The 72,089-nt window shown below is 46.5% G+C and overlaps 1 protein-coding gene and 1 long non-coding RNA gene across 3 annotated transcripts in view; both read right to left on the bottom strand.

Annotated features, from left to right (window-relative positions):
- The window catches only part of LOC137426093 (uncharacterized), a 1,695-nt gene extending 1,285 nt beyond the window's left edge, over positions 1-410 (bottom strand). Inside the window, exon 1 of one of the 2 annotated variants that reach the window (XR_013621952.1) lies at positions 1-410. This exon is cut by the window's left edge and continues 350 nt beyond it. This is a non-coding gene — a long non-coding RNA (uncharacterized LOC137426093). The other variant, XR_013621951.1, reaches the window with a different exon arrangement.
- A 26,165-nt stretch (positions 411-26,575) lies between these two features.
- On the bottom strand, positions 26,576-48,990 carry LOC144894315 (THAP domain-containing protein 5-like). The gene is made up of 5 exons (XM_078786897.1): positions 48,759-48,990; positions 47,849-48,044; positions 47,422-47,512; positions 30,059-30,159; positions 26,576-26,683 (listed from the first exon to the last, which is right to left on the bottom strand). Exons 1-5 carry the CDS (start codon positions 48,824-48,826, stop codon positions 26,576-26,578), a joined length of 564 nt encoding a protein of 187 aa, XP_078643023.1. The 5' UTR covers positions 48,827-48,990.
- Positions 48,991-72,089: the final 23,099 nt, after the last annotated feature.

Genomic DNA, 72,089 nt, shown 5'->3' with positions numbered 1-72,089 from the left:
AGTAAAAGGTTAAAAGGTCCATAAGGTCAGAAGGATCACAGGTGTTTAAGTGGTCTAATGAATAAGGATAACATGTCAAAAGGTTAGAAGGTTCGTAAAGAACAGGGTGAGAGAAATAGAGGTGTTTAGGGGCAATGAGGGAGGGAAAGAATTAATATGGAAGTGAATGGGTCAAAGATTAATCTGCCAGATGATATGTAGAAGAAGGATGATAGGTCTATAAGAGAAAACAAATATTTGTAGTGTTTGAGTGGTCTAATGAACAACATTAAGGATAGGTACTACAGACAAAAGGTTCATAAAGATGAGGGTGGGAGAAATAGAGGTGTTTATGATTTTTGAAAAAGACAAGGGGGTAAATGACATTAGATAGGGATTTCCCATGTTAAACGGAGGTGTCCCAGAAGCAACATTATTACACTACTGACCACAACTATACGAGAAAACAACAGATGGCCAAAAATGCTGTTTGGGCGACACCCAAATGAGAAACAAGGAATGTGGATTAATCCATTAACCCATCAGCAAAAGTCTCAATATTCCAGTTCCAGAAAACTCATGGAAACTTTATCCAAATGCAATTACAGATGTCGTCACTTCCGGGTCACTCGCCTAGCAGGCTGAGCTGAGTCGGTCGTCCTGTGTATTTGATCGATTCCATTGGATTTAGCGTGTGCTGTCGTGTTGTGCTTTGTGTGAATGACTGTGATGGATCCCCGTTTCGTTTCCTGGCTTCTGGTGGCGTGTCTGCCCGTGAGATTTGCAGTACTTTGGATTTTACTCGCCACCAGGTCGACCATTTCGAACTGTGAGTACCCACCATGTTTTTTCGCTGCGCCTTATGCAGCCCTGGTGTGCGCCACTCAACAAGGCTTCTTTTCTCCGTCTCGCCCCATCGCTCATCCCACCGCTCTCCCCATCGTTCGTCCCACCGCTCGTCTCACCTCTGCATGCACCGCTGCATGTACCGAGCTCGACTATCTGCTCTAACTCCTCTGTCCCGAAGCCTATTCGCTACACTCGGCAAAAACTTTTGTCTTTAAACAACACCACTCAATTGACTCCTGGACTCGTCTCAGGCCTTAGAGAACTTGAAATCGGCATTGGTCTGCTGAGAAAACGAACAAAGCGAGGCGGGAGGAGAAAGCAGAGAAAAATACCAATTGTGGTTTCTCTTCGCGACCAGCGACGGCCCAGCCCACATTTTAATAATTCCTGTGAAAAAGTGTCCCCTATCAAATTCAATAACCTCATCTATCCCTGTAGAACATACACAGCACCAAAACAACACCGTTCTGACCTGTCTCTTGCCTTATTCAATGCTCAGTCTCTAAGTAGCCCTGAAAAGCTAACCAAAATTACCTATTTTATTCAAGATAAAGATATCGACGTGCTTTTTCTGACCGAAACTTGGCTCCAACCCAGTGGCAACGAAGCGAGATGTGCTGATCTCATCCCACTTGGATACACCCTGCAGTCATTTCCTCACTCCTCTCGGGGTGGGGGGCGTGGCTGTTATTTACCGAGACAACTTCTCTCCCTTTGTCTGCTTCACCACGACTTTTTCGTTTGACCATTCAAATGTTTGACCATTGCCTCAACTCTGTGTTTGCCTCTAAATATTGTGTCCCAAACCCATCCCTCTCTGAACCCACCGTACCCAGTCGTACCCAGCTGCTCCTGGACTCTGTGTCCTTTCCTCCTGACGAGGTGGAAAAGTTTCTGTCAACCCTCGACTCTGATTCTGCAACTGGACCTGACAGCATCAGCCCATGGGTCCTTAAAATCCTGTTCTTCCACTCTTTCACTCCCTCTCTCTGTTCTCTTCACCCGCTCTTTTGCTCAAGGTCATCTTCCATCTGCTTGGAAATCTGTCAACATCACCGCTTTGCACAAAAAGGTGCAAAAACAGATCCCAGCAACTACAGACCAATCAGCCTTCTCCCAATTATCAGCAAACTCATGGAATCCATCATTGCTTCAGATATGAAATCTTTCCTCTTCTCCAATGGCTTGATCTCTGATCATCAATTTGGTTTCAGACCTGATCACTCTACTCTGGACATGCTGCTTCTGCTTTCTCAACAATGGATGGAGGTCCTTAATGCCAAACAGGAAATTAGAGCAGTCTCCCTTGACATATCACGTGCCTTCGATAGGGTCTGGCACCCCGCTCTGCTCACCAAACTCTCCTCTCTTGGTATCCATGGAAATCTCCACGCATGGCTGGCGGACTTCCTCTCTAGTTGTAGTCAACGTGTGGCCCTGAATGGGTTTCTCTCATCTCCTCTTCCTGTTCAGGCTGGAGTTCCCCAAGGCAGTGTTCTGGGCCGTGTGCTTTTTCTGGTCTTCATCAATTCAGTCATTCCATGTCAAATCATCAAAGAATCTGCCGTCATCTCTTAGATTTTTGTAAAACTTTGGGAACCAATTGGGACCCATGAAAAACAGCTAGAACTCAAATATTTTTGCTAACAGCCTCTTAATTAGTGAGATACAGGTTAACGAACTTTGGACTAATTAGCGCGATGTCGCGAATTCAAATGGCCATATCTCTAAAAGTATAACACCTAGAGAGCTGGTTTTGGTGTCATTTTAAAGGTATTTTCATGCCCTATAAATTTGTCTGGGCAACATTTTCCTACCTCCAATCACAAAAAAGTTATCACAAAATATAAATTCAATCGTGAATCCAAAAAAAATGTATCCTTCAAATTTCCTCAAATTCATCCCAGAGGTATCTTATGATGTCAAGAAGCTTCCACATAAGTTTTGTGATGGGCACTCCAATAGTTTCTGAGATATGAGCAATAATGTACATGTACGTATGGCATATAGGTTCGAAAATCAGCATTTGTAATGTATTATACAATCATTCTAACCTAGCCATGACAGGGAACACAGGGAACAACCATCAATTGCTTTGAAGTATCATATACTTTCATTTTCAACTGGGCCTGAGGGGAATTCTCATCTGGGGAATTCCAACTGGGATTTCCCATGTGGGTAATTCGAGGTGATGCAACTTTCACAGTCTAAGATCCCCAGGGAAAGTCCAAGTTGGCTTAGTGTAATGCTTAGGCCTGCCACCAACAGAAATTGGCAGTTCACTTCTGAAGGAGCTGCAGAAAAATGACGACTGCCAAGGAAAAGTTCATCTTGAAGCAGTTGAAGAAAAGTTTTCGAACCTATTTGTGTTTCGAATTTGAAAGATACATTTTTGGGGGATTCACAATTGAAGTTTATATTTTGTGATAACTTTATTGTGGTTGGAGGTAGGAACATGTTGCCCAGACAAATTCATAGGGCATGAAAATACCTTTAAAATGACACCAAACCCAGCTCTCTAGGTGTTATACTTTTAGAGATATGGCCATTTGAATTCGCGACGTCGCGCTAATTAGTCCAAAGTTCGTTAGTCTGTATCTCACTAATTAAGAGGCTGTTAGCAAAAATATTTGAGTTATTGCCGTTTTTCATGGGTCCCAATTGGTTCCCAAAGTTTTACAAAAATCTGAGAGATGACGGCAGATTCTTTGATGATTTGACATGGAATGACCCAATTATCTCTCTGACTCTCTTGAAAATCCTCTCTATCTCTTTGCTGATGACTCTACTCTCTGTCGCTCCATTCTTCATCCCTCAGATCGGCAGTCTGAAGCCTCCTCACTCTCTGCAGACCTGGACAAAAAAGTGGAACGTCTTTCAATCCTGACAAATCTCACACTCTTACGATGTCTCTCCGAAAAGACTGACTGGACAACCCTCCCATCCAATTTCTGAATAATCCTCTCCAAGAAGTTCTGTCACTCAAGCTTTTGGGTCTCACTATCTGCCATGATCTTTCCTGGGAAAACCCCATTTCAAATCTGGCCTCCAAAGCCAGTGGCCGACTGGGCATCCTCCATCGTGGGAAGTCCTTCCTTGGCACACCTGAGCTCCTCACCACATACAAGGCTTTTATCCGCAGCTCAATGATATACTGCTCTCCGCTCTGGGCTGGTGCTCCTGCCTCACACCTAGGTCGTCTTCACGCTGTTGAAACGAAAGCATTCAGAATCATTGGAATCTCCGGCGATGAAGCTAACTCCAGAGGCCTCTCACTCACTCACCACAGGCAGGTTGGTGGTCTTTCCGTCTTCTACCGACTCCTATCTGGCCTCTGTCCCACAAATATTCCTACAGGTCGCACAAGATCTGCCTGCAACCCTCTTATGGTTTAACTGCCAAAATCAAGACTCTGCTCACCTTCACTCCTTCATTCCTCTTTTCTCCCACCTCTGGAACAAACTCCCTCACTCTCTTCAATCCCACTCCACCCTCCAGGTCTTTAAAACAGCTGTTCACCACCATCTCTTATCTTCCCCCATCCAAAACCTTGATCTTTTCTACCCCCGCTAATTTCACCCCAATTCCACGTTTTTGAAATACCAACTTCTGTCCTGGAAGTCCTTGGTGTCCTTGTGTTTTATACTTCTCCCTCCTCCCACCAAGCCCTCTCCCTTCCACATATCTCCCTGCTCTCAAATGTTGTGTTTGTGTGCTTACCCTTCTCTCCCCATCTTGTCTGCCGCTCCCTCTTTTTATATATTTTGTTTGTCTGGTTGATTTGTTTGTGAAGTAAATGTTAGCTCTTTCACGAGCCTCGATTCAGTATCCCCCCCAAAAAAAAAAAAAAAAAAATCCTACGAGCAAGCCCATGTCACCTTCACTCTGTCAGAAACACTCTTCATTTCTTCTGCCTCTACCGACCTCCACCTAACCAGAAAAACAAGCTTACTGACACCATGTTGATGACCCAGCTTCCTAATCTGCTCGACCACTCCAATACTCTTCCTGGTTTCACATCCTGATTCTTGGAGATTTCAACGTTCACTACGACCAACCACAACATCCTCTGACTTCAAAGATCATTGACCTCCTTTCTACTTTTAGTCCGTCTCAGTCTGTCTCCCAACCTACACATGTTAAAGGACACATCCTGGATTGGTTATTGCACAGATGCGATGATCAGTTGGTGCAGTCCACGTCAGTGACCTGTGCTATCGCCTCAGACCACTTCTGTGTCACAAGCCGCCTGAGTATTGCTGTTCCTCGTCTTCAGCCCACCTTCATCACCGCCAGCAACATCCGTGCCATCGACCGTTCCGCCTTTAAAGAAGACCTTCACACCCGTCTCTCTGGCCGTTCCTTCGTCACTGCAGAAGACCTCGACTCTTGCCTCCACACAGCGTTGGACTGTCATGCTCCAGCGACACGGCGCGCCGTTTCCAGACGCAGGAGGACTCCGTGGTTCAGCGCAGTCAGCGATGAAGTCAGGGCTGCCAAAAAGGAACGACGACGTGCTGAGAGAGTGGCTGAAGATGGGCCTCACAGTCCATAAACAGTTGTATAACATAGCGAAAAGACTCGTCATAAAAATCATTCTGAAAGCAAAAACGTCATATATTTCTGATCGGATTCCTAGGAGCTCCTCCTGCAAGCAACTGTTCAGCATTACCAACCGCCCTTTGCCACCAAAAAATAAATCCGTTCTTCCCACTGTATTTCCTCAAAACGAACTACCCCAACGCTTCCTGCATTTCTTTCACAATAAAATTCAGTCAATAAGAAACAATCTTGACTGGATGATGCAGTTACTCTGATGCAATAAGAAAGAAACTCCCTCACTCTCTTGATGCAATAAGAAAGCAGTTACTCCATTCCCTGGATGATGCTGAACACTGCTTTCACAGACGACCTCTCAGTTCGTTTACTCCTGTTACTGAGGAAGTTGTCAAATGTACAATCCTCAAGTCAAACACAAAAACATGTGATCTCGACCCCCTTCCCACCGATTTGTTTATTGAGTGTTTGGACAACCTCCTCCCATTTATTACTGCAGTTATCAATGATTCTCTGTCTACTGGTTCATTTCCGCCTCTCTTTAAGCAAGCTCTTCTTAAACCACTTTTTTTCTTCTTTTTTTTTGGATACTGAATCGAGGCTCGTGAAAGAGCTAACATTTACTTCACAAACAAATCAACCAGACAAACAAAATACACAAAAAAGAGGGAGCGGAAGACAAGATGGGGAGAGAAGGGGAAGCACACAAACACAACATCCGAGAGCAGGGAGATGTGTGGGAAGGAGAGGGCTTGGGGGCAGGAGGCGTGGGAAGGGGGGGGGTGGGGGGGGGGGGGGGTGAGAGGTATAAAACACAAGGGGACCGAAATTAGCGGGGGTAGAAAAAAGCCCACTCTTGACCTTAATGACATGAAAAATTACCGTCCTATCTCCAACCTGTCTTTCCTGTCAAAGATGACAGAAAGAATTGTGCTATCACAGATGAATGACCATCTAGTTTCAAATAATCTTTTCAATTCTCGCCAGTTGGCATATAGACCAGGCCATAGCATGGAGACCGCTCTCCTAAGAATAACAAATGATCTTTTGACCTCTCTTGACTGTGGTAAGGTTTCCGTTCTTGCTCTTCGAGACTTATCTGCCGCCTTTGACACAATTGACCAAAGTGCTGCCTTCTAGACCTCTTTATTTTGTACACTCAGCCTCTATTTGATCTTGTTGCCAGACATTCAGTTGATCACCACGCCTTTGCGGATGACAATCAGCTGTACAAAGGAAGCATGATTCAACAAATCATGCCCACTGTTGAAGTGTTTGAAGGCTGTATTGCCGACGTGAAGGCGTGGATGACCCAAAACAAACTTCAGGTGAACGATGCTAAAACAGAGTCTATGATTGTAAGATCGCACAGATGTCCTGTACAATGTACACTTCTTACCACTATTCATGTTGGTGAAACCGATGTAAACTTTGTTTTGTCGGCCAAGAACCTTGGTGTGGTTTTAAACTGCAACATGACATTTTCCAAACAAGTACTTCAAACTTTCAAATCAGCATACTTTCAGCTGCGAAAGATCGCATCCATTCACCACTTTCTTAATCCTCAGGCTGCTCTAACTCTGGTCTGTGTCCTTGTCCTCTCAAGGCTGGACTATGGTAATTCTTTGTATGCTGGCTGCCCTCAGTTTCTCTTGGATAAGTTACAAAAGGTTCAGAACCCTGCCGCTCATCTTGTCTGTAAGGCGAAGAAGTCTGACCATGTTTCTCCGCTCCTTCAATCTTTACACTGGCTGCCTGTCTCTGCTCGTGTGCAATACAAAATTTGCACACTATGTTATAAATCGTTGTGTGGAACGGGACCTCACTATCTCTCCGATTTGCTCACTCTGTATGTACCTCGGCGACGGCTTCGTTCAAGCGACGACTCTATGACCTTAAAGCTGCTGCGCACCAGCACCAAGTCATTTGGCGAGAAATCCTTTTCTTTTGCTGCACCTCTGCTCTGGAATAACTTGCCTTCCTCTGTTCGACATATTGATTCTCTTCCTGCCTTTAAAACCTCCCTCAAAACCTATCTGTTTCACAAGTCTTTCAAAGTCTAAGTCCTGTTTTCCCTTTGGTTTGAGGTGGGACGGAGCTCGAGAGTATGTCTGTGTATGTGTGCGGGGGAGGGAGGGGGAGGAGGGGGAGAGTACACATCTGTGGGTTTTGAATGGAGAGGGAGAGGAATAGGACAAGAGAGAAGGTGTGTCTGTGTGTGTGTGCAGTCACGTGAAAAAGTAAGTCCACCCCATGTAAAGTTTTGACTTTTTCAACATATTTCAACATACAGCGATTTGATCTTCATTTCAACAATATTGATAGATAAAGGTGATATAATATAACAAATATCATGAAACATTTACATTTTGTAGTCCATTGTCTAATTTAAATGAACATAAATGCAAATTTCGCATGTGGAAAAAGTATACCCATACATTTATCACGACTTCAAATACCTAAAATTAGAATCAGGTGCATCAGCTCAGGTGCAAATGATTAGAACATCGTTAGAGAGGATCTTGGAGGAACCTGTCTTATTTAAACCTCAGACATTTATTTTGGTTTGCTCATTGTTGTTGAAGTGTGCGGCGTCACCATGCCTAGATCAAAAGAGCTCTCTGAGGCCTTCAGAAAGAAGGGTATAGATGCCAACGAGTCTGGGAACGGATTTAAAAGGTCGACAAAAAATTTGAAATCAATCATTCGACTGTCCAGAAGATCATCGACAAGTGGAGAAGATTCCAAACAACTGCCAACTTGTTCAGGCCAGGCCGCCCCAGCAAGTTCATCCTGAGAGCAGACCGCAAGATGCTGAAAGAAGTCTCTAAGAACCCCAGAATGTCATCATGGGACCTACAGGTAGCTCTTTCCACTGTTGATGTCAAAGTGCATGAGTCTACCATAAGAAAGAGTCTGAACAAATTTGATCTACATGGGAGGTGTGCCAGGGGGAAGCCTTTGCTGTCCAGAAAGAACATCAGGGCAAGACTAAAGTTTGCTGATGAACACCTAGGCAAAAACCAGCACTTGTGGAACAATGTGCTCTGGACAGATGAGTCAAAGGTAGAGCTATTTGGCCACAGTACCAGAAAACATGTTTGGCGAAAACCAAAGACAGCATTTGACCACAAGAACCTGATACCAACTGTAAAGCATGGTGGTGTAAATATTATGGTTTGGGGCAGCTCTGCTGCATCAGGGCCTGGGCAGCTCACCATCATAGAATCCACTATGAATTCTTCATTGTACCAGAGGGTGCTTTAGGATAATGTGAAGCCATCTGTCGGGGAGTTGAAGCTCAACCGAAGGTGGACCTTGCAACATGACAATGACCCTAAACATACCAGTAAATCCAACAAGGAATGGCTGAAAATAAAGAAATGGAGGGTTCTGGAATGGTCAAGTCAAAGCCTGGATCTAAATCCCATGGAGATGTTGTGGGGGGATTTGAAACGAGCTGTGCATACAAGAAACCCCTCAAACATCGCACAGCTGAAATAATTCTGCATGGAGGAGTGGGCAAAAATTTCTCCCAATCGATGTCAGAGACTGGTAGTCAGTTATAAGAAACGCCTACTTGAGGTTGTTTCTGCCAAAGGGGGCAATACCACCTATTGGAGCCAAGGGTGTACTTACTTTTTCCACATGTGAAATTTGCATTTATATTAATTTAAATTATACAATGGACGACAAAATGTAATTGTTTCATGATATTTGTTATATTATATCACCTTTATCTATCAATATTGTTGAAATGAAGATCAAATAGCTGTATGTTGAAATATGTTGAAAAAGTCAAAACTTTACATGGGGTGTACTTACTTTTTCACGTGACTGTATGTTTGTGTGTGTGTGTGTGTGTGTGTGTGTGTGTGTGTGTGTGTGTGTGTGTGTGTGTGTGTGTGTGTGTGTGTGTGTGTGTGTGCGGTGTGTGTGCGTTCGCATGATAATGTAAAGCGCCACGAGGGTCGTTAACTCTGCTTGATGGGGCTATATAAGACTCCTTTATTATTATTATTTTTTATAATCACTGAAAACAATGAAGGAATTCCTGGCTCAGTTACAACCGAAGTATCCCATCAAGCAGATAAAACACAGAGAAAACTAAGCATTGTAACCGGATATCATACCGAGACCCTCCTTCGGCGTTTGGAGGATATCATACTTATCAGGGTACAAAAAAAGAAAAGAAGGCACTGCAAATTGAGGCGTCAAGACCCAGACAAATTTACCTCACCAGCACAGGGCTCAAGAAAATGATGAAATACCAAGATCGCAAAATAGTCCAGTTGCCAGGTTGAGTACCTGGTTGTTGCTAGAGGTGTATTGTTTTTTTGATTGTTTCGTACTCACATGGGTCTATAGAAAAGATTTAGCATGGTTGCCGGAGTGGCAACCTTGGGGAACTCCGATATAATTGGCATAAATCCAAGATGGCCGCTGCGGACGGTGGTGGAAAAATAACCTTTCAACCATTCAACCGTCAATCACGTGTGATATATTTTTTCCATATAATTTCGATGTGAGGAACCGATTTCTGAGGTCAGTTGCGTGGTTTGGGGTCAAATTCAGAGTCAAAGGTCAAGTTAAAGGCCATTTTGTACATTTGGGGGGTTCAAACTTTTTGACCCCTGCATCAACTGCACACCACACATGAACTCGATAAGTTGATTCTAATCTCACCTCTTCTTCTTTTCAGAGAGACGTATGCATATGGCTGACTCAAGGTGTCTTCTCCCGGTGTGTCACGGAGGTGGACAAGAAACGAATTTCACTGCGAACGGGATCAGTAAGCTCATCTTGTGCGCCAAATCTCGTGGAGATGGAGAACTGCAGGCTACGCTGCAGAACATTATTGATGTTGGTGGAGATGTGGCAAGCATAACCTGTCATAAAGGTTGCTACTGTACTTACACATCAAAAGAGAAAATTGAGAGAGTGAGAAAGTTACAGAAAAGAAAGGCTGAAGATGAGGGTGTAAGGACAACTACAAGGTCTCATACTAAGGTAGCTGACAAAGGTGTGTTTGAGTACAAACGTGATTGGATGTTCTGTAGCGAGGAATGTTTACCCATTAATGATAGACACCCAGAACGATGGGACTACGTTCGTAAGTGTATGACCAAAGAACGTTTTGACACAGAACGTAACCCACTCCCAACTATGAAAGATATGCTCCTTGATGTTGCTGAGCAGCGTAATGATGATGTGGCTAGAAGGGTCAAGTTGCACCTTGCTTTTGTTTCTGATCTACCTTCTGCTGAGTGCAAGTACCACGTCCGCTGCTATAACAGTTTTACGAAAGTTCCCACATATGCTGATTTGCCAACTGGTAGTGCAGATGAAAATGCTCTGAAGGAAGTCATTGAGTACATGAGCCGAGACAGGTCCAGATTATGGAATAGTGTTGAACTGCATTCCCTGTACTCGGATCTAGGTGGCAAGCTCGCTCGACGTGACATGTTTAGCAAGGTAACTGACTGCATGAGTAAGGATGTTATAGTTGTTCGGGTGGATGGCTGTGCTACCATTGTTGGTTTCCATAACTCCGTTGCTAAAACTCAAGATAGTTAAGGATGACGATATGGATGAGAGGAGCATTGCTTCCGTGGTGAGGCAGATCAAGCATGAGGCACGGTCGGTCAGGTACAACAGTGCCAATTACGACTTATCAGAGTTTACACAGGCCAACACAATCAAGGCGACCAGCCCAAGTTTGTTGAAGTTGGTTTCGGACCTGGTCTCCGGTGGTAAGGTGACCAAGAAATCTCTGAGCCTGAGCCAGTCAATTTAGAGTCACGTTACAAGTACCAGAAACCAGACAACATTAGGGCTGGCCGTCAACTGTTGCACCGGCATGGTAGTTCCGACCTTCTCAAACTCCTTCATGAGCATGGCTTCACGACCTCGTACGATGAGGCCCTGAGATTCCAAAAATCGGCCGCTCATTTACTAGGTGACAATGCACATGTCCTCCACCAGTTTATGGGGTTGTGTAGAACCTTCGGCGTCATCTTCACATGGTTTGACTACTTGGATCTCCAGGTACTCACACCCAATGTTCGACGCACTACCCATGTCCTCTCACATGAATTCCAGCGACCTCATCCCACAGGTATTCTAGAGTATGGCCGCGCTAAGCCAGGCATGAGCAGCCTCATCATCCCCAGACTCTCTAAGAAAGCCGCCCAGTCAACGACCAGCAGTAGCTCATCAGGCAGCCTTCCTCTGCAACACTACACCGGGCCGACCAAGGTGAACCCACCAGCTGGAGAGGCCACCTGTGACATCTCCTATCAAGAAGCATGTGCCCGGCAGGTGAGTCTAGCTACTGTGCAGGAGAAGGACATGAAGTGGCTAAACACGCTCAACACACAGGAGAACGCAATGGAGTGGGGTGGGTTCAACAATCAGGAGGCGCACAATGATCAAGCTCAAAATAAGCCAGCGAGTACCTACATATTCGGACCTCTCATCGACGCCAGAGCCACTCATCAGGACACGGTGCTAACTTCACTGGAGTACCTCAAGAAGTCGTTGGCTGACATGGGGATGTCCTATGTCCACGTCTCCTTCGATCTGCAGCTGTTCATGGTGGCCAGCCAAATCAAGTGGAGTGACGTCAATCACTTCAATAACGTCATTCTCAGGCCTGCATCATGCACACCGTGCAGTCCTTCTGTGGCTGCATCGGCAAACTCATGCATGGGTCGGGTATTGAGCCTCTCATCAGTTCTGCGTTTGGAGGGCCAACAGGAATCATGAGCGGCAAGTCTTGGGTTCGGGCCATGCGAGGGTTCCGGATGGTTTCGACTACTCTTCTGAGCAAGTTCCTCACCACTGGTCCCAAAACATTCCAGGACTTAGGCGACTACCTCAAAACGTGTCGGCAACATCTAACCGGCAGGCACTGGGTCGATAATATGATAAAGCCTACTCTGCTCGTCCATCAACTGCTTCGTAGCAAGAGGGAGGGAGATTTCCTGCTGCAGCAGCTCACGCTCGAGCTTATGCCTCGCTACTTCTTCATTGCTGGCCACCACCACTACGCCTGCTACATCACCCATCATGTTTTCGAGATGCGCCACCTGCTGCCCACCCGTGGCCAAAACGGAGCTCATGTCAGGTGCCTTTGTGTGCCGTCACAAGGAGGGTAGCTGGAATGGCGTGAGCTCTGACCAGTTTGGTGAACAAAATGCCATTCGAATCGGCAAAGGTGGCCTCAAGGGTATAACCCTTTCTCAAGAGATGGTCGCGGAATGGATCGATTCTTTTCCAGTCATCGCCTACCTCTCAGACACCATGGCGCACATCTACCCCGATCACCCAGTCAAGGAGAGCAATGCCCAAGCTGGAGCAAGTACTACAAGCAGCGGACCATGTCACAAGGAGGAGGGCAAGACGAGGAGGGAGATGGATGCAGATGACAGACGTCGAATCTCGTTTGAGCTGTCCAAAATGTCTCACCCATTGGAAAATCAGTCGCCACACCTCTACAACATCGCCAATGGTAGATTCGGTCCCCCTGAAGCCGAGGTGAATGTTGCCGAATCAGTGGACATAGGCGAGAGAATGGCTGCACAGTTCCGGGCATCCCTCCCCACCGGATTCCATGCAACCGTCTCGAGTTCCATCAAGACCATGGAACACATAAAGAAAGGTGTGAAAATGGGGGACAATACGATCTTAGACCTGGAAACTATCTTCTTCAGGCTGCTGACAGTCAGACAGCAGCGACAGATGAAGCTAGCACCCATCTACCAACATGAGCTGTGCCCAATACCCCCATCGCTCATCGACGAGTATGGCTGCTTGAGGAAAGGTAGCAAAGCACCGCTGGCTCACAAACTCTGTGTACAGACACGACGACCACCGCCACCTGATGTCACCATTGTTGATGCGAGCCAACTCCTCTGCCACATCGTGTGGCCGTCGAAAGGAGATGCATCGGTCATAGTTAAGTCCATCAAGACGAGATTGTCCTCTATCGCTGGCAAAAAGGTCTTAGTCTTCGTCAAGTATCACAACGTTTCTGCGAAGGACCATGAGCATATGCGACGTGCTGGCCTTGGTTCCATCAACTACGGCCTACACAAATCAACGCACCACTTGCCCAGGCGAGACGCCATCATGAGGAATAAGCACAACAAGTTGCAGCTGTCGAAAGTTCTTAGTACCTCCAGCTTCGGCGAAGGAGTCACCGTGGAGAGCCCCAGCGATGGTGTGTTCAACCATGATGAAGCGGGCATAACAATGATCTCGTACCTCCTCATGGCTGCCGAGTCCGACACGCGAGTGATCCGCATTCTCTCAGATGACACCGATGTGTTCGTGCTGCTTGTGTACTGGGTGTACCGAAACAAGATCCAGGCCACAGTGCAAATGGAGCGGTGGAATGGACCCGTTTGGGACATCAACGCCACCTGTGCCCAACTCGGCCCCAAGTGCCTGCAGATCCTGGGAATGCACTACATTACTGGTTCAGATACCACCTCATACCTGTACGGCAAGGGGAAAGTGTCGGCCCTGAAGACCCTGAGAGCTGGCGACTTCCCAGGCCTGTACTCAGCCTTGGGCGAGCTTGATGCCACCCATGCACAGCTCATGGAAGCAGGACAGGCGTTCTTCTGTGCTCTATATGGTCAGCAACAGGGGACCACTATGAGTGAGGCGAGGTACCATATGTACACAACAAGGTTGGAAAGCTGCTCAAGATCATGTCGCTACCACCAACAGACCAAAATCTCTTCCTGCACATCTTGCGCACTCATCTGCAGGCTATACTCGCCAAATCTGCTGACCAGCAGGCTCCACCTGAACTTGACATCACGAAGTATGGGTGGGAAATTAAAGATGGCACCCCAGGACCAGCAACTTCTGATCAGCCCCCAGGACCCCAAGATCTCATGGATGTAGTGCGGTGCAGCTGTAAAGCGGCAGGGAAGGCGTGCGGCAGTGAACGTTGCAGCTGTCACCATGGAAAGATATCATGCACTGTGTACTGCGCTTGCGTTTCTAGTGACGCTTCCTTGAACCCCTTCACGACAGGAGACAAAGACCAAGATGAAGTGGAAGAGGAAGGAGAAGCAGATGTGGTAAATGACGAGGAAACTGATCATCTTGATCTTGCATTCGGCTCTGATGATGAATGGGAGTGATCGCCATTAATGAATAAACACTTGACCACCCTCGTTCTGAAAATGCAATTATTATTATATTAATAATTTTTTGGCCGAAAATGACCTTTAACTTGACCTTTGATTTTTGGCCGAAAATGACCTTTAACTTGACCTTTGACCCTGAATCTGACCCCAAATCACACAATTGACCTCAGAAATCGAATCCTCACATCGAAATTATACGGAAAAAATGTATCACACGTGATGGAAGGTTGATTGGTTGAAAAGTTATTTTCCACCTCCGTCCATGGCGGCCATCTTGGATTTATGCCAATTATCGGAGTTCCCCAAAGTTGACACTCCGGCAAACAAGCTAAATCTTTTCTATAGACCCATTCGAGTATGAAACCATCAAAAAACAAAACACTTCTCATGAGAACAAGGTTTAGTATAGAACATATCTGGGTGGCAAACGGACTTAAAATAAAGTGCAAAGACAAAGAGTGATGAAATTGTACCAGTGATTATTGGAGCAATGGAAATGATAAAAAAGAACCATACAGCAATATTTAAAACAAGCCCTGGGAATATTACAACAAACAAACTGCAGTTGGAAGCATTTCGGGGCTCAGTGACGATCTTCAAAAGAGCCATCGAAAAAATAAATTTGAGTACAAGAAAACTTCAAGAACTTCAAAAGGGCTAATTATAAGATCCGCATCCAGATCTTCACCCAGATCTTCTTCTTCTTCTTTAAAAGGCTGCTTTCGACTTGCTCACCAAATCAATTCATCCCAAAAAAAATATCCATCTCCTATAGTGCTTTTTTTCTACATTCCCTAAACTCTCCTGCACTCCATCCTCCATCCAGCGTCCTTAAACGTATTTTTAACTCGAAGGTCACAAGAAACTCATTTTGCAATAAATGTTCGTTTCCCATAAATCGTACACTTTCAAAAATCCAATCTCACCCCTCCCCTCCAAATCTTCCCCATAACCCCTCCCCTCCAAATCTTCCCCATCACCCCTCCCCTCCAAATCTTCCCCATCACCCCTCCCCTCCAAATCTTCCCCATCACCCATCCCTTTCAAATCTCCCGCCTTGCCCCCTCCCTCCTAAACTACCCCCTCACCCCTCCCCGCCAAGACGCCCCCTCGCCCCTCCCCTCCTAGACTCCTGCCTCACCCCTCCCCTCCAAATCTCCCCCATATCCCATCCCTTTCAAATCCCTCCCCTTGTCCCTTCCCTCCCAAACTCCCCCCTCACCCCTCCCCTTCAAATCTCCCCACCCTCATTGCTTCTCAATTTCCCCCCTCTCACTCCCCCTCCTCAAAGCGTCCTCCCCGCTTCTTCCCCCTTCAAACTCTCACCTCCATCTCCCCCAACCTTCTGCCTCACTCTTCCCCCTCCTCAAATAACACCTCATTGTGGCTCACCCAATCACCATCAAACCTTTTGTCCGCCCCATCCTTCCCTTTCTCCGAGCTATTCTGAAATCTCTGACACACCTTCAACAGCTCTCCCTACCTCTTCCACCTCTTCCACATCTTACCCTACCCCTCCTCCCCCCTGTTCTGTATCTGATGCTCCCCCTTCCTCTTCATTAACGGTATGGACCTCAAACATCCGGGGCCTTCGTTCAAACTTAACTGATCTCTCCATACAGGTTGCTTCTGTCAAACCAGACGTGATCTGCTTAACAGAAACTTTCCTCCTTTATGATGTCTCTGATTCCATAGTATCTCTCCCGGGCTACTCCCTCCTCCGGTATGATAGACCTGAGCCTCGTCCTGGAGGCGGGGTTGCTATCTTTATCAAAAACTCTCTTCCTCACTCGCCCTGCACTGCACTCTCTCCACCTCACCCCCAGGAATACCTCTGGCTACGGCTTCCCCTTCGCTCCCACCTCTTGTTCATATGTGTGTTGTACCGTCCACCAAACAGTGATGACTCCATCTACATCTCGCTGTCTGATGATATGGACCAACTTCTATCTACTCATCCCAACTCTCTCTTCCTCATATGTGGTGATTTCAACTGTCATCATGCCAGTTGGCTGGGTGTGGGTACCTCTCTCACCAGCCATGGCTCCTCAGCAAAGGACTTCTGCGACTCACTGGGACTGACACAATCTGTCAATTTCCCGAACCGGATCTCAGTCAACGGAACATCTTCTCTTCTGGACTTGGTTATGACTGACTTCCCTGAAAATGTCTGCTGCTCTTCTTCTGCTCCGATCGGATCATCTGATCATGTCCTTGTTAAAGTGGACATCTCTCTGACCATCCTCAGGGAGCCTGCTCAGCATCGACGAGTCTGGCATTTCACTCAGGCCAACTGGCACGGTCTTCAAGCAGCCATCAATCATCTGGACTGGTCTCCCATCTCTACCACCTCTGACATCAACTCATCCTGGGAATTCTTCCAAAGTAAATTGCTCTCTCTCATGCACAGATTTATCCCATCTCGTCTTCAGTTGTCATACCCTCCCTCCCATCCATGGTACACGGAATGTTGTGGTGAGGCTGTTGCCCAGAAACAACTTGCCTTCGTCTCCTGGAAAGCAAATCCAACGGAAGGAAATCTCATTTCCTTTCACAAAGCCCGAAACAAGTGTGTGTCCACCCTCAGGAGAGCCAGGAAACAATAACTCTCCGTTCTCAAGACCGAACTCTCTTATCTGTCTCCCTCTTCCAAATCCTGGTGGCATCTGGTCAAATCCGTTTCTGGTGTTTGTTCCCCCTCCATCCCCTCCCTTACCTCAAACGGCTACACAGCTGACTCCGCACGTGAAAAAGCTGAATGCCTCAACTCTGTGTTTGCCTCTAAATCTTGTGTCCCAAACCCATCCCTCTCTGTACCCACCATACCCAGTCGTACCCTGCTGCTCCTGGACTCCATGTCCTTTCCTCCTGACAAGGTGGAAAAGTTTCTGTCAACCCTCGACTCTGATTCTGCAACTGGACCCGACGGCATCAGCCCACGGGTCCTAAAATCCTGCTCTGCTGCTCTATCTCACCCTCTCTCTGTTCTCTTCACCCTCTCTTTTGCTCAAGGTCAACTGCCATCTGCTTGGAAATCAGCCAAAATCACCGCTTTGCACAAAAAAGGTGCAAAAACAGATCCTAGCAACTACAGACCAATCAGCCTTCTCCCAATTATCAGCAAAGTCATGGAATCCATCATTGCTTCGGATATGAAATCTTTCCTCTTCTCCAATGGCTTGATCTCTGATCATCAATTTGGTTTCAGACCAGGTCACTCTACTCTGGACATGCTGCTTCTGCTGTCTCAACAATGGATGGAGGTCCTCAATGCCAAACAGGAAATTAGAGCTGTCTCCCTCGACATATCACGTGCCTTCGACATGGTCTGGCACCCCGCTTTGCTCACCAAACTCTCCTCCTTTGGTATACATGGAAATCTCCACGCATGGCTGGCGGACTTCCTCTCTAGTCGTCGTCAACGTGTGGCCCTGAATAGGTTTCTCTCATCTCCTCTTCCTGTTCAGGCTGGAGTTCCCCAAGGCAGTGTTCTGGGCCCCGTGCTTTTTCTGGTCTTCATCAATGATCTCTCTGACTCTCTCGAAAATCCTCTCTATCTCTTTGCTGATGACTCCACTCTCTGCCGCTCCATTCCTCTTCCCTCAGATCGGCAGTCTGCTGCCTCCTCACTCTCTGAAGACCTGGACAAAATCACAGACTGGTCAAACAAGTGGAACATGTCTTTCAATCCTGACAAATCTCACACTCTTACTATGTCTCTCCGAAAAGATTGACTGGACAACCCTCCCATCTACTTTCTCAACAATCCTCTCCAAGAAGTTCTGTCGCTCAAGATTTTGGGTCTCACTATCTGCCATGATCTTTCTTGGGAAAACCACATTTCCAAGCTGGCCTCCAAAGCCAGTCGCTGACTGGGCATCCTCCGTCGTGCGAAGTCCTTCCTCGGCACACCTGAGCTCCTCACCACATACAAGGCTTTCATCCGCAGCTCAATGGAATACTGTTCTCCCCTATGGGCCGGTGCTCCTGCCTCACACCTAGCTCGGCTTCACGCTGTTGAAACCAAAGCTTTCAGAATTATTGGAATATCCCGTGATGAAGCTATCTCTGAGGGCCTTTCACTCACTCACCGCAGGCAGGTAGGTGGTCTTTCTGTCTTCTACCGACTCCTCTCCGGCCTTGCACCCCCAGCTCTCTCTGTGCTCTGTCCCCCAAATATTCCTACAGGTCGCACAAGATCTGCCAGCAACCCTCTGATGGTTAAACTGCCGAAATCTCGGCTCTCTGCTCACCTTCACTCTTTCATTCCTCTTTTCTCCCGCCTCTGGAACAAACTCCCTCACTCCCTTCAATCCCACTCCTCCCTCCAGGTCTTTAAAACAGGTGTTCACCACCATCTCTTATCTTCCCCCATCCAAAACCTTGATCTTTTCTACCCCCGCTAATTCACCCCAGATCCACCTTGTTTGAAATTCCAACTTCTTTCCTGGAAGTCCTGGCAGTGTCCATATGTTTTATACCTCTCCCACCGCCCCCTTCCCATGCCCCCCCCCCCCAAAGCCCTCGCCCTCTCTCAGATCTCTCGATGTCTCCATGTCTCTCGGTCCCTGCTCTCAAATGTTGTGTTTGTGTCCTTCCCCCTCTCTCCCCATCTTGTCTACCGCTCCCCATGTTATATGTTTTATGTGTCGGTTTGTCTTTCTGTGTGATTAATGTTCGCTCTTTCACGAGCCTCGATCTTGATACAAAAAAAAAATAAAAAAAAATCTAACCAATCGTCTTTGTACTTCATCATTGCATGAGGGTCGGGAAGTGGTGTCGGCAGGGTCGGGGCGCGGCGTCGGCAGGGTCGGGGCTCGGCGTTAGCAGGGTCGGGGCGCGGTGTCGGCGGGGGCGGTTTCGGCGACGTCGGGACGCGGTGTCGGCGAGGTCGGGACGCGGTGCCGGGACGCGGTGTCGGCAGGGTTGGGACGCGGTGTCGGCGGGGTCGGGATGCGGTGTCGGCGGGGTCGGGACGTGGTGTCGGCGGGGTCGGGACGCGGTGTTGGCGGGGTCGGGACGCGGTGTCGGGACGTGGTGTCGGCGGGGTCAGGACGCGGTGTCGGTGGGGTCGGGACGCGGTGTCGGCGGGGTCGGGACGTGGTGTCGGCGGGGTCGGGACGCGGTGTCGGCGGGGTCGGGACGCGGTGTCGGCGGGGTCGGCATGCGGTGTCGGCGGGGTCGGGACTCGGTGTCGGCGGGGTCGGGACGCGGTGTCGGCAGGGTAGGGAAGCGGTTTCGGCGGGGTCGGGACGCGGTGTCGGCGGGGTCGGGACGCGGTGTCGGCGGGGTCGGGACGCGCTGTCGGCGGGGTCGGGACGCGGGGTCGGGACGCGGTGTCGGCGGGATCGGGACGCGGTGTCGGGACGTGGTGTCGGCAGGGTCGGGACGCGGTGTCGGAAGGGTCGGGACGAGGTGTCGAGAGGGTTGCGCTTTGGCAAGGATCGGGTTTCGTATCAAATTCCTCAGTCGATGAGGCAGCCGCGGAATAATCCATGGAGTGGATCCGTCGGTGGGGTCGGGACGCGGTGTCGGGACACGGTGTCGGCGGGGTCGGGATGCGGTGTCGGGACGCGGTGTCGGCAGGGTCGGGACGCGGTGTCGGGACGCGGTGTCGGGACGCGGTGTCGGGACGCGGTGTCGGGACGCGGTGTCGGGACGCGGTTTCGGCGGGGTCGGGACACGGTGTCGGGACGTGGTGTCGGCAGAGCCGGGACGCGGTGTCGGCAGGGTCGGGAAGCGGTGTCGGCAGGGTCGGGACGCAGTGTCGAGAGGGTTGCACTTTGGCGAGGATCAGGTTTCGTATCAAATTCCTCAGTCGATGTGACAGCCACGGAATAATCCATGGAGTGTATCCGTCCTTGGAAACTGATGAAATGAATTAACATCTAGCAGACAGTGGAGTTGTCGAACCTCAATTATCATGTAGATGTCTCAGCACAATCACAAGCAAAGATCTCTACATGGGTGTCATGTCTTGAACTTTATTCTCCTCACAATTTAACGCTCGCACACCGTAAGGAAGTTGCGAACTCCAACTTACAATGTAGAATCTATGACGATGCAAACAAAATACCAGTAGTTAGAACAAAGCCACATTATCTGATATACACTTCAATAGATCAACTTTCCAATCGACAGAGCCATAGAGCATGATACATGAACTCAAAACCACGTGGTTTGGCCCCAGAAACACGAGGCTGAGGAAAGAACCGAAACTAAACAAGTGAATCCTCTTGGATTGCGCTGAGGTTCGGGCATGGAATTTCTAGGAGGAAGTATAATTTGTATGCAATGAAAGTACATGTAATATGGGATCGAGTAAGATCGAGTAAGCTTCACCAGTGCGCGTGCGCGAATTTACGTCACGTCGGCAGCTAGAAGGCGTTCCCCAACACGAACCAATCAGGAACTGCCACGCCCACTTATATGATCTCAGAATTCCTGTGACAAGAATTAGCGTTACACTGGCTGGAAGTCAATCGCTAAAGGCGCTTCCTCAGCGCCAATCACCAGTGCGCGTGCGCGAATTTACGTCACGTCAGCAGCGAGAAGGCGTTCCCCAACACGAACCAATCAGGAACTGCCACGCCCACTTATATGTCTCAGAATTCCTGTGACAGGAATTAGCATTACACTGGCTGGAAGTCAATCGCTAAAGGCACTTCCTCAGCGCCAATAATACTAAAGTTTGATATTAAAAACCCTTTTTTTCTTTTTTCTTTTTTTTTTGTATACTGAATCAAGGATCGTGAAAGAGCGAACATTTATTTCACAAACAAAATATATAAAAAGAGGGAGCGGAAGACAAGATGGGGAGAGAAGGGGAAGCACAGAAACACAACATTTGAGAGCAGGGAGAAGTGTGGGAGGGAGAGGGCTTGGGGGAGGAGGCGTGGGAAGGGGGCGTGGGGGGAGAGGTATAAAACACAAGGGGACCAAGGACTTCCAGGACAGAAGTTGGTATTTCAAAAACGTGTAGGATTTGGGGTGAAATTAGCGGGGGTGGAAAAGATCAATGTTTTGGATGGGGGAAGATAAGAGATGGTGGTGAACAGCTGTTTTAAAGACCTGGAGGGAGGAGTGGGATTGAAGAGAGTGAGGGAGTTGGTTCCAGGGGCGGGAGAAAAAAGGAATGAAGGAGTGAAGGTGAGCAGAGAGTCTTGATTTTGGCAGTTTAACCATAAGAGGGTTGCAGGCAGATCTTGTGCGACCTGTAGGAATATTTGGGGGACAGAGCCCAGAGAGAGCTGGGGAGGCAAGGCCAGAGAGGAGTCGGTAGAAGACGGAAAGACCACCAACCTGCCTGCAGTGAGTGAGTGAAAGGCCCTTGGAGTTAGCTTCATCGCGCAAGATTCCAATGATTCTGAACGCTTTGGTTTCAACAGCGTGAAGAGGAGCGAGGTGTGAGGCAGGAGCACCAGACCAGAGGGGAGAGCAGTATTCCATTGAGCTGCGGATGAAAGCCTTGTAAGTGGTGAGGAGCTCAGGTGTGCCAAGGAAGGACTTCGCACGACGGAGGATGCCCGGTTGGCGACTGGCTTTGGAGGCCAGATTTGAAATGTGGTTTCCCCAGGAAAGATCATGGCAGACAGTGAGACCCAAAAGCTTGAGTGACAGAACTTCTTGGAGAGTATTATTCAGAAAGTGGATGGGAGGGTTGTCCAGTCGGTCTTTTCGGAGAGACATCGTAAGAGTGTGAGATTTGTCAGGATTGAAAGACATGTTCCACTTGTTTGCCCAGTCTGTGATTTTGTTCAGGTCTGCAGAGAGTGAGGAGGCTGCAGACTGCCAATCTGAGGGATGAGGAATGGAGCGACAGAGAGTAGAGTCGTCAGCAAAGAGATAGAGAGGATTTTCAAGAGAGTCAGAGAGATCATTGATGAAGACCAGAAAAAGCACAGGGCCCAGAACACTGCCTTGGGGAACTCCAGCCTGAACAGGAAGAGGAGATGAGAGAACCCCATTCAGGGCCACACGTTGACTACGACTAGAGAGGACGTCCGCCAGCCATGCCTGGAGATTTCCATGGATACCAAAGGAGGAGAGTTTGGTGAGCAGAGCGGGGTGCCAGACTGTATCGAAGGCACATGAAATGTCAAGGGAGACAGCTCTGATTTCCTGTTTGGTGTTGAGGACCTCCATCCATTGTTGAGAAAGCAGAAGCAGCATGTGCAGAGTAGAGTGACCTGGTCTGAAACCAAATTGGTGGTCAGAGATCAAGCCATTGGAGAAGAGGAAAGATTTAATATCTGAAGCAATGATGGATTCCATGACTTTGCTGATAATTGGGAGAAGGCTGATTGGTCTGTAGTTACTAGGATCTGTTTTTGCAACTTTTTGTGCAAAGCGGTGATGTTGGCTGATTTCCAAGCAGATGGCAGATGACCTTGAGCAAAAGAGAGGGTGAAGAGAACAGAGAGAGGGAGTGAAAGAGCGGAACAACATGATTTTAGGACCCGTGGGCTGATGCCGTCAGGACCAGTTGCAGAATCAGAGTCGAGGGTTGACAGAAACTTTTCCACCTTGTCAGGAGGAAAGGACACATAGTCCAGGAGCAGCTGGGTATGACTGGGTACGGTGGGTGCAGAGAGGGATGGGTTTGGGACACAAGATTTAGAGGCAAACACAGAGTTGAGGCATTCAGCTTTTTCATGTGCGGAGTCAGCCGTGTAGCCATTTGAGGTGAGGGAGGGGATGGAGGGGGAACAAACACCAGAAACAGATTTGACCAGATGCCACCAGGATTTGTAAGAGGGAGACAGATAAGAGAGTTCTGTCTTGAGAACAGAGAGATATTGTTTCCTGGCTCTCCTGAGGGTGGACACACACTTGTTTCGGGCTTTGTGAAAGGAAATGAGATTTCCTTCCGTTGGATTTGCTTTCCAGGAGACAAAAGCAAGTTGTTTCTGGGCAACAGCCTCACCACAAGATTCCATGTACCATGGACGGGAGGAAGGGTATGACAACTGAAGACGAGATGGGATAAATCTGTGCATGAGAGAGAGCAATTTACTTTGGAAGAATTCCCAGGATGAGTTGATGTCAGAGGCGGTAGAGATGGGAGACCAATCCAGATGATTGATGCCTGCTTGAAGACCGTGCCATTTGGCCTGAGTGAAATGCCAGACTCGTCGACGCTGAGGAGGCTCTCTGAGAATTGTCAGAGAGATGTCCACTTTAACAGGCACATGATCAGATGAGCCGATTGGAGCAGAAGAAGAGCAGCAGACATTTTCAGGGAAGTTCGTCATAACCAAGTCCAGAAGAGAAGATGCTCCGTTGACTGAGATCCGGGTCAGGAAATTGACAGATTGTGTCAGTCCCAGTGAGTCGCAGAAGTCCTTTGCTGAAGAGCCATGGCTGGTGAGAGAGGTACCCACACCCAGCCAACTGGCATGGTGACAATTGAAATCACCACATATGAGGAAGAGAGAGTTGGGATGCGTAGATAGAAGTTGGTCCATATTATCAGACAGCGAGATGTAGATGGAGTCATCACTGTTTGGTGGATGGTACAACACACATATGAACAAAAGGTGGTAGCGAAGGGGAAGCCGTAGCCAAAGGTATTCCTGGGGGTGAGGTGGAGAGAGGGCAGTGAAGGGCGAGTGAGGAAGAGAGTTTTTTATAAAGATAGCAACCCCACCTCCAGGACGAGGCTCAGGTCTATCATACCGGAGGAGGGAGTAACCTGGGAGAGATTTTTTTTTTTTTTTTTTTGTATACTGAATCGAGGCTCGTGAAAGAGCTAACATTTATTTCACAAACAAATCAACCAGACAAACAAAATATACAAAAAGTGGGAGTGGAAGACAAGATGGGGAGAGAAGGGGAAGCACACAACCACAACATTTGAGAGCATGGAGAAGTGTGGGAGGGAGAGGGCTTGGGGGCAGGAAGGGGGGGGGGGTGGGGAAGAGGTATAAAACACCAAGATACCAAGGAATCAGAGACATCATGAAGGAGGAAAGTTTCTGTTAAGCAGATCACATCTGGTTTGTCAGTAGCAACCTGTATGGAGAGATCAGTCAAGTTTGAGCGAAGGCCCCGGATGTTTGAAGTCCATACCATTAATGAAGAGGAAGGGGGAGAAACCACATCATACTTTGTTCCATTGATGTCCGCCATATTCATACACTGAATTATAATGAAGGAATACATTGTTACCTCTTCATTCTGGGCTCAAAAGACGAGTTGCCATGCTTAGATTAAGCAGCTTCTCTTCCATTCAAAGATGTTTGGCGACTGAATAAAAGCCGTTAGACCTTCTTTCGAACATGGTCGAAATAATCACACACGTACATTACAAAGCATTCCAATACATGACTCTGCGCTTGATGAACACATATTGTGGCAACAGAGTGTTCAAACTAAAGTATATCGATACAAATCAGGGGTAATACACAGCACTATTTCCGCATTACGTATGTACACAAACTTGTGAGTTGTGATGCGGTCCTTGCCAATTACACTGTGCTGTACGACCGGAAGTGCCTCAGAAATAAATCAAGATACCGGTTGATTAAATTTAACATTACAAGTTGCAGTTCAAATAAAATTAAAATATATCATATCATGAAGTTATATTTAACAACCAGAAACAGCAAACATAATTATTTGATGTTATTTACACCGACCCCTCTGAACCCTCGTGTGGTGAGGCGCCCGAGCCACATCAGTATCATTAAAACTTTGATTGAGGGATCTTCAAACATTGAAGCATTTCTTTTGACTGTCTACACCCACCCTAAGCCTGGTGTTGGTTTAGGGTGCCTTCACATACACGGATTATTCTTACGAGTCCTTACGGATCGCCAACTCGTAGTCAATCGCAAGCATCCGTAAATAACGGAAGATGATTTTTGACATGTCAAAAGTTGTTGCGAGTTGTGAACAGTTATCGACGGATACCAGCGAGTTATTTACGGATGCTTGTGATTGACTACGAGTTGGCGATCCGTAAGGACTAGTAAGAATAATCCGTGTATGTGAAGGTTGCATTAACGGTTACATTAACCAATCAAGATGAAATTTATTGAGCGCCATGTCGGCATAAACTGGTGGAGAAAAAAATAATAATGATGTCATCAGTCACGTAGTTCGGCCGCCATCTTGGAAAAACCGAAAAACATTGCACCCTCCATATCTCAAAAAACGCTGCACAGAAATATTTGAGACTGGTCTCATTGTAAAGAACTCTCCATGGGGAAAAAAATATGTTAATGATGATGTCATAGGTGCCTCCATTATGACGTCATTATTTTGCTCAGGCTGAACATATCGTCGAACCTGTCATATATCACAATTGCCATGCTCTGCCTTTACGTTTTTCGTTCAGTGTGAAAAACAAACAAACCGATTGTTAAAATGACCATGAAATATCGAAAGCATCGGCGTTACGTCTCTTCCAACGACACAGTACTTATAGGCCCGGCAGGAAGGGTCATGTTATTGACCCAACCCTTGTGGGGTATATAGATTACAGTCGATCTTCGCTCAGTTCTGTAAGTAAAGCGTACCTCAGGGATGTCGGGATTCCTACAAATTTCTTTGATTAATGCTATGAACAGCATTAGCAGCTGTTTAAAAAGCTAATCACATGTGTTTGTGGTTTATTTTACAAGCCCGGCTACGCTGCTGTAAGATTCCGATCTTGTTACCCTCAGATGAGGAGAGGGTATTGCATTTGAGTCTGTTTGTTACTTGCCAGAAAAGATTCCGGCAAGTATGTTGGTTGGTTGGTTTGTCTGTTTGTCTATCTGTTTGTGCGCAGTACTACGTCTACACCATTGCACATAGAATCGCCAAACTTTACACACATATTTTTCTTGGTCTGGAATAGACTGTACCCAATTTTTAACTCTGTCGGCCCAAGGCCTCCATTATGATGTCATAATTCGATAATTTGACAAGTACAAAACTTCATCTAAGGGCAAGAGAAGATTAAGAGGCTACAACAAAAAGGCTAACACAGCAACAACAACATCAAGCTGCAATAAGGGCAAGAGAAGATGAAGAGGCTACAACAAGAAGGCAAACACAGCAACAACAGCGACAAGCTGCAATAAGGGCAACAGAAGATCAAGAGGATACAACAAAAAGGCGATCACAGCAACAACAGCAACAAGCTGCAATAAGGGCAAGAGAAGATGAAGAGGCTACAACAAAAAGGCTAACACAGCAACAACAGCGACAAGCTGCAATAATGGCAAGAGAAGATAAAGAGGGTAGAAAAAGAAGGCAACAACTTGAACAAGAACAACGGAGGCAAGTAGGTGACCAACATTATTCCTAAATGCTTTCAACGATGATCCAAACACTGCCTACGAATCAAACCCCAATTACGATATTGGTAGAAGATGAGAAATATGTGAGCATTGCCATGCAAAAAAATGGAAAAGAGAGCCACCTTCCATGTGTTGTTCAAATGGTAAAGTTCAATTACTACTTTTGAGGGAGCCGCCGGAACCATTAAATGCTCTTCTAATGGGAAGAACTCCAGATTCTAAAATGTTCTTGAAAAACATTAGAAAGTACAACAGCTGTTTTTACATGACGTCTTTTGGAACAAATCAAATTAGAGAGGATGGTTATATGCCCACTTTTAGAATTCAAGGCCAGATTCATCATAAAATTGGTTCTCTTTTACCTTTACGAGATGAACCTGCTAAATTTCTGCAAATTGATTTCATGAGTCATGAAGAAGAAGAGGTCAAACATGGAACAAATGTACAAATTCCCAATCTTGATTCAAACATTGTTCATGCTCTTCAGGATATTGTTATGGATTCGGCCTTTCCATTGTTGTGGTTTTCATCCACTTGTAACATTACTGGTTATGTATTATTATTCTTATCGGGGTTGGAAGGAAACAGCGGTTATTGTTGTTTAAGGGAAATGGTTATTGTGGTTAAAAGGTTAAAAAGCGCTCATAGTAAAAATGAGAGAGTAAATCGGATCATGAACCGGAAGATGTCGAGCGAGGAAGAAGAGGTCGTGAGGCAAAGGTCGGGGAAGACGCAGGTCGAAGCTCCGTGACGGGCATGGTCGAGCGAACGTCGCGAGGGAACTTTGAGACCTTGAAAGGAAGTTCGTGTGATAGGTGTTATCGCCAGAGTATTGAGGAACCTGCGTAGTCAGGTATCGGCATTGAGGTTCCAGAGAATCCTTGCCTAGAGGCTCCAGCTCGAGTGAGAGCCATCCACCATTTCGCCCCGCGCGCTGCGTTCATCGGAAAAGGTTTTTGTCACGTCGGCTGGTCTTATCCTCTGGTGGTCTGCCGGGGATGGCTGTGTACTAAAGCGGCGTTTGAAGATTACACGGCAATTCGCTGATTGAATGGCAAATGTGTATGTCGGCGCGCGTCTTTGGGGATTTTCCATTCTAACCCGAGTTTGCTGGGTGTTGGACCACGTGACTTGTGTGTCGATTTGACCACTTACGCCTCGATTGATCTTGATCGTACATTGTTCCAACGATCGCTGGAGCAAATCAACTTCGCCTTGGAGAGTTATAGAGACATTGAGGAGTGCTTGGTTCCATTCCCTGGGAGTGCCGTGAGTTCGAGCTAAGTTACTAGATAAGGTGGTACCATCTTAAGATATTGATTGTATGGTTGATTACTATTATTGTTGTATCGGGATTCCTGGGTGCTCTTTAATATATTCTTTGGTTGTGGATAACTCATGGTGTGGTTTCCCTATTGATTTCGACACGGAATAACATATTTCTTTTCTGCCGTGGCTCCTCCCGGGGTTCGGGGGTAGAAGAAGACCAGGTCGGGGAGGAGCACGGAACAATATGCTCTTCCAATATAATCCTTATGTATCCAGTATAAAGTCTGCAATGGAGAAGATGACTTCAGATCACTAAAATAATCATCCATGCTGATAAACCCCAGCTGGAGAATATGAAAGGAGATATAATGCTCCTATTACAGATGAAGTTGCGATATTATTGGTTGGTAAGGAGCATTGCACAAGAGATATTGTAATCAAGCAAAGAGACAGCCGACTGAAAAGAATCAACGAAACAGAAAGAGCCTTTGACTCACTTCAATATCATTTGCTGTTTTGGAATGGGGAAGATGGATGGCTACCACTTTCAGTATTTCCAGGAAAATCCACAAACTGGAACTCAAACTTCATAGAAGGTTTTGGCTATGAATTTTCATTCATATCGATTAATGGAAAGATAACATGAATTCAACACAATACAAAGATCCACATCTCTTTTCTACCAATTTGCAGTTGATATGTGGGTTAAAATTGCATCAGAAAGATTATTATTTGTTCACACCCATCAAGCTCAGTTATGAGCAACTGATTACCAAAATCTAAGTGACGCATTTTTAAATGACAGAGATCCAACAACAATAGGAAAATTAGTAATTCTTCCCAAAAACTTTATTGGTGTACCAAGGTACATGAATGAGAAAATACAAGACGCAATATGTTACGTGAGGAATCATGGAAAACCTGATTTATTCATTACATACACTTGCAATTCTCAGTGGCCAAAGATTAAAAGAGAACTCATGGCAAATCAAAAGCCAGATGAGCATCATGATTTAATAGCAAGAGTTTTCTGACAAAAAATCATTGCTTTTATGGATTTGCTCAAGAAAAAACATGTATTTGGAAAAGTAAGATGCCATATGACAACATTTGAATGGCAAAAGAGGATGCATACCCATATATTGATTTGGCTACAGGAGAAGTTAATGCCCAATGAAATAGATGCTGTAATTTGTGCAGAGTTCCCCAGTAAAGATGAAGATCCATTACTCCACAAAATTATATTGACCAAAATGGTTCATAGACCATGTGCACATTTTAAAAGAAAGTCACCTTGCATGAGAGCTGGAAAATGCACCAAGAACTACCCTAAATATTTTCTCTTGGAAACCCAATCGGATAGAGATGGATATCCTTTGTACCAGAGGAGAAAAGTTGCTGATGGTGGCATTTAGGTGCTAATGGCTAAAAATGTTGGACAATCGGTGGATTAGGCCAGGTAAAAAAAAAAAAAAAGTTTCTCGTCTGGACTTTTTTGAAAAAAAGAGGGAGGCCCTTACTATTTACTATTTTCATTTTTTTTGCTATTTTTTTCCAAGATGGCTGCCATGAATTGAATGACCACTGTGGCCATTCAACCTCAACTCCACATTGAATGACCACGAAATAAATGAAAAATCAATACTGCAGAAATCTAGGCCTACTTTATTAACTACAACAGGGCCTAGATACCGAGCTTCTCACTCAGAGACCCGCGTTGTACTCCCACCTCCCACCATTAAACCTACATCATAGGGTAGGACTATGGCCTGACTGTATTCACACTTCAGAATACACAAAACTACAGCTAGTACTAGGCCATCCAAGTATAGCGTTACAGCTACATATGGATTTTTTAATGCACCAAGTATTTAAAAACAAGTACACGAGAAAATGTATGTCTTGATATGGCTTAAATATTTACGCTATATCACGACGCCAACTTACTTTCGTTGTTTGGTATCCATCACCAATGTCATCTCCATCGTCAAATTCTCCACTGGCAAATTTAGCAAAGAGATCGTTCAACGTTTGCTTCTCATCTCCAACTGATCTCGCGAACCAAGACTTCAAAACTTTTGTCGACTAACGTATGCTTACACACACGAATATCGTCATATTCCCTACTCAAATTTGTACCATTAAAAGTATGAAATGCAAGATTTTTACACGTAAATTGCACTTGCCCAGTGCACAACCGCTGCGAGAATTGACCGTCTTTAGCACAAAGTGTCTGCGTTAAGCCGAGCATGTATTAACCAGGAAGTTCCGTTAGAGGGCGGGATCCATAATAGTTCAGATCATCAATGCACAAGATACGATCAGCAAACGCCGGGAAGCGGCAAGTTTTAGACCGAGTTTCTTCGCAAAACGATTTTTTTTTAAACAAGTATATATTAAAAAAAAAAAGTATTAAATAGTAAATAAAAGTAGGCGGCAACCAAAAAGTAAGCGGGCGGGGACGCGAAACCTTTTTTTTTTTTTTTTTACTTAGCCTTATACCACACAATCCATGTCTCTCCAGAATGTGCAATGCCCAGATCAATGTAGAATTTTACAATTATGTTAAATCGATTAAGTATTGTCTGTAAATATGTAAATAAAGGTCAAGGTATGGCTGTATTTTCATTAGGCAGAGATGGACAAGACCACTATGATGAGACCTATGCATATCAGAATGCTCGATATTTAACTACCAATGAAGCACTCTGGAGAATATTTGGCTTTGCCATCCATGAGCATCATCCAACCATTCAGAAACTTCAAGTTCATCCAGAAAATGGTCAGAGGATCTATCTATAATTCCAGTAATCTCTGTGTGTTTGTTTGTCTGTGACCGCTGTTTCTCGACAACCACGGGTCCGATATACTTTAAACTTGCCAGGTATATTGCTGGGGACCCGAGGATGTGCCTTTTCAAGGTTTCATATTAATCGGAGAAGTAGTTACCGAGCTATGTCCAAAAAACGATTCAACCAATCAGAGAGCAGCGAGCTATCGCGTGTGCCGAACGTGGCGAACACACTCTGCCTCGGATGGCACATTTGAGAGCGTATTCATTTATTTCACGTTTGCAAACTATGTTGGCGCTATGTTGGCGTTAAACTATGTTTTAAAACTAATAATAAAACTAATAAAAACTAATTTGCGATTCATCGTAACTGCGATATACGACCTTCCGGAGCTCCTGTGAGAGCGTGCGCCATTACGGATAGTACGGGTACGTGCATGCCATATGTTGGCGTTAAACTATGTTTTAAAACTAATTAAACGGACAAATTTCATGTCATGTTTCATGTAAATAGAGGGGGGGGGGGGGTTGTCACTGTACTCGCAAGCCGTTCGCCGTTCGCTTTGGCGTTGCGAATGGACCAAAACATTTCATGGACCAAACCATTTCATGTAAAGCGTTCGCCGTTCGCTTTGGCGTTGCGAATGAACCAAAACATTTCATGGACCAAACCATTTCATGTAAATAGAGGGGGGGATATAATTTTAGATATAGATATAGTACGGGCATGCCCTAGTTTATTATAACTCCAGCACTGCAGCACAAAAACCCCAAGAGGCCTCGATTACAACTCTTCCAGCTTTTTTTCCAGCTTTGGAGAGAAGGTAATTTTGCTCAGACACTCCTTTACAATGAGGTTCCAAAATATATCACCTGGGCTGCTGGTGGCAGAAAGTGGAAAAGGAGTGTTCAAGGCAATCCTGCAGAACTTTATCCAAGGGTAAAGTCTAAGGATGCCCTTGCAAGGGTGTACGCAATACATCCAAATATGGGTGAAGTCTTCCATGTGAGGCTGTTACTTCATACTGTTCATGGTCCAAAGTATTTTGAGGACTTGAAGACAAACGAGGATAGGATTTGTGATACCTTCAAGGAGGCCTGTTTATTACATGGCTTACTGGATATGACTGACACTAGAAACAAACTCCAGAAGAAGCTGTTATTAGTCGCTCTCCGAGACGACTGCGACACTTATTTGCCATTCTCATAACAGTGTGCCCTAACTGAACCCCAACAACTATGGAATTGTCATAAAGAGAGCATGTCTGAGGATATCTTACGCAGAATTCATAGAGAATCTCATGATTTAGAAATGACATTGTAATGAAATTTTCAATGAAGCTCTCATGATGATTGGATTTCAGAGGACAAATTTATGGATTTCAGAGAACATGATCTGAATCATGATTGACTTCAAAGACCTAATGGAACAACCTGTGAATTAACGAGCGAAATGTTAAAGGAGATACATCTCTTATTATAATAGAGCAAACGTATTTGATTATGTATGTCGTTACGTTTATATGCGACGAAACGTCTTCTTCTTCAAATGAAATAACCACCCTCTTAATTGTGTAAAGACTGCTGAGACCCAACAGACCTTTGACGACCCTTTAATTTCCCCAAGACCCAAAAGACCCCGAAGAACAAAAAAGACCCCGAAGACCAAAAAAGACCCCGAAGACCAAAAAAGACCCCGAAGACCAAAAAAGACCCCGGAGACCAAAAAAGACCCAAGGACTCTTAAATACCCCAAGGACTCTTAAATACCCCAAGGACTCTTAAATACCCCAAGGACTCTTAAATACCCCAAGGACTCTTAAATACCCCAAGGACTCTTAAATACCCCAAGGACTCTTAAATACCCCAAGGACTCTTAAATACCCCAAGGACTCTTAAATACCCCATGGACTCTTAAATACCCCATGGACTCTTAAATACCCCAAGGACTCTTAAATACCCCAAGGACTCTTAAATACCCCAAGGACTCTTAAATACCCCAAGGACTCTTAAATACCCCCAAGGACTCTCAAATACCCCAAGGACTCTTAAATACCCCAAGGACTCTTAAATACCCCAAGGACTCTTAAATACCCCAAGGACTCTTAAATACCCCAATGACTCGTAAATACCCCAAGGACTCTTAAATACCCCAATGACCCAAAACACCCCAAAGACCCAAAACACCCCAAAGACCCAAAACACCCCAAAGACCCAAAACACCCCAAAGACCCAAAACACCCCAAAGACCCAAAACACCCCAAATACCCAAAACACCCCAAAGACCCAAAACACCCCAAAGACCCCAAAGACCCAAAACACCCCTGTTACTAATTCCGGGTTTATGGGGATTACGATTCAGGTCATTTCTTATTAATGTATATTCTATTAAAGGTTGTTGTGATTAAAGGGTCAGGAGCCCTTCTCGGCAAAAATAAGACCGGAAACGGGATCGTGAACCGAGAAAAAAAGGAAGCCGAGGTCTGGGAGAAGGGGTCATCTTTATCCTCGCCCAGCTCCAACGCGAGCCGAGTCAATCTTGACCTGCTTTGGAACGCGGAGTTTGAAAAGCCTGTCTGGCGAGAGGAGTTACCTGCGCGGGGTAATTACCTGTTACATGTCAAGTTGCCGTGGGTTCCTGAAAGGAACCAAGCGTCCGGCACCGTTTGCCTCAACGTCTACAAGGACGCGTACGGGAGGCGCCTTGGGCCTCGCGTGCTTTGCGAGCCCAGAAGCCGCGATCACGGGCTCCGACCTCGGTGGGTTGCCGAGGAGGTGTCCGCTGCAGCAGCTGTTCCTGGTACGGGACGTGCACGTTTGAAGCACGTCAGGCAGGGTCCGTTCAACCGCCCGCATGCGGAGATCGAACTACGGGGGCGCAGGGTCGGCGCGAATACCTCCAGCCTAGTCGACCTTGTTCGGCCATTGACTGGAGATCGCGATTCGCCGGTGCGAATCGACCTTCACCTGGGTCGGGAGGGGCCCAGAGACATTGTGAGAGACATTGACCATTGAGGGTGCCGTGAGTGGGGTTCAAGGGGGGAATATATAAGATGGCCATCTTAGAAATATTGTTGGACTATTCATACTGAGGGGGGAAGTATTGTGTTGTTGATGAGTCTACTCAAGGGGGAATATATTGTTGATTGATCCGGATCCTTGGTGTGGGGTTTCTTATTGACTTGAATCGTTTCCTTCGTGAGTCCACTGGAGGGTTTATTTCATATTGATTGCGTTACGAAAGCGTTTCAATCATATATCTTTCTGGCGGGGTTCCTCTCAAGGTCCGGGGGGTCACCGAGACCAGGTAGTCACAGGGAGGACCACGTAACAGAATTGGGGGCTCGTCCAATTGAATGTCCGGGATCTAAAATTGTATAAAATAATAAAATAATATTTTTATTAATTAAAATTTATTAATTAATTATTAATTAGGAAAATTATAAGATTCCATGAATTAGCCTGGTAAAAAAAAAAAAAAAAAATTGGGAAATTGTGTTAAAGTCTTGTGTGAAGGTTAACAGGTGTTACCAGTAGTCACCATGGCGTTTGTGGCACAGAACTTTGTGGTAACCCCTAGTGAGGCACAGTCCCGAGCATTACTAAAATCGGACCTCTTGAAATTGGCCAAACATTTTAACTTGGAAGTCCGAACTAATTTGAGGAAGGCAGAGTTGCAGACCACGGTGATACAATCTATGGTGGGATTAGGAACATGGGACGAGTTAGCCTGGGAGTGGCTACCCGAAGAACCAGAAGACGTTGAGCTCCGGAAACTGGAGTTGCAATTACTGAGCCAGGAACGGATCAAAGAAGAAGAAAGGAAAGCAGAAAAAGAAAGAGCAGAAGAAGAAAGGAAAGCAGAAAAGGAAAGAGCAGAAGAGGAAAGAAATGAAAGGAGAGAGGAACGAGAACTCCAGGAAAGGTTAGAAAGGATGAAAACCGAGGAAAGGAGAGCTGCAAGGGAACTCGAAGCAAAGGAGAGAAAAGCCGAAAGGGAGTTGAAGGAACGTGACCTGGCGTTTCAGCAAGAAATTAAATTCAAGGAGCTGGATTTAATGAGAGAACGGGGAGAGGTACCACCCTTGCTGACGGGGTTGACACCTAGCCAGAACACCTGGGATGTGGGCAGACATGTGAGGCTGGTTCCACCCTTCAGTGAAAAGGAAGTCGCTAAATTTTTTTCACACTTTGAGAAAGTGGCTCGACAGTTAAATTGGCCGGAGGAGGCCTGGACCATACTAGTGCAAAGTGTGCTGGTGGGTAAAGCTCAAGATATTTATTCGGCACTACCAATGGACCAATGTGCAGATTATGAGGTATTGAAGAAGCACATTCTCCAAGCCTATGAGTTGATTCCTGAAGCTTACCGGCAAAAATTCAGGAATGCCAGGAAGAGGGAGAGTGAGACCCATGTGGAGTTGGCCAGAGTGAAAGAAAACATGTTTGATCGGTGGTGTGAGTCAAAAGGAGTCGGGAGAGACTTCGAAGCATTGCGTGACTTGATCCTGGTGGAGGAATTTCAACAGTGTGCCCACGAGGACATCAAAGTGTACCTGCAGGAAAAGAAAGTACCAAAGTTGTGGGACGCAGCCACCATGGCAGATGATTATGCCTTAACACACCGGATAGGGGTCCATGAACCGAACTCCTCACCTAGATTTCCGCAGGGGAGTTATGGAACATCAGGTGTGGAGAACGACAATACATGGCGGCAGCCTTGAGATGATTATGGGGGCAACTCGGATCCTCCAACTGTTCGAAACCAGGGGGCTACGGGCCCAAGACAAACTTACTTTTCGGGGGGCCCGAGGCAGACCACAAGTTTTTCCTCCGGGCCTACTTGCGCTTTTTGCAAGAAACCTGGACATGTGATGTCCCAATGTTATGCCCTGAAAAAGGAAAATCAGGAGAGGAGTTCGACGAGTGCGACTCCAAACGCAATGGCCATTGTAAGAAATCACCATCAAAAGGGTTACCAACCATTTATTTCAGAGGGGTATGTGTCACTGGATGGAGCCTCGACTAACCACCGGAGACCGGTTAAGATATTGAGGGACACAGGAGCACATCAATCTTTAATGCTTCAAGGCATCTTGCCATTGTCAGAGGAGACGGCAACTGGTGATAGTGTTCGTTTACAGGGGATTGGTGGCTGTGTTAGTGCTCCACTCCATGCCATCCAGTTGGAGTCCGATGTGGTGTCAGGACCAGTCACCATAGGTTTACAAGCCACTCTTCCTGTAGAGGGAGTATCTGTGGTTATAGGGAATGATTTGGCCGGTGGTCAAGTTTATGGTAACCCGATGGTTGTTAAAAAGCCCAGTAGGGAAAATAACACCACACCAGTTTGGGATGGTGACAAGTTTAGCAAGTTATTTGTAGGGGGACTGAACTTCAAAACGGAGGAAGAAGTTCTGACCTCTGTCTTCAACAGATATGGGCCGCTTGTGGAAGTGCGTTTGGTAAAAAACAGGGAAACGCAACAGTCAAGAGGGTTCGGCTTTGTCACGTTTGCACGGACAAAAGACGCCAGAGAGGCAGAGAAGATTTGGAATGGCAAGGAATTGGAGGGTCGGACCATCACAGTAGGGAAGGCATTTCGTAGGCGTAGAGAGGTCTACAGGAGAGGACAACTTGGCGGTAGTTTTGGGGGTGGCCGCAGCCGATGTTACTATGGAGGCTCCCAGAGTTACGGCATCTCCCGGAAAAATTAGTATCAGAGAACTGGCCGAGAAGGAGACCGGCCGGCAGGTGACTACGGTGACCAGGGGTCCCACCGTAATTATTAGGAGTCCAGAGAAGTGGAAGCATGGAATACGGTGGAGCCGCTGAGCCCAGATTCCCACACGAACTAACCGTGAACGCGATGTTCCTAAAGGCGTCCAGGGAGTGAACTTTCCTGCACGGACTAACCGTGAACTCCACGTTCCTGAAGGCGTCCATGTAGTGCACTGTCCTCCCCGGACTAACCGTGAACTTCACCTTCCTAAAAGCCGTCCTGGTAGGAATACTCAGCTCGGCCTCCCGGGGAAAGAGTTAGCGATTTTCTGGCCTCTGGGTTTTTGACCATAACCCCTTAACCTTCATTCAAGAGAAACTAAAAGTAAAATTGTGGTTGCTTTATTTGTTGGGAAGGTGGAATATTGTTGCCCCGGGGATTGCTGATTTGGGTTGGGAATATATTTTGCTTGTTTAAAGAGGGCATGCAAAGAAAGTTTTCACGGTGTTCAAACTTTCTTTCTTGAAGGGGGGGAGTGTTACGTATTCTGGGTTTATGGGGATTACGATTCAGGTCATTTCTTATTAATGTATATTCTAATAAAGGTTGTTGTGATTAAAGGGTCAGGAGCCCTTCTCAGCAAAAACAAGACCGGAAACGGGATAGTGAACCGGGAAAAAAAGGAAGCCGAGGTCTGGGCGAAGGGGCCATCTTTTTACTCGCCCAGCTCTGACGCGAGCCCAGTCAATCTTGACCTGCTTTGGAACGCGGAGTTTGAAAAGCCCATCTAGCGAGAGGAGTTACCTGCGCAGGGTAATTACCTGTTACGTGTCAAGTTGTCGTGGGTTCCTGAAAGGAACCAAGTGTCCGGCACCGTTCGCCTCAATGTCTACAAGGACACGTATGTGAGGCGCCTTGCGAGCCCAGAATCCGCGATCACGGGCTCCGACCTCGGTGGGTTGCCGAGGAGGTGTCCGCTTGCAGCAGCTGTTCCTGGTACGAGACGTGCACGTTTGAAGCACGTCAGGCAGGGTCCGTTCAACCGCCCGCGTGCGGAGATCGAACTACGGGGGCGCAGGGTCGGCGCGAATACCGCCATCCTAGTCGACCTTGTTCGGCCATTGACTGGAGATCGCGATTCGCCGGCGCGAATCAACCTTCACCTGGGTCGGGGGGGCCCAGAGACATTGTGAGAGACATTGACCATTGAGGGTGCCGTGAGTGGTGTTCAAGGGGGGAATATTTAAGATGCCCATCTTAGAAATATTGTTGGAATATTCATACTGAGGGGGGAAGTATTGTGTTGTTGATGAGTCTACTCAAGGGGGAATATATTGTTGATTGATCCGGATCCTTGGTGTGGGGTTTCTTATTGACTTGAATCGTTTCCTTTGTGAGTGCACTGGAGGGTTTATTTCATATTGATTGCGTTACGAAAGTGTATAAATCATATATCTTTCTGGCGGGGTTCCTCTCGAGGTCCGGGGGGTCACCGAGACCAGGTAGTCACAGGGAGGACCACGTAACAACCCCAAAGACACAAAACACCCCAAAGACCCAAAACACCCCAAAGACCCAAAACACCCCAAAGACCCAAAACACCCCAAAGACCCAAAACACCCCAAAGACCCAAAACACCCCAAAGACCCAAAACACCCCAAAGACCCAAAACACCCCAAAGACCCAAAACACCCCAAAGACCCAAAACACCCCAAAGACCCAAAACACCCCAAAAACCCAAAACACCCCAAAGACCCAAACACCCCAAAGACCCAAAACACCCCAAATACCCAAAACACCCCAAAGACCCAAAACACCCCAAAGACCCAAAACACCCCAAAGACCCAAAACACCCCAAAGACCCAAAACACCCCAAATACCCAAAACACCCCAAATACCCAAAACACCCCAAAGACCCAAAACACCCCAAAGACCCAAAACACCCCAAAGACCCAAAACACCCCAAAGACCCAAAACACCCCAAAGACCCAAAATACCCCAAAGACCCAAAACAAACACCACAAACAAACACCCCAAATACCCCAAATACCCAAAACACCCCAAAGACCCAAAACACCCCAAGTACCCAAAACACCCCAAAGACCCAAAACACCCCAAAGACCCAAAACACCCCAAAGACCCAAAACACCCCAAAGACCCAAAGCACCCCAAAGACCCAAAACACCCCAAAGACCCAAAACACCCCAAAGACCCAAAACACCCCAAAGACCCAAAACACCCCGAAGACCCAAAACACCCCGAAGACCCAAAACACCCCGAAGACCCAAAACACCCCGAAGACCCAAAAACACCCCAAATACCCAAAACACCCCGAAGACCCAAAACACCCCGAAGACCCAAAACACCCCGAAGACCCAAAACACCCCGAAGACCCAAAACACCCCGAAGACCCAAAACACCCCGAAGACCCAAAACACCCCGAAGACCCAAAACACCCTGAAGACCCCAAATAACTGTAAAGACCCTTAAAGACCCTTTAGACCCAAAAGACCCTTAAATACCCCAAATAAAAAACATGCCAAAGACTCTTAAAGACCCAGAGGAAACAAAAGAACCTTAAGACCCCAAAGCCTCTGAAGACACCAAAATACCCAAAACACCTCAAAGACCTAAAATACCCTCAAAGTCCCAGAGGATCCAAATGACCCTGAAGACCCAAAACACCATGAATATCCAAAAGACCAAAATGGTCAAAGATGCCTACCCCTCTGAAACGACGTTTGGTGAGGCGCGGGGAGCGCACCGAATCACACTTGTAATAACAACCAAGGCGGAAGTGAAGGATCCATAACATTATCTATTTGTACACACTAAATCAAGCCATTGAAGGAAAATGAAACAAAAACGGACAGGATGGAAAAGCGTACAGCAAAGAAAAGGCAGGTATTTACAAGCACACAAGATTCAATAATAATAATGGGGCACGTGTTTTCAAGCACATCAAGCAATAACCAAACATTAAGAAAGGCACAAAAGAGTAGATCTTACCCACAGCACTTATTTCACCCGAAGCATTCTTAGTTATTTATTTATACACAAGACATGGCTCCAACAGAATCATTACGGAAAAAATATAGAGAGGAAGTAAAGAGGACAAAGAGGGAGGGCAAACTATATTGAAGACCACTGACTCAACCTCGGCAGGCATCGACATACGTGTGCCAATCCCACAACGGGAAGACAAATAGGAAAAAGGGAGGGGTAATGAGAGCAGAATGTTGTGAGTGTGAATGAGAACAGTGTGTGAAGTGCAAGCTTTAGACTTTAGAGGAAGACGGATCAAGAGGCCAATCATTGAGAGCTCTTTCAATCGTGATACAAACACCATGTGCGTCTCAAGGAGACGAATTAGCGGTTCTTTTGAGGAAAGCAAAAGAAGGATTATGCACATCTGTCGTGGGGATATCTTCACACACTAAGGACATTGTGGCTCTCTTGTTCTCGTCCTTTGGCCCTGTGCTCGACTCCTCACAGCGCAGTCTGCCCTGCGCTGTCTGGATCAGCTATGGAGCAGCTTGTCCCAGCTTAAGCGCAATTGATCTTGGCAAGTGATCACTCCATGGCACAAAGAGGTAGGCAGCTTCTCCACGGGTCCCCAGCACGTCCTAACAGCAGAAACTCGGGCATTCCAACTTTTTAAGCCAATTGGGTTGGAGTAATGTGCCTGGGAGGTGGAGTTCCAGGAAGGAGAAGTCGTGGCGTTCCCCTTGACTCGGCGCAGCACATAACAGCACACTCTCCCGCAAAAACAATCATTCAGAATGTATGGCTCATCCCCAAGGTCGGCCACGCCTCTTGTCATGGTTTTCCCGTACATCCACGGATGTTTCCCTCCTCGCGCTTTTGAGTGAGTGAAGAGGTTTTGTCTGCAATGTTGTTTTGTTTAAAAGATGATCGAGCATCGTGTAAGACAATTGGAGAGAAGGGAAAAACATAACAAAACCCACCCAACGCATTTGTCCCATTTCCATCTGAAAAGGTGGAGGTCTATCTGCACACGTAAACTAACAGCATGACCGATTCTAACAGCATGACCATGACTGACCAGGGAGGGAGGTGCACTTATTTACCAGGGGGGGGGGGGGAGGTTTCATAACAATCACAATATTATCGCACTCTCTGCGCATGTGCGGTCGGTAAACATTCACAGCCAAAGTAGTTAAACGACAGGTTTGTTTACTGATTCATGTTCAAAATAAAACATTAAATTCAAATAAGTTGCCCACATTTGTGGACAGACGGACGTGAACCAATTGCTTCACCCCACCTATCACTTTGAGTTTGCAGGGTAATTAAACAGCTACCTCCAAGCACAACATGGGAATCTAAAAGTTTTTCATGTCAAAGACACAAGAAATGCCAATATTCTGGACTGCATGTTCCAATTTGCAGAAACCCTTGTTGACACCACAGTTAAACTGAGATTTTTCTGTGACTTTCACCCCATCTGAAAGTACCACAAATACAGTGAGGCAGGTTAGATCAGGTATGGCAACCCATCGCCATGCCCACTTTCTGCAGGTACTTTTTCAGGAGTATTTAAGCAGTGGAGATGAAGCACGATACGAGGTGAATGTAGATTGCAGACCCAATTAGAGATGGTTCATGTCTCTGGAGAACTGTGCGGTTTCCTGGGTGTCGATGTGACAGAGTCGAGGACGACGTGGCTGGTAATTTGAGCGGGACAGAGAGGATAATCAAGGAGCGGAGATGAAGCCAGACAGGAAGCAAATGTGGATTGAAGGCCTGTTTCCACCAGAGCCGACGCTCAGAGACTGTTCCCGTATCGAGAGGACATGAGGACGACCTTGCTGGGAAGGAAATGCTCAGAATGGCAAGGAAAAGCACTTCACTGACAGATGCAATGGGCATGGAGGTCTGCGAACCCGAACAAGGCCTTGCAGTTGATTGTGTGCTCCAAACATTATTCAGAGAAGCAATCGACAAACGTAATGTCGAGTCACCAGCTCAGAGATCCCAGAGGTGAGAAACTACTTCCGATGGGCTGAAGGAGGGTGGGCGAAGTGCTGGGGGAAGGTAATAGCCTTCGACAAACAAAATGCGTGTTGGGCATAAAGTAAACGAAAACAAATTATGGGACACAAACCACCGTGTGGTATTAGTCTATGTGGCGGCACCGAGCTCACTCCAAAGAATGAAGCCTGCACCTCCTCCAGTGGGAAGAAACAGCATCTCACAATTGGATAGAGATTGGCACCACACAAAGAGGCTGTTTAGGTGCTACCCATCTAAAAAACTAAACTCTAGAAAAGGAACCTTAGAGCAAGGAGGAGAAGGAGTCCATTTACGTTACTACTGCAATAGACGTTACTACTGTAACGTCTATTCAAAACATCGACAGTGGGGGGTGGCCAGCAGAGGAACATTAATGGCCCAGCTGAGGAATACCAAATTGACCACCAGAGCAGGAATGGTGCCATCCAAAAAAATTGAAAAATTTGAGTCAACGGCACATAAATCCGAAAATAAAAATAATATAGATTTGGTGAAGGGCAGAGGACAAGCACAATAAATGAAGAGGATGGGAGCCACATGGTCAGAGATGGACAGAGGAGAGGTGCAAAAGTGGCCACAATGGCACGGGGAGGGACTGCGCGATGAAGCAATGGTTTGGTCTATGGAGCATCACTGGGGACCTCGCCGCGAAGGTGTGGTGAGACAGAGGTAGAGGAGACAAAGAACCACTCCAATGGGGAGGGGAAACAGACCCGACTTACAATCGTGGACCGAGTGAAAACACCAACACAAATTGAATTGGATGAAAATGAAAACGGCGGATGATAACACACAGAAGGACAGAAGAAACAGGGGGGTGAAGGAGAGAAGGAGTAAAAGGATGATGAGGAATAGCGAAGACTGGAATATGAGCTGGCAAACAAAATAGTGGAGATGAGGTTGCACCATATGGGGAAAGACCACAACTATACAAGAAAACAATCGACGGACAAAAATGCTGTTTGGGGGACACCCCCAAAAAAGAAGGAATGTGGAGCAATCCATGAACCCATCTGCAAAAGTCTCAATATCCCAGTTCCAGAAAACTCCTGTGAACATCATCCAAAAGCAATCATGGAAAACAATTTAGTAATCCCTGGTTCATGTACAACCGAATTATCCCAATGAGCACAGAAAACAAAGCATTGTGACCATATATATGGGTTGTATATGCATAGGGGCACGATTATCGACAATTCGTTACCATTTGTGTATATCTTGAGTAAATATTAGTGACTGTATGTAAAATTTAACAAATTAAGAAATATCGCGAATCACGTACATGACGAGCCCTATGAATATGATCTCAACTCGTTTGTGCAAACCTTCAGATAATGACAACTGGGCGTTTCTCGTCCCCAATGGTCCCATCTAGCCAAATACATGGGTTGAAAGTATAAATGTCCACAGATGCATGAATGAAATTCACAATTTTTTTTCTTTTCTTTTTTTGTATACAGAATCGAGGCTCGTGAAAGAGCTAACATTTATTTCACAAACAAATCAAACAGACAAACAAAATATATAAAAAGAGGGAGTGGTAGACAAGATGGGGAGAGAAGGGGAAGCACCCAAACAAAACATTTGAGAGCAGGGACATCGGGAGATGTGCGGGAGCGAGAGGGCTTGTGGGGAGGAGGCGTGGGAGGGGGGGAGGGTGGGAGAACTATAAAACACAAGGACACCAAGGACTTCCAGGACAGAAGTTGGTATTTCAAAAAAAGTGGATTTGGGGTGAAATTAGTGGAAGTTGGTTCACTTTAGTGAAGTTGGTTCCCATACCATTACTGAAATAGTGGTGGATACTTCGAGACTGGGAGGCCTCCATTCCACCTTCTGAACCCCGCATATGTAGACAAAAACCAACCACACACACACACACACACACACACACACACACACACACACACACACACACACACACACACACACACACACACACACACACACATATCTCCCTTGCGTGGCGGATGGGCTGATTATCTGGATCTTCACCAAAATTTAACCAATACGTCGTCACACATGCAACCTGTCCAACAAGTTTAGTCAGAATCCATCCATAATGTTTTCAGATATCCTGCTCACAAACAGACAGGAGTGAAAACATAACCACCATCCACCTTTGGTGGCAGGGATAAAAAAAAAAATCAGCCACAGAACCTAAAGGTTACTTCTTGACATGCGATGTTGTATTTAAAGAATACGTCACGTATCAGACTTTGGTGTTAATCCATCATCCTGAAATTGGAGACAGCAGGAATCACTGAGCCCGATTCCACAGATACCAGAAACGTTGTCCAGATGCACATTTTGAGACCCAAAAATCTTTTCACAGAAACTGCAAAGTTCCCAAATAACATTCTCTAAGGTGACGAAAATATTTCCCAATAGAGAAGAACATGCAATAAGGATATATTGTGGCTTCGAAAAAGAATTCATAAATTTACAGAAGTCAGCATACATTGCAAATTGGAATTTCTCTTTGGCGAGAGAGAGGAGCTCGGTCCGCAATGGATCCGACTCAATACAAGCTCGAATAATCTTCCGATACTCAACTCCAAGCATATCGATCACTGCTTAGGCTGTTTCTGCTCTCAGGCCTTGGGACTTGACCCACTCCAATAAGTTTTCTATTTCACTGATGACGTGCCAAGGATACAATGCTTATGTTAATCACAGAAAGTTATACATGTTATTTTCTTTACTCTGTTTGGAATTTTTTTGAGTTATTATCATCTCAAATTTGATCCCATATCCAGCTAAACGGTAAGTGTATCCAGCTTGATCACCACATTTACACTGACAGTATATGTAAGAGACAGCTACACTCGCCTGTGAGCTGTGAAACATGGTCACCAATAAATGATTTGCCAGTTCGTTGTCCTGATGAGCCAAAATAAGGGGGTAAGCTGGATCGGCCACTCTAATTCCATGTATTTGTGACCAAAAATCTGTCTTTAAAGACCTGAGTAGGACATGGATGCTATCCTAGTTTGAAGGTGATGTGTTGGCCTAAAATAAACATTAAAGCCTTAAATATAGAGTGATGCTTATGTTAGTGAGATACTTGGTTTGCTTCTGAGAACCTATCAGATCAATCTGAGGTGGGGTGGGTGAGAGGCCGACTCGCAGAGTACCATTCAAAGTTGCTTTCAGATTATTCCTGGTCTTTGATTTAGTGCCAATCACAAGTGAAAACCCTGACTCACACAGGTATGTGGTGGTGAATGGTAACAGGAACTTGATTGCCTGCTCTGACTGAATACCCTTCTACTGTAAACCAGAACTTAATATATCCGGGGTTGTATTTTTTGACAATGCATTTCACCTCCTTTTAGCAACTCCTGAAGTTCCGCCACCATCATCGGGTATTATTTTCAGTTAACGGTCCATGTTTGTCAAAATAAAATACGTACAGTAAAATTAAAATACACCAGCTTGCCTTTTCGTGTGAACACGAGATGCCCGAGACGTTCTCCATACCAAAACACCTTCAACAACAAAAACAACAGACATTTTAAGGCCATTTTCCCTGCAAGAGCAGGGGTTAGCCTTGCAGTCCACATGGCAATCTTCTCCATTTTGCCCTATTTTCTGCATCTCCCTTGTTAACCCCCTTGCCCGCATTTCTTCTTCGACCATCTTCAGCCAAGTCTTTCTCGGTCTTCCCCGTCCTCTACTACCTTCTACATTCATTTCCATCACTCTTCTCAACCAGTCACTTTCATCCTTCCTCAACCCATGACCAAACCATCTCAAACTGTTTCTCTTCACAGCATCCATCACAGGGTCTATTCCCATCATCTATCGCAATTCATCAAATTTGTCTTCCTCTCTCTCAACGATTCCCCACACATCCACCGAACCATTCGCATTTCCACCCTTTCCAGCCTTCGTTGCTGCTCTACGTTCATTATCCATGTCTCGCTCCCATAAATCATAACACTTCTCGCACATGCATCATACACCTTTCCCTTCAGCTTCAACGACACTCCCCTCCTCGTCAGCATGCCACTCAGTTCCCGAATCTTCTTCCATGCACATCTCACTCTCGCAACCGTTGCCGAGTCTGATCCACCTTCTCCATTCAGCATGTCTCCTAGGTAACAAAATGTTTTCACACCTTCCAGCTTCACGCCGTCTCCAAGATCCAACTCAACATTTCCTCCATCTGCAGCTCTCTCTGTGCACACCTTACACTTGAATGTAGCTGCTAGGATATGTAGCTCCAAGATACCGAAAACACCTCCGATCAACCAAATGCGATTAATGGCGAAACTGCAAATATCGATTCCGTGAATGTTACGGATGGAAACCCTCACGTCATTTCCTAATTCACCTTTAAGCTCAATCTCTCTGTATTTTCATTTTACACAGAATCATTCCAATCATAAATTAATACAATAACATCAAGATAACTTTTTTTCGTGAGGTTAATTTTACAAACACTTGTGAGTTAAACTAATCACCTGCCTTCTCAGGTGGGTATGATGTCCGTGGACCACAAGGTTGCACCTTCCTGCGCACTGATGGTCATGACCCACCTGTTGAGAATCTCCGGCTTAAACGACTTTTTAGAGAACACAGTCCAACTTTAGTTTTGGATGTAGCACATGGGGCCGCCATTTAATTCCACACCAACGCTACATAGATCCCTCATCCATACATCATCTCCAACCTTTATAACTCCTCATTTAGAGGTGACATTGGTTGTACAAGTTAATTATAAAAACGTTCTATCTAGTTTGTAGTTAAAAGGAAGCATGAAGTTTAACCATCGTTGTATGAAGCTTAGTTATGTCGTCATTTAAAACAATGCAGTGAATGAAACAAAACGGGTGAATCTTCATTCCCGTCATCAACGAACAGAAAATTATTTTATCTTCAAATAAACGTTTTACAGATCTTTCTCAGGATTAATAATTAATTAATAATAAAATGAGAATCTCAGAACAAACCTCTTGAGATCCGTTCACGTATTTGTCACAATTTCAGCACGAGGTTTGCAAGATCACGCGGAAGTTCTTCAACATTATTAAATACTTCCTGGTTAAGCACATCATTCTTCTTCCTCTTTGAAAGAAGATTGTTTGTGTCGCCGGCAATTTGTAAGCCGCCACATTACAGTGCAAAAATAAAAACGAAGATAAAGAGGAAGCGGGACTGCTTCCGGGTTAGGAATGAACCACGTGTGAGTGAGCGCCACAGAACTCAAATAGACGTAGAAGACCTATGCCCGTTCACGACACACACACAGCGGTGGCCCCGCTCGCGCGCTCACGCCGCCATTTTAGTTAGCGCAAGAACTGAATAGGCGAATGTGTGCGCTAGCTAGGCCTAGTGGAAGTGGATGAGTGGACGTGAATTTTTATATTGGACGGTGTTGTGTTGCTTTTAAACACTATTTTATGAATTCTATTCATAATTTAAATCTCTGTCGAAGCATTTTCCTGGCATCTTGACATAGTTTATCCGAATTCCCCGGTAGTTTTCCATTTCATCTCTAGCTGCTAATCTCTCACTCCTTACTATTTGCTGGTTCTTGTACCCCCTCTCCCTCTCTTTCTCTTTCTGCCTATTGCTCCTTTCTCATGTACTTTTTACCACTCTCTCCCTCCTTCTCTTTCCTGCTCCTCTCTTCCTCTATTATTTTCCAGTTCTCAACATAATTGTCTCTCCAGCTCTAAAAACAAACACACAACCCCCCCCCCCCCCCTCTCTCTCTCTCTCTCTCTCCCCCTTTCCACTCCCTTCTCATGCCAATTCTCAGTATGATAGTTTCTCCATCACAGAACTTGACTTTTTTGTTCTGGCTGGTTCTTGGACGAGGTGGTTTGCGCTGTTTCACAGTCTAAAAGTGACAAAGATAAAAATAAACAAAAGAAAATGTATAACTAGACTAGTTCAGTTTCCCAAAATTCACAAATTATATATGTATAGTACATGTATGTGTTACTGCCTTTGGAATGGATCAGACAATTTGTCTGCATTTCAATGGTAGCTTAAACTTCATCGGAACTTTAGATTGATAAAAATGTTTATTTTGTATTTTTCATTCATTCATTTATTATGATATATATTTTTGGTTGTCAGAAAGTTTGGAAGGAAAATTTTATTTTATTTTATTTTGGCCTCTATTCTTTAGTTAGTAAACCGGCCTAATGCAAGAATTCTGAATTTTACTTACCTTTTGGAGATGATTTGGGAAGTTGAAAATGGTTGGAATTGAACCTTGGCGAAGTCTGGTTATCAGGCCAGTACGGTCAAAGCACTCAGCATCAAAATGTTCCGAGCATAGGCTGGCATACTTGCTGGGTGTCCACTTGTCCCTCCTCATCTTTACGAGCCATTCTTTCTGAAGGGTTGAACCATCCTTGGGAAATCTATATTCAAAAGAAAAGACAAAATTTGTGAGCCCCCTTGGGTCTTTGCCCCCCCCCCCCCAACCAAAACTGCTTCCTACGCGCCTGCCCCCCACATGTTTTCTACACTCTATATACGGTACAGTGTCCGAAAATTCAATCACTAGACCATACTCTAGCCCCCAATATTTTTTGCTTGGCGACATTGTACACACAGCAAGGGAAATACTTTATCAAGCTTTATTTCTTTTATCAGTTAAACTCGTAATGTTATCTTGGCTCTCACCCTACATTATGATTAACTAGGGCAAATGGGCACAGATTGCACTCACTCACGCGTCACACCAATATTTTCCACAAAGTAACAATTACTAACGATAAAGAAAGCGATTACAAAATACAACCCTATTAGTCTAATTAGACGACAAATGTTAACCTAGATCCTTGATAACTGAACATGTTTATGCATCTCCTAACAGCCCAAAATTGTGTGTGGCTCAACAAAATTGGGAGAGAAGAGATTAAGAGCTAGAGTCCTTAAGTTCAAGCAAAGGCACGGCCTTTGGTTCAAGTCAAAATGCACTGACAAATCCGCAAACACACACACACACACAAACACACACAAACTAACAGATGGGACTACATAAACGAAAAACTACATCTGTGCATAACGTGAAAGTTTAACTAGAGTTTGGCGAGTAAACTCTTCATAATTAAGAAAAATAAATTACTTACCTGTGGAATGTTTTCCCAGAACCTTTCACAAGTCGATTTGTACAGTTTATTGCAGCACAAGAAGGCATATTGCTGATATTTGTTGAACATTCACACTGCTCATGTTAACAATAGGCCTATCTGTACGCAGAAAGCGGAGGTGTCTTGCGCTAACTAAAATGGCTGCCGCGTTGCGGCGGAGGGGCCACACAGCGGCCTGCATAGTTCTTCTACGTCTATTTGAGTTCTGTGGTGAGCGCTACTCTGTCCGCAATGGCGGATTAACGCACGTGTGTAATGGTCACGTGCCCAAGGGCCCCCGAATTTAATGACGTCATTCAATCAATGCAACCCGAGATCACGAGAGATGAGATAACGCGAGACCGATCGTGGTCCACAATGTTTCGAGATGAGACCGAGGATGGGTCTCACTTTACCTACAAAACATATCACCTTGTGAGTGGTGATAAACAGCATAAAGGGAATGCTCCATCTCGAGGAAAGAAAGCATTGTCATGTAGGAGCTCGGGCTCCCACGTCGATCGGAAGAATGGACGCGACAAAAAGCTGGAATTCATCCGAGTTGCTTTAATCAAACCAAACACTCAGGCACTCTCCAAAAGCCCGTTTATCGGGCAGCAATATATATACATATTATCCCGGAGCATTTGCCCAGGAAAGGCGAGAGGGGGCATGGCCCAGCGTCCTGGCTGCGGCCTGGCAAGTTGAGGGCGAGCCTGCCCGGGCGTCCCGACCGAGGCCTGGCAAGTTGAGTGCGGGCCTGCCCGGGCGTCCTGGATGAGCCCGGCATGGTGATGGCTCCGCGTCCTTGATAGGTGCAAGGCGATTGTGAAAACCCAGCGGTAGCCGCTACACACGTCCCCCCAGAATCGACTTGCACCGGCAGGGTCAATTTGAGGGGGGTCCTGATGACCCGGCCGAAGCGAACCCTGGCGGGTCGTGGGAGGGGGTCTGGTGTGGTGGTGGGCGGTCGAGTGTGGGGCACCGTGGACAGGGGACGGCCTCGCCACGGCGGAAGGGCCACCCGTGGTGGGTGGTCGACGTCCACGTGCGCCGGCTTGAGGCGGTCCACCGTAATCCGGTCCGACCTGCCGCCGATGTCGATGACGAACGACTTGTCGTCCCATCGCAGCACCCGGAAGGGCCCGTCGTATGGCGGCCGGAGTGGCCCCCGATGTGCGTCGTGACGCACAAAAACATACTCCGCTGTGCGAAGTGCTGGGGGGACGTAGGACTGGGGGTCCCCGTGGTGGGATGTTGGCATGGGGGCAAACCGTCGGGCGGCGTCCTGGAGGTCCGAGCGCTGGTGAGCTGTGGACCAGGGACTGGTAGCGTCGGGCACGAATTCGGCCGGGACGCGTAGCGCCTGGCCATAGACAAGCTCGGCGGTGGATGCCTGGAGGTCCTCCTTGGGGGCCGTGCGGAGGCCCAAAAGGACCCACGGCAGCCGGTCGGCCCAACCGCCGTCTTGAAGGCCGGCCATGAGCGCGGCCTTCATGGAGCGGTGGAATCGCTCGCACAACCCGTTTGCTTGGGGGTGGTAGGCCGTAGTATGGTGGAGCTTGACCCCCAGGTTGCGGGCGACCGCGCCCCACAGCTCGGAGGTGAACTGTGGTCCGTGGTCTGACGAGATGTCCGCCGGTGTGCCGAAGCGGGCGACCCAGGTGGCGATGAAAGCCTGCGCCACGTCGGCGGTGGTGGTGGAGATGAGGGGAACGGCCTCCGGCCACCTGGTGGTCCTGTCCACCATGGTGAGCAGGTGTGTGAACCCCCGTGACGGGGGGAGGGGGCCCACCAGATCCACGTTGACGTGGTCGAAACGTCGTTCGGGCACGGTGAAAGGTGCCAGCGGGGCCTGGGTGTGTCGGTGGACCTCGGCCCGTTGGCAGGCCGTGCAGGTGCTGGTCCAATCGCGGACGTCCCGACGAAGGCCGTGCCAGACGAATCGCACCGACACCAGCTTCTGGGAAGCTTTCCGGCCCGGGTGGGAAAGGCCGTGGAGGGAGGGGAAGATGCGACGTTGCCAGGTGACGGGCACGATGGGGCGAGGCTGGCCTTGGGAGACGTCGCAGAGCAGGACAGTGTCCGCGAAGGGGATGTCGGCCAGGTGGAGGCCCGTGTCCACCGCCCGGAGGGCTTGCACCGTTGTGTCGGTGGTTTGGTCCGCCGCCATAAGCGCAAAGTCCACGCCCAGGTGGACCGCGTTCGCGCTGGCCCGGGAAAGACAGTCGGCCATGGCGATGTTTTTGCCGGCGACGTGCCGGATGTCCGTGGTAAACTCTGACACGGCGGAGAGGTGGCGCTGTTGGCGGGCCGACCACGGCTCCGTGACCTTGGCCATGGCATAAACCAATGGCTTGTGGTCGACGAACGCTGTGAAAGGTCGGCCCTCCAGGAGGTGGTGGAAATGGCGGACGGACAGGTGTAGACCGAGGAGCTCCCGGTCAAACGTGCTGTATTTGAGCTCGTTCGGCCGGAGCTGCCGGCTGAAAAAAGTGAGTGGCTGCCAAACCCCGTTCACACATTGCTCATGTACGGCGCCCACCGCGTAGTCGGAGGCATCCGTGTTGAGGGCGATGGGAGCGTTGAGCACCAGGTGAGCGAGCAGTGTTGCGTCGGCGAGGGCCCGCTTTGAGCTTTGGAAGGCCGCGTCCATTGCTGCGGACCAGGCGATGTCGTGCTTGGCCGGCTTGCCCCAGAGGGCTTCGTAGAGGGGCCGCATGAGTTGAGCAGCGCGGGGCACTAAGCGGTGATAAAAATTCACCATTCCCAGGAATTCCTGCAGGGCCTTTATGGTGCGGGGACGCGGGAACGTGGTGATGGCCTCAACCTTGGTTGGCAGCAGCACGGCCCCGTTCTTGGTGATGTGGTGGCCCAAAAAATCAACGGCCGTCGTGCCGAAGTGGCATTTGGCCGGGTTGACGATGAGGCCGTGCTCGCTGAGGCGCACGAACAGTGTTCGGAGGTGGAGGAGGTGCTCGGCCCGGGACGTGCTGGCGACGAGGATGTCGTCCAGGTAAACGAAAAGGAATGGCAGGTCACGCAGCACGCCGTCCATCAAGCGCTGGAATGCCTGAGCCGCGTTCTTGAGACCAAACGGCATCCGCAAGAATTCGAATAAGCCGAACGGCGTGATGACTGCCGTTTTAGGGACGTCGGCCGCCCTGACAGGTACCTGGTGATATCCCCGTATGAGATCAATTTTCGAAAAAATGACCCGTCCCACCAGACGGGTGGAGAAGTCTTGGATATGCGGGATCGGGTACCTGTCGGGGGTGGTAGCGTCATTGAGACGGCGGTAGTCGCCACACGGGCGCCATCCACCCCCCGGCTTTGGCACAATGTGCAGTGGCGGGGCCCACGTGCTATCGGAGCGCCGCACGATGCCGAGGTGCTCCAACGCGTCGAATTCGGCCTTCGCCACGGCGAGCATGGCTGGGTCGAGGCGGCGGGCCCTGGCGTAGACCGCTGGGCCCGTGGTTGGTATGTGGTGCTCGATCCCATGCCGTACTGCGACGGCTGAAAACGTCGGCCGCGTGAGGGCCGGGAACTCCGTGAGCAGGCGAGCAAACTCGTTCGCCGCCGGGACAGCGCATGCCAGCTCGGTCGGCGCGGAGCTTCTCAATGTGCATACCAGGGAGCTGAAGGTTTCGGCGTTGATTAAACGACGCCGTTGGACGTCCACCAGCAGTCCGTGTGCGCAGAGGAAGTCGGCGCCTAGCAGAGCCATGGGCACGTTTGCGGTTACAAACGTCCAAGCAAAGCATTGGCCGCCGAAGCAGAGGGTGACGTTGCGCGGGCTGAAGGTGCGGATGGTCGATCCATTGGCCGCAACCAAGGAGGGGCCGCAAACCACGGATTGCCTGTCCTGGTCAGAGGCGGGTATGACGCTCAGTTGGGCGCTGGTGTCGCACAGGAAGCGCCGTCCGGACGCTTTATCCGTGATGAACAGTAAGTTGCCCGTGTGGCCGGCGCTCATGGCTGGTAATGAACGCCGGCCCGGCCGTTTCCCGGCCTGCCAAAGGTGCACGGGGGTCGGCATGTCCGGGCCTTCTGTCCGAACCTGGCATGATAGTAACACCACGCTTGGTCAGGTGGAGGCCCCGGTCGTCGTGCTGGAGGTGGTCGGCTCGGTGTAGCGGCCGCCAATTGCGTCGGCAGTTAGGTCGTCGACCGTGCCGTGTGCTCGGGCGCCATGGGTGTTGCGTCGGACGGCGGTGGGTACCATGTCGCCGCTGCGATGCGCTGTCTTGCGGCGGAGATCTTGTCGGCATCTCTGGCAAGGGCCCGGGGATCTGTGATCGTCGTGCTTGCCAGGGCAAGGCGTACCGGGTTAGGCAGCTGACGGAGGAACAGCTCCCGGAACAGGAATGCCGGAGAGTGCTCGCCGAGCAGTGAAAGCATGTAGTCCATTCGCTCGGAAGGGCGCGTGTCGCCGACCTCGGGCAGGTCGAGCAGGCGCCGTGCGCGTTCCGCCGATGGGAGGGCGAAAGCGTCGAGGAGAAGCTTCTTAATCACGCCGTATTTGTCAGCGGCTGGCGGGCTCTCGAGTAGGCTCAGGGCGCGGGCCGCGGTGGCCGAACCGAGCGCTGCTACCACATGGTGGAAGCGGGTGTCGTCGGCCGTGATGCCTCGCAGGGCGAACAGGGAATCCGCCTGTGCGAACCAAACCGCTGCGTGAGCCTCCCAGAAGGTAGGCAGTTTAAGGGCGACTGCCGTGTCCATGTCGGTAGGTCACCAATGAAGGAGCTGGGTCTCCCATGTCAATCGGAAGAATGGACGCGACAAAAAGCTGGAATTCATCCGAGTTGCTTTAATCAAACCAAACACTCAGGCACTCTCCAAAAGCCCGTTTATCGGCCAGCAATATATATACATATTATCCCGGAGCGTTTGCCCAGGAAAGGCGAGAGGGGGCGTGGCCCAGCGTCCTGGCTGCGGCCTGGCACGTTGAGCGCGGGCCTGCCCGGGCGTCCTGGACGAGCCTGGCATGGTGATCGCTCCGCGTCCTTGATAGGTGCAAGGCGATTGTGAAAACCCAGCGGTAGCCGCTACAGAACCATGATTGTCATTGGGCCCGCAAGTCTAACCCCCGCTCTAGCGGGGAAAAATGGCCTTAAAACGATCATTCATTCTTTACTGGTAGCACGTGATCGATGTTAATATGCAGTGTATAACATCATGGTTAACTGCTCTGCCAACACGAGTCCGTGTCATTGTATTATAGGGCTACCTTTGCTCGTACCACGTGATCGATGTTAATATACAGTGTATAACACCATGGTTAACTGCACTGTCAACACGAGTCTGGGTTATTGCATTATAGGGCTACCTTTGCTCGTACAGCGTAATCGATGTTAATATACAGTGTATAACATGATGTTAATCTGCTCTGCAAACACGAGTCCGTGTCATTGTATTATAGGGCTACCTTTACTGGTACCACGTCATCGGTGTTAATATACAGTGTTTAACATCATGGTTACCTGCTTTGATAACATGAGTCTGTCATTGTTGTATTATAAGCCTACATTTTCTACCTTTGCTCATACCACGTGATCACCATTCTTCATGAGAACTGAACCACACAGAGCCCCAGACTTTAACTCATTTGAAACGTCCAAGCTTTTCCATGACGTCACATCTTCCAAGGTGTAAATACTTTTGTAGACAAAAGATAATCCATGAAATCAGGATATAAAATGGTTGGAAAGTTTGTTTCGCTTCTGGACCCTATTGGATTGAGCAATTTGTCCGGGTCTGTACGTTCCCTGCTCTCCAGACAAAGTGTCCAATGGATCGACATACCCAAGGTTGATCCCTATTCTATGATTGGGTCATGAAAGCAAACAAAGCACAATACCTGAACCGATCTGAATGTGGGTGTTTATTATTTATTTTCTTCACTATTGTGAAGCTAAACTCCGCCTCCGATGGATAGACGTGACGGAGCTCCGCCCCAATGCGCTCCTGCTGGACTTCAGTTGCGAAAAAGGAACACGTCACGATGACGTAAAATGTTATTCCACGATGACGTCATTGAATGTTGATATTACATCCACTATGACGTTTGCGTCGCGAGTGAAAAACATGCTATAAAATCATGCACGAAACGTGCTTTGTAACGTCACAATAGCAAACAATGCGCAGTGCGCGCGAGACTTGGAAGTGGAATTGTGTGGTGTCATTTGAACAGAACCCGTAGTTAGGTCCAAAACTTCAATTCCGTGACCATTTTCTGGCTAGTAAGGTTTGACGATTGATTTGACTTCTATTGACATTTTATAACAAAAATAGCCTCTATGTCCCTCCCAAAAATCCCGGCATTTTTCGCCAGAGGCCCGAATCCAAGATGACCGCCGGCACTATCTTGAAAAATTAAGTTTTGACCAGAACACCTAGAATCACGTACAGACACTTTTTTGGGTAATTTGACCACGAGGATTCCGAATCTGACATTAGTTTGACGTTATGACATTATTTTGACCCAGAAATCCAAGATGGCCACCATGCAGTAGAGCGAAAATGCAACTTTTAAATGGGAGAACATATGATCATGAATTAACACATTATTTTGGCTAAATCTATAGTGGCCACGGAATTGAGGTCCTGATTAGTGAATTGCTATTTTCTTGTTTTTTATTTGTCTGTGTGTGTAATGTCATGTACTTATTTCTGTCTTTCCAGGGAGTATACGAGCGAATGAGACGGCACTGAGAAGCGCAGTATTCAGAAGATAGCTTTCAAGAGAATGTCCACCGTTCCGTGTGTCCTCCAGTGTGGCGGGCTTTGCAATGAAGCCACTGATGTCGTTACCTCCGTTGAGAGTTGGGAAAATCTCAAGAAAAAAGCCCTGTTATGGAGCGGTCTTGACAAGTTCGGAGACGTTTATGCAACAGTCAATTGGGATAATGGTCCCGGCAGACAATGTGTCCATAAATCATGTAGGCTGACCTTATGGATGCTAATAAACTGGAGCAGGCCAAGACAAGACAGAAAAAACGAGAAGTCAAGGAATGCCAATCTCAGTCTTCGTTCATGTCTGAGGCTTTCCCCCCGGCTGCTTCTCCACCTGCCAAGCGGCTGCGATCAAGTGTAGAAGGGCTGATACATGAAAAAACAAAATGTGTCTGGTGCTGTAAACCGGAGTCGGCAAAGCACCCAGAATCAAAGCTGTCCCTGATTTCGTATGATAATGCATGGGCAACGTTCAAGAGTCACACGGTGGCCCTCGAAGATCAGAGCATGCGAGACAGAATCAACTGTGTGATCGATTATGCAGCTGATGACCCATATGCGATTGAGATCAGATATCACAACAAATGCTGGTTGAAATATGTGCGTAGTTACCAGAAAATGAGTGAAGATGACAAACTCCCATGCATGCACAATGTCAATCTCCGTGAGGCTCAGACTATCTTCTTTGACCACATCAGAACAGTTATCTTTGAGGAACGTGAGCTAAGGTCACTACAGAGCCTCCTCAAAGACTACAGCTCTATCATATCTCGGTATGGCTTCTCAACATCCAGCATCAAGTCATCCTTTATCAAAGATATCCTGACCCGGGATTTGAGGGCAAGATCGGCTTCCACTCCTGCCCTCAGAGAAACCAGAGCGACCTAGTCTATGACACGTCTGGGGGTGGTTCATATGTTGAAGCAGCACTCTCCGCCATCGGTGTTAGCAGTGAACAACTGGTGCACAATATGGCTAAGCGGCTCAAGGATGATGTCAAGTCAATCAAACCCATCCCATGGCCACCAAGAGTCGAGGAGCTAGAAGAGGAGGAAGAGCTCTCGCCTCTCATGGTGCAGCTGCTATCTGCTTTGCAGGGGAAGAAGGAGGTAGATCTGTCTCCCAGCACACTCTCTCTCACCTCTCTCATCACGCAGTACATTACAAAGCGACCCACCACTACCGCCATCAATGCCACCGTCACCCTTCATGGGATGACTCGCAGCAAGGAGCTTATTGACTCTTACTACAAGCTGGGCATGGGGATCAGCTACCCGAACGTGCTTCTCCTACGTGACCTCTGGACCATGCATGACCTCAAGCGATGTTTGATCTGTCCTGATGAGATCGCTGAGGGAGAACCAAGCATTAGTATCATTGACAATGATGACTTTACCAACGACACGTTGACAGGAGGGGGTACTGCACACCGCTGTAACTGGATGTTTCTGCAGCGTCTAGAACGTCTTGTACCGGATTATGAGGCTAACATCCAGGATAAGCAAACACGCATCACAGACGCAAAGACTGTGTCACATGCACTAACTGAGAAGGCATCTGAGATGCAGGTAGTTAAGCCGTATAGGACGATAAAACGTGGGGAGCCTCCCATCCGGCCAACGCCCACTATGTTCTCATCAAGTACAAAGCATCAGTGCAAGCGGAGCATTTTTCATGCCCTTGCTTGTGTGGACGTGGATGGTGACCGCCCTGATGCAGCTGAGCAGGCTATCCCTTCATACAATGGGTTTTATGCTGGTTTAAATGCGGAGCAAGGGAAGAGCAAGGCTTATTTTCATATGTCCTACAATCAACCGCCCAACAAGTCAGTTGTGAATGACATCATGGACAAGCTTTCTATCATCATTGCCACCAAGCACATGCCTTTCGCCTTCTTAGTGGGAGATCATCCCGTGTAAGTCCTCATTACCCTGCTCAAGGCCGAGAACCTAAAGAAATACCATGACATTGTGCCCTTTCTAGGTTCCTTCCATACACAGTGTGTGATGATGAGTGCTATATACAAGCGCTACAACGGGAGTGAGTTAGGAGATGTACTCATGGCAGCAGGAGTTATTGCCGAGGGCTCCGTTGGTCGTGCGCTGAAAGGCAAGCATTACAAAAGGGGGCTGCGTTGCTTGAGGCTTATGTATGAGGCGCTCATGAGTCAGCTGGTGCAGGAGAGGCTCGTGCCCTGCCTGGCTGATGAGACGAGGGAGAACCTCGAGTTTCTGAGAGATACTAGTCTTTCCCAAGAATCCCGTGCTGCTGCTCATGCAGCACTGGAGGAGGATGCTGACCTGGACAGCCTTATCACTAACTTATTCATCCATGTGGAGGCCAGTGACATGGCAGACTACTGGAGGGAATTCCTGTCCATGAAAGATGCATTAATGCAGAATGTCCATGCAGTCCATATCGGTAACTGGGACGAGTACGTCAGCTCTCTGCGCGCCATGCTGCCATGGATGGTAGCGTACGACAACAATAGGTACGGGAGGTGGCTATCTGACTTCTGGGCAATGCTGACAAATCTCCCTGCTGATCAGGTCACCTTCCTTCGTACTGACTTCGCTCAGTCCATCACAGGCAACCCCTACTCCAACATGGCCTGGGACATGTGGATCGAATGCACCATGAACAAGGGCAGCAAAATGAAGTCTGGCTGGCTCTCCATCCTCAAGAATGAGAAGCAGCTGCTGGTGCACTCCAGAAATGTGAACAATGTAGCCCAGATCCGGGCGGCTCATAATGCCCTGGCCAACCGAAAAAAAGCCAAGAGGAAGCACATTGAATGTGGCCCAAAACGAATGCGAGAAGATGAGCAGTGCGTGCAGGACCTGGTAGCCTGCATACATGAGTTTGACTCCTTTCCATTCGACCCATCCTCACCCACACTCCACACCCTACAGTCAGCCATGCCTGCCTCTAATGAGCTCGTTGTGGACTTCAATTCTGCCCATGCGGCTGGGGAGGAAAAGTTGACCAGCTTCTTGCAGGAGCAGGTATTAAGTAAGAATACCTCCCTTCATGCACCTGTCCCTCTGAGTAAACACTTGACATTTGCCAAGATGCCAGACACGGAGAAGCCCAGGGAGGAACTCAAAACGAGAGCTGCTGAAATGGAGCAGAATGCTCTCAAGGCAGTGATCAACCTGGTTGAGGTCAGTCATCTTGTGGACCTCACTGAGTTGCTGGAACATCGTGTTGTTGAGGAGTGTGTGGCTTTATTCAACTCCAACGGAACATACAGGAAGACACAGAAGAGTAAGCTCATCCAGAAACTCTCTCTGCAATCTGTAGATCTGCAGGAACCCTACACCGCTCTCATCGACATGGGCATGATTTGGAGGATTGCAACTCCATCAGCAAGGATCGACAGACGCAACATGGCACCCCATACAAGTGGTCAGACTATGTCCACAAGGTGTCTTCCATCATCCTTGCCCGCCATGGTGATGCTGAACGTATCTTCTGTGTGAATGACCCATATGACACACCATACTCTACTAAAGATGACGAGCGAGACCTGTGGGTACAGGGTAAGGCACATATACCCAACACCTACATGAAATTGAATGACCCCTTCCCTTCTGCCCAAGCATTCAAAACACTTCTATGTAGCGTCAGCAACAAGGGGCAGATGCAAAAGCTGATATGCACCTACCTGACAGACCTTGCAGAGAGTGTTGATGCAGAGATTGTCGACTCTGTTGGCTCCCACTGCACCAATTTGTCAACCCAGCAACCAATGGAGAACTACAGCTTTGACCAGTCTGAGGCTGATACTGTCCTCTTTTCTGCTTACGCAGTTCTGCGTGAATCAGGCTACAGTGGCCCTGTTGTCATTGATACCGCTGATACCGATGCCTATGTCGTGGCAGCAGTCATCTTGCAGCAGCTGCCCGGAAAGCTCTGTATCAAGAGGAAGAAGGAGACTATCTTATGTCATGGCCTGGTTAATGACGAGATGGCAGACTGTAATGTGCAGCTGCACTGTATGACAGGCTGTGATGCCAACTCAGGCTTCTATGGCAAGGGTAAGAAGTTGGTGTATGACCGGGTGGCGGAGAGCCCTGTGGCTCGACGGCAGCTCTCGCTGTGTGGAGATAGCCTTGACCTTGAGGAGGAGGTGCTAGAGGAGCTCTTCCAGTTCACACGACATGTCATCTATGGCGACGAAAAGAGTAGCACCATGGCTGAGGCCCGTGCAGCAAAGTGGAAGACACTGAAAAACAAATCATTTATCCGTCTCCCTCCAGATGCAGACAGCCTACGCCAACACTGCCTCCGAGCAAACTACTTGGCATATCTTGTGCGTCATCCCTCCAAGAAACACCACCCCTCGCCACTCGGACATGGCTGGGAGCTGGTGGGTGGTCGCTGTCGCCCTGTCCGCCACACGCAACCTGCTCTCCCGACACATCTACCTGCACAAGGGCCAGCTGAAGAGAGTGAGGAAGATGAGGGCCAGGAGGGGAATGAGGAGCGAGATGATGATGTACAAAGGCGGGGAGATTCATCGGAATCTGATGATTCAGATTCTAGTGAAGCAGAATGCTCTGATTCGGACTAATCATATAATTAAAGGTCATATTGATTAATTACTTCATTTGAAAACTGTTCAAGTCACAGCTATTAAAAATAGCTTATTTTGAAGTGTAATGAGTTTACTTGTCATGCAATCATCAATTACTTTACTGCAAGATATCCTTATGGAGGTAGTTTCTTTAACATGTTTAAGTACAAAAGTTGCATTTTCGCTCTACTGGATGGTGGCCATCTTGGATTTCTGGGTCAAAATAATGTCATAACGTCAAACTAATGTCAGATTCCGAATCCTCGTGGTCAAATTACCCAAAAAAGTGTCTTTGTACGTGATTCTAGGTGTTCTGGTTCAAAACTTAATTTTTCAAGTTAGTGCCTGTGTTTATCTTGGATTCGGGCCTCAGGCGAAAAATGCCGGGATTTTTGGGAGGGACATAGAGGCTATTTTTGTTATAAAATGTCAATAGAAGTCAAATCAATCGTCAAACCTTACTAGCCAGAAAATGGTCACGGAATTGAAGTTTTGGACCTAACTACCGAGTTGGACAGGTGCTCTCAACGCTTTTTTAATGATAAATCTCCTGGTGAAAAAATTAAAACACGATGCTTCGTAAAAGTGATCAGAAGAATAGCGAAACGACGTCCCTGGAAATGTCTGTAGCAGGTAAAGTACATGACAAGTTTGTGTACCTGTCCTCTGTGTTTGTTCCTTAACGTCGTTCACGGGGGATGGGACATTGTGGGGTTCGGTGTTTAATATCCGGGCGATTGTTGCTCACAACATCACTCCATGATTTGTCTGGCAGGATGTCCTGAACTCTACAGGTATGCACACTCACCTCTAAAGCTGTCTACCTGGGTTGGAACCCCGACCCAGCATACAAATTATCATCCAGGTGTTTCACAGGTAGGGTGATCCATCAATGTGCGTACCATCCCTCGGATGAACGTTAAACGGGAATCCCGTCTGCCGACATTAGTTGGTGAACGTTAAAGATCCCACGGTGTACTTCGTGAAGAGTAGGCGGCTATCGCCGGCATCCTGAACAAAGTACAAAACAAATCCACATTAACCTACACAGGGCATTGGTCATCAACGTCACAGCAACTCACTCAGTCAATGACGCAACCTCGATGCCTTATCCACATTCAAAAGAAGAACAATCCATGATTAAACACCATATATGGTTCTGTTCTGAAGCCACGTCAGTCCAAACACCATTGAACTTACCGCTAGTTTCATTCACAGTGAAATGTACCTGTTGGAATGATGTACCTGTCTGGTGGTAGATGCTTCTTCATCACCATCAGATATTGTGGGATACCTGCTACTTGTTTACTGTGTCCAGTAGATATCAGGTATGGCAGCAAATTTATACCTCAAGGTGCTGTTCCCACCTGCCAGCTCTTTCAGCTTCCACATACCTTTTTTGTACGAGGACCATTTTGATGTACACAAGACAAATCTTGGCTGGTGGAGAGTTGTGCATCAGACTCTTTCTCTCAGCTTCCGTATGATAAAAATAAAGACCAGTTACTGCACTGTAGTTACAAGAAGGAAGCCGGACATTAACAATACACACACACACATAATATATATTTATATATTTCTATCAACACATACATACATATACATACACATACATATACATACACATACATATATAAACGCACCTATACAGATATACATACGCTGCTATATTATATACTTGTAAAAACTATTTTATATTTGAAGTTTTAACCTATAAGCAAATGACTGGTTTTCCAACTGCCCGGATCATCAGCTGAACACCGTTGTTCATCGGGGTTTCGATCCTTTCAGCCCAGAACCTCCAAACGGCGGATCCACAACCCTGACTGCAGATCCACATCAGTAGATTACTCAACATCAATGGACCCACAACCTCAAAGTTGTGTCCAGACAGTTCGTCAACACAGCAATGCAATATCCTTATTCAAACTTATCTAATTACGACTTCTATTTAAAATATTAACACAAACTAATAACTTAATCATAAATTACTTTATATAACAATAGACTTAGCGATAAATACTTCACCTGACAGACATGTCCATTACACAGCATCTCCGTCCAACCATCGACTCAAACTGCCATTCAAACATTCAAACTGTCAGCCACAACCACCACGCTGCACTGCGTATCCTAGCAACCACCAACCTTAATGCTGACTTATAACACATTTTATACATATCATTTTTAACTACATAACTCCATGTTTTAATACCTATATCAAATGTAATGCAATAGGAACTTGTTTACATGAAAACCAACCAAACTTAAACAAAAGGTGACGATGTAGTCGAAAGACATTCTCACAAGACCTAATCAAACAATCAGCCAAATGTTCTCTATTTAACACTAGCAGGAGTACCCGGCATTGACGGGCGGGGGGGGGGGGGGGGAGGGGAGCGGGAGAGGATGGAGGAGACAGGAGAGGGAGGGGTGAGGAAGGGAGTGGGGAAAGGAAGGAGGTTCATCACCTTTTCGTTGAATATCTGCTGGTGAATTTCCGTCCATCACGTTTGAGTTTGGTGTGATGCAGATCAGGAAGAAGAAGAAGCCTTAATACAAACTTCGTACACTTCCAGAATTGTTTGATTTATTTGTGTTCAAATGTCTGGTGATTGTTTTGTATTTATTTATGCGAATGTGTACTTGTATATAACTGTTATTAATCAAAAAGGCTTAGGCACTCTCGAGAGGTGGTTTTTTTTTCAATCACAAAAAAACGAACTTTTCTTTTTTACGATTTTTTTCATTTTGCCTAAAACACTCACAGGCACTCACTGATGAACCTCTGAAAGTTTGACGAAGATCCGTTCAGCCATCTCTGAGAAAAATGGCGATACACAGACAGACAGACACACACACACACAGACAGACATCTCTCTTATATAGTAGAAGATGATGGAAAATACATTCTCAGCACGTTCCACAAAATCATCCTTCACTGAACACATTCTTCCAAATCTAAATAACTGAGATGAGAAGACATTGTAAACCATTTTAATTGGTACATTGCTACCTGGAAAGGTGTACAAGACTACAGGGAAACTAAAATCATCAACTTTGTGATACACACTTGAACTTAAGCCATTCTGTCCAACTCTAACTAACATGTCCAGATATACAACAACAGTACAATCATTACTACTCTTGTTTACAGTCAGACTATCTGGATAAATCTTATAAAGGAGCCTATCAAAAAGTTAGAGTAAACCACACAAATATCCCCAAAAAAGTTATAGTTAACCACACAACTATCATCCAAAAAGTTATAGTTAACCACACAAATATCATCAAAAAAGTTATAGTAAACCACACAAATATCATCCAAAAAGTTATAGTTAACCACACAAATATCCCCAAAAAAGTTATAGCAAACCATACAAATATCATCCAAAAAGTTATAGTTAACCACACAAATACCCCCAAAAAAGTTATAGTTAACCACACAAATATCATCAAAAAGGTTATAGTTAACCACACAAATACCCCCCAAAAAGTTATAGCAAACCACACAAATATCATCAAAAAAGTTATAGTTAACCACACAAATATCATCAAAAACGTTATAGTTAACCACACAAATACCCCCAAAAAAGTTATAGTAAACCACGCAAATATCATCCAAAAAGTTATAGTAAACCACACAAATAGCCACAAAAAAGTTATAGTTAACCACACAAATATCAAAAAAGATATAGTAAACCACACAAATATAATCAAAAAGGTTATAGTAAACCACACAAATATCCTCAAAAAAGTTATAGTTAACCACACAAATATCCCCAAAAAAGTTATTGTAAACCACACAAATATCATCAAAAACGTTATAGTTAACCACACAAATATCATGAAAAAAGTTATAGTAAACCACACAAATATCATCCAAAAAGTTATAGTTAACTACACAAATATCCCCCAAAAAGTTATAGTTAACCACACAAATATCATCAAAAAAGTTATAGTTAATCACACAAATATCATCAAAAAAGTTATAGTAAACCACACAAATATCATCCAAAAAGTTATAGTTAACCACACAAATACCCCCAAAAAAGTTATAGTAAACCACACAAATATCATCCAAAAAGTTATAGATAACCACACAAATATCATCAAAAAAGTCATAGTAAACCCCACAAATATCCCCAAAAAAGTTATAGTTAACCACACAAATATCATCAAAAAAGTTATAGTTAACCACACAAATATCATGCAAAAAGTTATAGTAAACCACACAAATATCCTCAAAAAAGTTATAGTTAACCACACAAATATCATCCAAAAAGTTATAGTTAACCACACAAATATCCCCAAAAATGTTATACTTAACCACACAAATATCATCAAAAAAGTTATAGTTAATCACACAAATATCATCAAAAACGTTATAGTTAACCACACAAATATCCCCAAAAAGTTATAGTTAACCACACAAATATCCCCAAAAAAGTTATTGTAAACCACACAAATATCATCAAAAAAGCTATAGTTAACCACACAAATATCATCAAAAAAGTTAAAGTTAACCACACAAATATCATCAAAAAAGTTACATAAAATGACATGACGGCCCATCACAAGTCAGGGACACTGCTCTAACTCCAACAGTATGAAGTCGATGGAAGCATTCAGACACAAGATTTGAACGTTCCTCTCCACTCATGCCATTGATGAAAAAGTACCCCAGTGGTATTTTCCAAGAGTCGTTGACGGAAACAGCCTTGATTACACAAAAGCATATTTTGCAATGGGGGTGAATCATCACAAGTTCCATTTCCAATGTCAGCATAACCTTCAAATTTGTTGTTGGCAAATTCCACATATTTTCAGATAGCCATCTCATCCATCATTACGGCACAGATTGTTTCTTTCCCCTTTGTCGTGTTGTCATTCACACGGGCTTGAATGGTGGCAAAGGCAGGCTTGTTAAACCCTGGTTCACCATCGATGGATGCATACCATTCTCTTATCTGTCGCGGATGAGGCAAACAGAGATCAAACGATTGTCTGACAAAGTCATGTGCCCTCGATGAGTAGAATTGAAGAGTCATAGCAAACGCTCTCAGTTCCTCTGGATAAGCAAGATTACCTTTCTTGTTTTTTTTTGTTCAGAATGCGCTTCATGACGTCTTTCGGCACTCCACTGGATGTGGATTCAAGCATTTCTGCACAACTAAAATAAATTAAATTCTGGCTCTTCAGGGTATTGACGATGCCACTTAGACCTTTGGCTTTATGTTTCAGGCATCTTTACTTCTGCTGTTGAACCTTCAGCTTCTTGTTGCATTTCTCTAATTTGTAAGTTACTTCACAAAGCTTACGCTTTATCTTACGTGGTGAATCCATGACGGCATAGGGGTTATCTTGTAACTTGTTAATCATTGATTGTTATATAACTTGTATAACTTGTATTGTTAATCACAATATCTTGTAACTCAAAACCCCTCCCATTCTTAATTGTGGCTGAAGATGAAGACTGGGCATGAGGATGATCTGGTTGCTGGCTGATTCATCCTGATTCGTATTACTGGCCAAATCATACTGACTTGGGAGATTTTCCATATTACTAGCCTTGAAATATCGGGCTGCTGGTGGTTTACGGGCACAGTTTTCCTATAAAAGAAAAAATAAAAGAAAAAACAATAAGAGTAATTTACCAAAACATATCATCTTTGTTATACTGGTTCATTAAAAAATATACTGCATAAATACCATTGAGATAAAAACAATCATGTAAATCAACATCAGATATTACTTATTTTAATCCAGATGTATTTTACAAGGGTTGGTAAGATTTAATATATCAATCGCTGTCATCCAAATAACAATGACAATATACATATATGACAACTACTTCATAATTTCGAACATTGAAATAAATAAATGCAACAAGTGCATCAAGGCAAATATGTGCAAGTGAATGAAAGGAATTAAAAGCATTTAATATTGAAGAAAGATTTTCATCCATGGAAAACATTTACAAATGCGCACAATTATCTGGCTGCCGAAAGGCCTCAAAAGCAAGGAAGCGACTTCGACCTCTGCACGGCAGCAAAGTTAAAGTATTTTTTCCATTCGTGTCTTCGTCAATTTCTACTCGTTTTTTATTGTGCATGTGTTGCAGTGTGTTTTCTAGTTGGTGTTGAATTGCAATTCTTGCAAACTTTTGTATAATTTAATCGTTTTCTGTTCCCACCGCGTGCGCAGCCTGGTTTCTCTCGGCTTCCCTCCCCCCATCGGTGTTTTGTAAATTTAAGTTCTTTCCTTCGCTGTATTGCTTATTTCTTACATTTTCTCTTCTCCTCCTAACTTCCCCGAACATCGAACACTTGTCTAACGTTTTAAATACCGCCTGGAAAATACCGTAATTAATCATGTTCTGTTCCTCGTGTGCGGCCTTGTACCTCCGTCGGTGTTTGTTAACTTAAGTCCCCTACTTCGTGTTTTGCTTGGCTCTTAGATTTTTCCCTTCTACCCGAACATAATACTCTTTGTCTGACGTTTTAAATCCCCACCCCCCAAAAAAAACAGAAAAAAAAAATCCTTTTCTCCACGTGTGCTGTTGGCTCATCCTGTACTTCTGTCCAGGTGTGCTATTTGCCCCGACCCCATTATCTCCTTGCCATCCACCTTTTGCCCTGTTCACATGACTCGTGGTGGTCCCTCTCGACCCTCCGCCCATTGGAATTTTGTGCATTTAAGATTGTTCACGGTTCTGTTTAAGTATTATTTAAATATGTTTAAACATTCCCCTTCAGTGTTTTATTCAGTGGTATATTACAACACGCTCTTTTTCTTCATATTTAAAAGGCTTTCTTCAAATTCCTCGACAACTCAATCCACTCAAAAAAAAAAATCAATCCCTTAACTCTAAATCACTGCATGCTCTAAATTCACATTCATTCCATCCCTCCTCCATCGTTCTTAATCGGATTGATAACTTGAAAATCACAATAAACCCAATTTGTTATCAATGTTCGTCTTTCATTAATCATCCACTTTCTAAACTCCCCTCTTGCCCCTCCCCTGCAAATCCCCCCCCTTGCCCCGACACTCCTAAACTCCCCCCTTGCCCATCCACTCCTAAACTCCCCCCTTGCCCCTCCACTCCTAAACTCCCCCATTGCACCTCCCCTCCTAAACTCCCCCCTTGCCCCTCCCCTCCTAAACTCCCCCCTCACTCCTCCCCTTCAAAACTCCCCCCCAACCCCTCCCATTCAAAAATCCTCCCATACCATTCCTCTCCAATTCTCCCTCCCCCCCTCCTCCTCAAAGCTGCCTCCTCCCCACTTCGTCTCCCTTCTATCTCATACCTCCACCTCCGCCAACCTTCTACTTTCCTCTGCCCCCCTCAAACAACCCCTCACTGTGCCTCATCCCTTCACCATCAAACCTTTCGTTGTCCTCATCCTTCCCTTTCTTGTAACTCTTCTGTAATCTCTGACACACTATCAACTGCTCTCCCTACCTCCCCTCTCATCCTTCATCTTACCCTACCTCTCCCCTCCCCTGTCCTGTACCCGATGCTCCCCCTCTCTCTTCATTAACGGTATGGACCTCAAACATCCAGGGCCTTCGCTCAAACCTGACTGATCTCTCCATACAGGTAGCTTCTGACAATCCAGACTTGATCTGCTTAACAGAAACTTTCCTCCTTCACGATGTCTCTGGTTCCTAAATATCTCGTCCTGGTTACTCCCTCCTCCGGTATGATAGACCTGAGCCTCATTCTGGTGGTGGGGTTGCTATCTTTATCAAAAATTCTCTTCCCCCTCTCCTTGCACTGCCCTCTCTCCACCTCACCCCCAGGAGTACCTCTGGCTATGGCTTCCTCTCCGCACCCACCTTTTGTTCACATTTGTTCTGTACCGTCCTCCAAACAGTGATGACTCCATTTACATTTCACTGTCTGACAACATGGACCAACTTCTTCCCACTCATCCCAACTCTCTCTTCCTCATTTGTGGTGACGTCAACTATCATCATGCCAGCTGGCTGGGTGTGGGTTCATCTCTCACCAGCCATGGCACCTCAGCAAAGGACTTCTGTGACTCACTGGGATTGACACAATCTGTCAATTTCCTGACTCGGATCTCAGCTAATGGTGTATCTTCTCTTCTAGACTTGGTTATAACAAACTTCCCTGCTTATGTCTGCTGCTCTTCTTCTGCCCCAATCGGTTCTTCTGATCATGTGCTTGTTAAAGGGGACATCTCTCTGGCCATTCTCAGAGAGCCTCCTCAGCGTCGCCGAGTCTGGCATTTCACTCAGGCCGACTGGCACGGTCTTCAAGCAGCCATCAATCATCTGGACTGGTCTCCCATCTCCACTGCCTCTGACATCAATTCTTCCTGGGAATTCTTCCAAAGCAAACTGCTCTCTCTCATGCACAGATTTATCCCATCTCGTCTTCAGTTGCCGTACCCTTCCTCCCTGTCCATGGTACACTGAATCTTGTGGTGAGGCAGTTGCCCTGAAACAACTTGCCTTTGCCTCTTGGAAGGCTAATCCAACTGAAGGAAATCTCAGTTCCTTCCACCAAGCTCGGAACAAGTGTGTGTCTACCCTCAGGAGCGCCAGGAAACACTATCTCTCCACACTCAAGAATGAACTCTCAAACCTGTCTCCTTCCTCCAAATCCTGGTGGCGTCTGGTCAAATCCGTTTCTGGTGTTTGTTCCCGCTCCATCCCCTCCCTTACCTAAAATGGCTACACAGTTGACACCGCACGTGACAAAGCCGAATGCCTCAACTCTGTGTTTGCCTCAAAATCTTAATAATAATAATAATAATAATTCATTTATTTTGTATAGCGCTTTTCATGAAGCCCAAAGGCGCTTGCCATCTTGTGTCCCAAACCCATCTCTCTCTGTTCCCACCTTACCCAGTTGAACCCAACTGCTCCTGGACTCTGTGTCCTTCTCTCCTGACAAGGTGGAGGAGTTTTTGTCAAACCTCGACTCTGATTCTGCAACTGGCCCAGACGGCATCAGCCCACGGGTCCTAAAATCCTGCTCTTCCGCTCTTTCTCACAGTCTCTCTGTTGTTTTCACCCTCTCTTTTGCCCAAGGTCATCTGCCAGCATCCTGGAAATCAGTAAACATTACCGCTTTACACAAAAAAGGTGCAAAAACAGATCCTTGCAACTACAGACCAATCAGCCTGCTGCCAATTATCAGCAAAGTCAAGGAATCCATCATTGCTTCGGATATCAAATCCTTCCTCTTCTCCAATGGCTTGATCTCTGATCATCAATGTGGATTCAGACCAGGTCATTCTACTCTGGCCATGCTGCTTCTGCTGTCTCAACAATGGATGGAGGTCCTCAATGCCAAACAGGAAATCAGAGCCGTCTCCCCTGACATATCACATGCCTTCGATACAGTCTGGCACCCAGCTCTGCTTACCAAACTCTCCTCCTATGGTATCCATGGAAATCTCCATGCATGGCTTGTGGACTTCCTCTCTGGTCATAGTCACCGTGTGGCCCTGAATGGATTTCTCTCATCTCCCCTTCCTGTTCAGGCTGGAGTTGCCCAAGGCAGTGTTCTGGGCCCTGTGCTTTTTCTGGTCTTTATCAATGATCTGTCCGACTCTCTGGAAAATCCTCTCTATCTCTTTGCTGATGACTCCACTCTCTGCCGCTCCATTCCTCTTCCTGCAGATCGGCAGTCTGCAACCTCCTCACTCTCTGAAGACCTGGAAAAATCACAGACTGGTCAAACAAATGGAACATGTCTTTCAATTCTGACAAATCTCAAACTCTTACTATGTCTCTCCGAAAAGATCGACTGGACAACCCTCCCATCTACTTTCTCAACAATCCTCTCCAAGAAGTTCTGTCGCTAAAGCTTTTGGGTCTCACTATCTGCCATGATCTTTCTTGGGAAAACCACATTTACAAGCTGGCCTCCAAAGCCAGTCGCCGACTGGGCAACCTCCGTCATGCGAAGTCCTTCCTCGGCACACCTGAGCTCCTCACCATATACAAGGCTTTCATCCACTGCTCAATGGAATACTGTTCTCCCTTATGGGCCGGCGCTCCTGCCTCACACCTAGCACGGCTTCACGCTGTTGAAACCAAATATTTCAGAATCATTGGAATCTCCCGTGATGAAGCTATCTCCGAGGGCCTTTCACTCACTCACCGCAGACAGGTAGGTGGTGTTTCTGTCTTCTACCGGCTCCTCTCCGGCCTTGCTCCCACAGCTCTCGCTGTGCTTTGTCCCCCAAATATTCCTACAGCTCGCACAAGATCTGCCAGCAACCCTCTGATGGTTAAACTGCCGAAATCTCGGCTCTCTGCTCACCTTCACTCTTTCATTCCTCTTTTCTCCCGCCTCTGGAACAAACTCCCACACTCCCTTCAATCCCACTCCTCCCTCCCGGTGTTTAAAACAGCTGTTCACCACCATCTTTTATCTTTCCCCATCGAAAACCTTGATCTTTTCTACCCCCACTAATTCACCCCAGATCCACCTTGTTTGAAATTCCAACTTCTTTCCTGGAAGTCCTGGCAGTGTCCATATGTTTTCTACCTCTCCCACCCCCCCTTCCCATGCCTCCCCCCCAAAGCCTTCTCCCTCCCACAGATCTCTCGATGTTCCTGCTCTCAGATGTTGTGTTTGTGTTCCTCCCCGTCTCGCCCCATCTTGTCTACCGCTCCCCATGCTATATGTTTTATGTGTCGGTTTGTATTTCTGTGTGACTAATGTTAGCTTTTTCACGAGCCTCGATCTTGTATAAAAAAAAAGAAAGAAAAAAAAGCAGTTTATTTTCATATACACCTGAAGTGACAAACTTTATCAAACTGAATTTTACTACCTTTCACTTCAGTACAAGTGAAGACAAATTATTTTCCTATACATTTAATTTTGATTCCTAAAATGCACATAAAAACATACCCCAAATAATTCCACATAAAATGACAAGTTGGTTACTCCTTCAAACTGGGCTTAAATACATTTTCGTTTCAAGAAATGTCTTCCATTATCACATAGTGACAAACATGCCTTCTTCGTATGATCTGGGAAGGCAAAGATGGTTCGGCCAGCATCACCTTTCAGTCGAACAGTTTGTCCTGACCTGTCAAAGCACTCTTCCTTGAAGTGGGTCGAGCACAGTCGGGACCTTGCACTTGGAGTCCATTTGTCTCGTTTCACGTTGATCACCCATCGATGAAACCGATCAGAGTCACAATGTGGAAATCTGATGACAGAAAATAGAGATCATAAAATTGTGTGAATTACCATATGATATAAGCCTAGTTCTGAATATGATGACTCATGAAATATCACTACATTTATTTATGGACATTTTCATGCCAAACATTGCTGATTCTCAAGTGAAGCTTTTTTTCTCCAGCTACATGTCCTTTATTGAATACTAGACGACCCATGACCCGTTGGGTCAATGTTATTATATATAATTAAGAGGTTACCATGGTTACAGTGGGGGTAAAAGGTCAACCTATGGCGAAGATATATAATTTTCTCACACTTTCTAATAGAGAGGCAAAATGCCATATAAAACTAAATTTACTGGTTCTAATTGCTTTTATTTATCAATCCTCACATAGAAGAGCAGTTTTTAGTAATGAGCAGTGAGGAGAAGACCCCTCAGCCAATGATGCCACCCCGCAGCCAATGATGTGACCCCTCAGCCAATGATGCTACCCCTCAGCCAATGATGTGACCCCTCAGCCAATGATGCTACACCTCAGCCAATGATGCCACCCCTCAGCCAATGATGCTACCCCTCAGCCAATGATGTGACCCCTCAGCCAATGATGCTACCCCTCAGCCAATGATGTTACCCCTCAGCCAATGATGCTACCCCTCAGCCAATGATGCCACCCCGCATCCAATGATGCCACCCCGCATCCAATGATGCCACCCCTCAGCCAATGATGTCACCCCTCAGCCACTGATGCCGCCCCTCAGCCAATGATGTCGCCCCTCAGCCAATGATGTCGCCCCTCAGCCAATGATGTCGCCCCTCAGCCAATGATGTCGC

Source organism: Myxine glutinosa, chromosome 1 (assembly GCF_964187855.1).
Source record: "Myxine glutinosa chromosome 1, kmMyxGlut1.1, whole genome shotgun sequence".
Classification (NCBI taxonomy): Eukaryota; Metazoa; Chordata; class Myxini; order Myxiniformes; family Myxinidae; genus Myxine; species Myxine glutinosa.
Note: the sequence above shows the minus strand (reverse complement) of the source record. Positions and strands in the feature narration are given on the sequence as shown.

Excerpts from the sequence above, each read along its gene's own strand:
- LOC144894315 (XM_078786897.1), bottom strand. The coding sequence starts at position 48,826 with ATGCCTTCTTGTGCTGCAATAAACTGTACAAATCGACTTGTGAAAGGT. Across the intron at positions 47,513-47,848 it reads TCCCAAATCATCTCCAAAAG|ACTGTGAAACAGCGCAAACC; the intron begins GTAAGTAAAATT and ends TGTCACTTTTAG. Across the intron at positions 30,160-47,421 it reads AACTATCATACTGAGAATTG|TTGGAGATGAGAAGCAAACG; the intron begins GCATGAGAAGGG and ends TCGCGAGATCAG.